The sequence below is a fragment of the Eutrema salsugineum genome, unplaced genomic scaffold, assembly GCF_000478725.1.
Source record: "Eutrema salsugineum unplaced genomic scaffold, Eutsalg1_0 scaffold_3, whole genome shotgun sequence".
Taxonomy (NCBI): Eukaryota; Viridiplantae; Streptophyta; class Magnoliopsida; order Brassicales; family Brassicaceae; genus Eutrema; species Eutrema salsugineum.
The window spans coordinates 8,694,027-8,766,115 of NW_006256756.1; the positions used below are offsets into that span (position 1 = coordinate 8,694,027).

At 40.8% G+C, this 72,089-nt stretch overlaps 4 protein-coding genes across 4 annotated transcripts; 1 reads left to right on the plus strand and 3 right to left on the minus strand.

Annotated features, from left to right (window-relative positions):
• Positions 1-11,364: 11,364 nt before the first annotated feature.
• Positions 11,365-12,754, plus strand: LOC112085366 (uncharacterized protein At3g60930, chloroplastic-like). Its single transcript, XM_024154576.1, has 3 exons — positions 11,365-11,818; positions 12,005-12,701; positions 12,751-12,754. Exons 1-3 carry the CDS (start codon positions 11,365-11,367, stop codon positions 12,752-12,754), a joined length of 1,155 nt encoding a protein of 384 aa, XP_024010344.1.
• A 5,539-nt stretch (positions 12,755-18,293) lies between these two features.
• Positions 18,294-19,611, minus strand: LOC112085367. Its single transcript, XM_024154577.1, has 2 exons — positions 18,855-19,611; positions 18,294-18,760 (listed from the first exon to the last, which is right to left on the minus strand). The coding sequence occupies exons 1-2, from the start codon at positions 19,609-19,611 to the stop codon at positions 18,294-18,296; spliced, it is 1,224 nt and encodes a 407-aa protein (XP_024010345.1).
• A 10,183-nt stretch (positions 19,612-29,794) lies between these two features.
• On the minus strand, positions 29,795-30,171 carry LOC112085368 (defensin-like protein 206). Its single transcript, XM_024154578.1, has 2 exons — positions 30,105-30,171; positions 29,795-30,006 (listed from the first exon to the last, which is right to left on the minus strand). Exons 1-2 carry the CDS (start codon positions 30,169-30,171, stop codon positions 29,795-29,797), a joined length of 279 nt encoding a protein of 92 aa, XP_024010346.1.
• A 22,768-nt stretch (positions 30,172-52,939) lies between these two features.
• On the minus strand, positions 52,940-54,399 carry LOC18014526. The gene is made up of 3 exons (XM_024154579.1): positions 53,563-54,399; positions 53,306-53,412; positions 52,940-53,066 (listed from the first exon to the last, which is right to left on the minus strand). Exons 1-3 carry the CDS (start codon positions 54,397-54,399, stop codon positions 52,940-52,942), a joined length of 1,071 nt encoding a protein of 356 aa, XP_024010347.1.
• Between the last annotated feature and the right edge of the window lie 17,690 nt (positions 54,400-72,089).

The window sequence follows — 72,089 nt, forward strand, 5'->3', positions numbered from 1 at the left end:
GTTTTGATGCAAATTTCTCGGATGATGCTATTAATGGTAGAATTGTAGTGATTTGGAATCCAGCTCTTTATGTTATCACCTTTTTAAAGGCACCACAGCTCATTCTTTGTGGTATCCTTAACCCGGCAACAAATCAGTCATTTACCGAGGCTTTCGTGTATGCAAGAAATACAAGAAGGGACCGTCTGCCTCTTTGGAATTTGTTAAAAGAGTTAGTGATATGTTCATAATTTGCATCATTTAGGATGTATATTTCATTCCAAATCATTTTAGGTCTCTAGGGTTTGTTTTAGGACTTAGGAGATGCATTAGGTCCCAATGAGTCTTTGCATGTTTTGAGTGTTTATCAGGTGTATTTGGAGCTATTTGGAGTTAAAAAGATGAATCCAGGAAGAGAAATGGTGATCAAGGCTTGAAAGATGGTGAAAATGGGTTTTGGAGGTTCTCGGCCATTCTCGTGTACCACAGGAAGGTTTTTCTCGGCCATTCTCATGTACCGCAGGTAGATTCCTCGGCCAAAATGCGTACCGGCTTAATGAATTTCTCGGTCCAAATTTCCGGGTGCAGACACATTTCCGAAATCGCCTGTCCAGGGAACCTTCCGGTCCGATTCAGCTGTCGGGTGCTTCATCAAAGTTGGAGAAGATTGGATCATGGTTTCAGAACAAGTAGAATCATAAGATTCGGAGGCGTGAGCAGAGAGTTAAGCTCATCGGACGAAACTCCTGTCTCGCTGCCGTTTTGGACCGACCCAATGAGCTCCGAAGAATGCGAAGGACGGTGCACTTCCAGACCGATTCAGTTTACGGGGCCTTCATCAGAATCCAAGATATTTGAATCCTCTTTCCATAACGTCCGAGATCATTCGATTCGGAGCTATGAGCAAGAAGATAGCGTTTCCAGAATGGACACATGTCTAGAAGCCTCTTTCTGATCGTGTCAATGCACTGCGAAGATGAGCCCTCTAGGAAACCTTCCACTTCCCAAGCACCGAAGGTCCCTTCACCAGAGTTGAAGATGTCTGAGTCCTCTATCCACTGAAACTGGAATCACGCCATTCGGACCAGTACCCTAGACGTTATGCTTCCCTGAATGCGAAGTGGTCCGAGGAGCCCTGAACGATGCGAGATTGATAACCCCTATCAAAGCTTTGAAATTATGCTAAGGGAAAGATGGCACAGTGGAATTCCACGGTCCACATCTGACCGTTGCACTTAATTGCAGTTCTTCGGGGTTTGACACGATCTTCATGCCACGGTCTACACTTGACCGTGGCAAGGTCAGACTTGGCCGCGGAAGGATTTTACTTGCATTCGGGAAATTGCCACGGGGTAAGGCCACGGTCTACACTTGACCGTCGCAAGACAACATTTGTGATGCAATCTTTCGGCGTTTGACACGGTCTCTATGCCACGGCTTCAGACTTGGCCGTGGAAACTTGATGCAATCTCTCGGCATTTGATACGGTCTCCACGCCACGGCTTTAGACTTGGCCGTGGCAACTTTGTGAAATCTTTCGGCGTTTGACACGGCCATGCATCACGATCAGAGGAAACCCGTGGCACCATGATTCACCCAAGAACAAGAGATACAGGACTTGACACGGTCACTTGCCACGGCCTGACCAAAACCTGCTAGACCGTGGCAAACTTCTTCTTTACCCACCAAAGCCGGGTCAGTACCCGGTTTGTTCCGGGCTGACCCGGTTCGTCCAAGGCTTCTATAAATACTTTTTAGACCTAATTTGGAGAGAACTTTATCCTATCTTTAGTCTCCTTTTCCTTTTTGGGGAAAAACCACTTGTTAATACCTTGCTTTTGAGTTTAATATCGATTTGAAGAGTGTTTTCCATCTTGTTCTATCATTTCTCATCATCAAATCACACTTCTAATCATGATTAACAACACATCTTGCAAAGGATCTAGTGTGTTGATCATGATTAGTGAGTAATCCCATATTAAGGTCTTAGATATGTAGATTAGGATGCTTAAGTGGTAGATTAGTGAGCTTAGGGGTTAGATCATGCATATTCCATTCTCTACAACCTGTTCTTAATGCTAGATCCATACAAATCATATGTGGTCTAGAATATGGACATTTCATGCACCAAAAGTGTTTGATGAAATGTCTGAACCAAGGTTGTTAGAGGTTTAAGTGTTATTCATCATGGGAATGATTGTCTATATGCTTAAATGACAGATTAAACTGATTCTTAATGCTTGTTGATTCATGTTTCACTAATGATGATTAGGTTAGAAACTGTTTTAGCATAGGAGTTGATACCTTCATGAGAGAATTAACTTAATTAATGATGTTTAAGTTGAATGGTTTGCTTGATCATATGGTTCATTAGCCCAATAGTTTATCACTGAAGGCACCCTAATCCACTATCATGTCTAAGATCTTTCTCATCATCATACATACATTCTCATCACTTGTCATTTGCTTAGTTCTTTGTTTGATCACTTTCTAGTCATTAATTTTGTTTTAAGTTTGTAGTTGTCATTAGTTTTTCAAAACGACTCTTGTTTACTTGAATTGAGAAACTGATCACATAGCTTAGTGTCTATCACCACATTCTTGGATTGATAACCTCTTTGTGCTACATTGACAAGGGGATTGATAGCCCTGAGACCCTAAAAAGTCTTGTCTATCAGTTAGGTTTGTCAGGTCTTCTTCGGGATTCTCCTTTCCTCATTCTCGAAGATTTCAAGCAGATTTTATCCCTCTCCGAGGCCTACACTCTTATTTCGAGCAACATCTCTCAGAAAGGAATTGTGGATTTTCAAGAGTGCTTAACTGACTCCGGGCTTTTCGACATGGCTTTGAGGGGCTGTCTTTTCACTTGGAGTAACAAAAGCTTGGCCAATCCTAAAGCAAGGAAGCTCGATAGGGCTCTCATTAACGAGGCTTGGCAGGATTCCTTTCCGGATATAAGTGCTCTTTTCGATGCTCCGGGCAACTCGGACCACTGTCCTTGTCTGATATCCCTGACTAGTACCACAGTTAGGAGGAAATATGTTTTAACTTCTTCACCTTCTTCACTTTGCACCCTGATTACGATTCTCTTATGCAAGCAGCTTGGCATAGCCCAATTTCCCCTGCGGGTCCTATGTTCTCGTTGTATCAGAGGCTGCGAGCAGCCAAACTTTGCTGTAAGGTGTTAAATCATACAAGCTTCAGTAATATTCAGTTGAGAACAAAAGAAGCTTTTGAGGATATTCAGAGGCAGATGTTGGTTAGTCTCTTTCAGTCTCTTTTTGGGCAGGAATTGGGTCTTCGGTCTTCTTGGCAGCGGAGCAATCCTTTTTCATGCAGAAGTCGCACATTCGGTGGCTGTCGGATGGGGACACAAATGTACCTCATTCTTCCATAATTCAGTCAAATCAAGCCTCCTTCGGAATTCTATTCATTTTCTTCGGGATGATGCTGGTAACAAGATCTCAAACCCACAACTTGTAAAGAATATGGTGCTTGAGTATTATACATCGTTGCTTGGAACTGAAAACCTGGACGTGCAGTCTATCTCTGTTTCTCAAATTAAGGATCTCCATCCCTTTCAATGTGATAATTCTCTATCTGGTCAGCTTTCGTTTATCCCTTCAAGCGAAGAAATTAAAGCAGCTGTGTTCTCTCTTCCAAAAAATAAGGCCCCTGGACCAGATGGATTCACTTCCGAGTTCTTCACTTCTTGATTGCTTCGACAGGTGGATTCTACTGTCAGAAATGATTTTAATTCATGCTGTCAAATATTTTTTCATCACTTCTTGATTGCTTCGACAGGTGAATTCTATTGTCATTACCTTAATCCCGAAGCATGTTGAAGCGGCAAAGTTATCTGAGTTCCAGCCCATTTTTCTCTGCAACACAGTTTAAAAGGTTATCTCTCGCCTCATTGCCTCATGCCACAAATTGTTTACTCCCTTGGCAGTGCAAAGGAACCAGGCTGGGTTTGTCAAAGGAAGATTATTATGTGAGAATGTTTTATTAGCGGGGGAGCTAGTCAGTGACTTTAATAAGCCTGGTTTTACTAATAGAGGCTGCCTTCAAATAGACATCACCAAGGCATATGAAAATGTCAACTGGTCCTTCGTTTTGAACATCCTGGATGCTTTTGTACTTCCTGAGATTTTTATTGGCTGGATTAAAGCTTTCATCACCTCTCCACATTATTTGGTGGCTATAAATGGAGAGCCAGTAGGTTTCTTTCCAAGAAAGAAATGACATTCTATCTAAGCTTCTTGACAAGGCTGTGCGTGATCGAGCTTTTGTTCCTCACCCCTCTTGCTCAGATCCGCTGATTACCCATTTGAGTTTCACAGATGATGTGCTCATTTTCTTTAATGGATCTGCTTCCTCTCTTAGAGGAATCCTAAGTGTTATTTCTTCGTTTCAAAGAGTCTCTGGACTAGCACTCAGTCTGCATAAGTCTTGTCCCTTCTTGATGGAAATAATCTCCCCTTGGTTCGTGAAATGGATGAACGTTTTAGTTGACTGCAAGGGTCTCTCCATGTGTGTTATTTGGCTGCAAGACTCAAATCAGGTTTTTGGTCTTAACCTAATCTGGCTTCTATTTGCTGGGAATGGCTCGCTCTGGGTTGCTTGGATAGAAAAAATGGTCATTACAGGAAGGCTTTTTTGGTCAGTGGAATTTCAGCACTTGGGCAGTTGGATATTGAAGCGTTTTATAAAGCTTTGTGTTCTAGCTAGTCCATTTTTGTATTGCCAGGTGACCTCTGGAACTTCTGCTTTGTTTTGGCATGAAGATTGGACTGATTTGGAACCCCTGATCAACCTAACGGGGCCAAACAGTTCATCAATGCTTGTACGGCTGGTATTTGGAATGTTTCCCGGAGAAGACATCTGATCCTTGCACTACAACAAAGATGCACATTATTGGCACGGAAAAAATGCTATTATATGTTATTGATAGCATTTTCAGTCGTGCCGTGATATCAGCAGCTATGGAAAGTACCCACTATACAATAGCATGTTTTAAATCCTACAATATGTTTTTAGATAATAGCAATATTCAGATGCTGTATTTTATTGTTTCGAATAATAAATTTTTTTTTTTACAATTCAGAATTCTCGCCATGTTTAAGTTTATTACAGCATTATAAGTTCCTGTAAGACACAATTTAGTAACAAAATTTACGTGCCATGAAACAAATAATCACATTTACTTTTGCGCTATAATATGTGCTGTCCTGGTCAATAATAGCACATTCGTTTTGTTATTATATGAGCTTTTGGTAAGTAACTGCAATTTCATTTTGCTATGATATGACCTTTTATGAAATTGTGGCATTTTCGTTCTGTCATGATATGAACTTTCCTCATAAGTAATAGCACTTTCGTTTTGCAGATATGTACGTTCTGGACGTTATCTTTCGTTACGAAATACACCTGCTTTAATAGAAATCAAGAACAGTAATAACATAAGTATCATCCAAATTCAACACACATAACACAAGTCTAAATCCCAGGATTCAAGTTACATAAGTAGACTTAAAGTTAAGGCAGGCCCGGCCCAATACTTTTAAGACCTCTAGGGCAAAAAAAAATCCATTAATAGATATAATAAAAAAAAATTAGACCCATAAATAAATAAAAAAATTTTTAGACCCATAAAATAGATCCAATAATCTAAAGAATTTTATGACAAAATTTTTAGACCCATGGGCCATCGCACCTTTGCCTTACCCACTTGGGCCGGGCCTGAGTTAAGGTCTGAACCCATACTACACTTAATAAGCCTAAACGCAAAGTTAGCCTAGTTTTCAACTAAGTAAAACTAGCTAATCTGGACCAAGTTTCCTTCATTCCCTGCAACAATCAACCATGTATACATCAGTATCGTTTTGATGAGCAAAGTTAAGACCCAAAGTAGCTAGCATGCTCTACTCACAAGACTAACCTTAGTTTGTTGAACTCAAACCATGATAACTTTATCATCTGGCCATGCAATATATGTACCAAGTGCATCTTCCATACACTCGATTGCAGAAGATGGCTTCCAAACTGTTGCATCAGGTACGTCCACTGCCTTAACCAGAACTTTAACTCCATTAATCCCCAAGCGAACACAGTGGATAGTTTGTTATGGGTCATTTGAAATCCATTCTGCTTGAGCGACAATCCGCTTTCCATTAGAAATATCCACCAACTTGCATGGCTGATTTTCCATGAACACTGCGTTGGGATTATTGATACGCTGCCATGTCAACATTATAAAACAGTCAATACATTTATAATTTCCAGAAGCAACTTTATTACTAATTACCTTATGGAGCCATAAAATTACCTGAGATCTTCGAAGGGGGGACTCTGGATTTTGTACTTTTTGCTTCTTGGGAGATTTTGAACATTTTGAAGCTGGAGCATTCGCAATATGAGATGTTGAACCTTTTGTTATAGCTTTTGGACCTGTCAAGTCTGGAGACTTCTCAGCAGGTGAAGTAGAACCTTTTGCTGCAGCTTTTTGAGTTGGTCCTTTCTCAGATGCTTTAGATTTATGAACAGGTGGCTTGTGACCTCTTGCATCTGTGGTTTTTTTTAAAACAACTTTATTGACAGGCCATGACACAAACGAATTTAAACAGTCTTCTAGGTATGCGATATCATTCGAAGGCCGCCATATGAATGTTCCAGGTTGAAGTATAGCTTCCACAAATACTTTAACAGCACCAGACCCGAGTGGAAATCCATTCACCAATACTTCTTTCTCATCTGTATGCCAATAGCCTTCAGCAACGACAACATCATCTGAGGACAAATCCAGTAGTTTGCACTTGTTTAAAGAATCCTGTCAAATATGCATAAACAATCTATCAATTATGTTCACCAAATAATCATCTCTGCAAGTTAATACTATTCTCATCAAAGACCATTTAAAATGGGCTAAAGAAATATATATGATTCTGAAAATTAAACTTTACCGTAGGGACAACGTCTGATGGTTTTGCCATCTGATCTTTAAGACCATAATACTTGGCAGACCATGCAACAAACTCTCCAATAGCATCCTTAACCCTACACATGTTTGTTGCAGGTCTCCAAAGAAAAGCGTCTGGTTTGATTACAAACTCAATCAATACTTTTACATCCGTAGGTCCTAATGGAGCACCATTGACTAATTCAGTTGGAGAAGCAGGAATTATACGCCCCTCAGCAACGTGTTCACCAGTACCCTCCCAATCAATCACCACACACTTTGGGTGTGATCCTTTGTTCACACTCTACAACAGGTTGTTAGAGTAATATTTTAGATATTGCAAATGATCAGTAAAACTATTTTGAACTAGATTACTTACTTTTACAGCTAAGTTTTCTCCGACTTCAAGTTCTTGTTTCTGAAATATGAAAAAAAAATGTCAAATAGATGTATTAATTACGAGGCTGATTATTAAAGAAATAATGAGGTTGTGACCTGTTTCTTAAGTACATCAACTTCATTTTGCAACGCCTCAACCTTTTTCTGTAAATTCACTTGCTTCACTTCCATCTCAGCCAAACACGTTTGCTTCACTTGAAAACATGCTAGTTTAGTCTTACTCATAGACCTACCCATTGCTCTCAGCCTACCTGGATTATCAGGTCCTAAAAGCTGGCTTAGTGTATCTTCTCCGATATTTGTTTCAGTTGATGGAACATTCCTAGCAACCAACTCAGCTGCCTTTTTCTGCAAAACAAAAAATCTCGGTGACTCGCCCATAGTTTAAACTCACGACCAAAAACGAAACTCTTTACTTATCAACCTTTACAGCTTACAAACTTCTCTGCAGCAACGTCATTCACTGCGTACCATCTTTTCTGGTACGTGACTTCATCCATACTTTTAGCCTGTCCACTTCAGACGGATCTTCACTAATTTTTTTCTATCACAAAACACAAAAAACGGTTAACTATATACGACACTTTCTATGTAGTATATTAAGTAAACTGATAGATGCATAAGAATATATCAACATATACTTACCAGATCTTCTGTCAATCTCATCATTCCTTTGCGGCTACAAGTGTGTGGAACCTGACTGGCCCTTCTTTTTTTGTATGACTCACTCACAACCTGACAGATGAGTTTTACTACATAATCAACTATACATATATCAATCACAGAGTAATTAGTTCCAATTTACATACCTTAAAGGCTGTGCTAGTTTTGACTTTGACAAATTTTTTCCAATCTGTGGGAGAGACATTGGTTGGTCGCAAATACATCCTTTGTTGATTAGTCGTTGCTTTATTAACCTTAGTTACTAATCGGGATTTGGATGACCTCCAAAGACATCCCATCTGCTTGAAAACAACTTTCTTCTGATATGGTTGATCAAGTGCAAATCTTGCCTACAATCAGTTACCAAAATTCAATAAATATACAATTCGGTGGAAAAAATACATATATGTATATATATAAGTCACCAAGATGTAAATGAATAGGATAAGGCACCTGGATAGACCTCCACAGAACTGTTTTCACTTCCTCGCTGATTTTCAACCAACTCTCAACTGTAACAGGGACGTGTTCTCGTACCAAGGGCCCTAAATATGATTATAGCTTGACTGAACCAGGACCACAAGGTTCACCTGTGGCTGTGAAGTCAACATATTCTCTGACATTTGGATCCTTTGCAATGTTTCTCATCAAAGTTGGGCCTCTTTTTCTCTTCCGCTTTGGTCCTTCGGAAGATCATCATCTCCAGAAATTTCAACCTCACCTTCAGGCTCCTCGTGAACACTCCATCTGCAGCAGATGTCCTTCCGGGCTCATCTTGTCCAGGTTGTATATCTTCCAAAGGCGTTGAGTCTTCCAAATGATGTGAAACATGCTCCTCTTCTCCAGGTTGTGTATCTTCCAAATGCGTTGAGTCTTCCAAATGCTGTGAAACATGCTCCTATTCTCCAGGTTGCTCTAACTCGACGTGATTGGGTTCCACATGACCTACATATTCGGGCTCGTCATCGATAACTGCAGTAACTTTCTTCTTTCTCCCACGATTGCTCTTCTTCTTTCCCATCTTCATTCACCTGCAACAAAAGACAGATCACTTAGTTATAAGACATAGAGAACTTAAGTGTTTCACATCACAGAGATCAATAAACCGACAAGAAGCTAGCAACCAGAAAACACCCAATATGCAATCAAATTTTATTCACAGCACAGAGATCAATAGACTTAAGAAGCTACATTTCAAACATAAATTCCTTCACAATCAGTTCGTGCATTTCTAGCCTCATCCATGTCGACTTCCATGTCAACATTCCATGTCAACATTCGACGGCAGTGGCCCAATATCTGCATTAGAATCCGCAAAATCTTCTTTACTGTATCTTCTTGAAGGTCCTCTCATCACAACATACCAATTTGATGAATCATCTTCCCTTGAGTAAAACACTTGTTGTGTGAGCCAAAACTCGCACAACCAGAAATTTGTTTAAAGAAAACTAAGGGATCGGAAACTTCTAGGGTTTATCGTCAAGAACAGAAAGATCGAAAGAAAGTCTTTATTGCTGTAAAAGTGTTTAGCTCTTATTGCTTAGGGTTGCAAAAGTTACAGAATGAATTATATACATCATCTATTTATACTAATTCTCCGAACCGCCTAGCCGAGAATCTCGGGAGAGATTTTTTGGAATATTTCCTTATCGCCTCGTGCGGCTCACCGCCTTTGTATTTTGCCTAGGGTTTTTATGGGCTTCGTCTCTCAAGGCTTCAGTTCAGCCCATATGAACTTTTCCACGGCTCGGCCATCTAACTTCTCCACGGCTCGGCCCACTTGCCATTTTAGTCGAGACATGATTCGGTCCACCTCACCGAGGCGCGGCTCGGCCCAGGTATGTTTAGAGAGGGGCTCGGCTTATTTCTTATGATACGGCTCGGCCCATCTCTCTTTCTTCACGGCTCTCCCTACTGGTCTTCCTTCACGGCTCTCCCACTTGGTGATCGCGGCTCTCCCGCTTGTCTTGGTGAGAACGGCTCTCCCATTTAGTGACCACGACTCTCCCACTTTCCATACTTAGTCATTTTGAGATGGTTTTATCTGCGTGGGGTGAAAACCGACCCCAACAGTTAGCCCCCAAGCTCGTCAGTTTTGGAGGCGAGAGTGACGAGGTCCATTACTCCTGACCGTAGGATAAACCATCGAGTCGAGCTGTTATGATGTAAGCCCAGATGAGATGTTTTTGGGAGTGAAGACGCCGAGGCGTTTCCAAGGAGTGCCGAGGGTGCCGAGGTGTTTCGAAAGGGTACCGAAGATGCCGAGGCAAGTTAAGGACGAGGCGATTTCGTTTGGTAATAATGAGCCGAGGCGATTCCGTTTAGTAATGATGAGCCATGACGAGGCGATTTGAGAAGGTTATGCCGATCCGAATAAACGGCGAGGCGTTTCGAGAGAAAGTTCGTGCCGAGCCGTTTTGTTAACGACGAGGCGTTTCGTGAGAAAATTCGTGCCGAGCCGTTTCGTTAACGACGAGGCGTTTCAAGAGAAAATTCATGCCGAGCCGTTTCGTTAACGACGAGGCGTTTCAAGAGAGAGTTAATGCCGAGCCGTTTTGTTAACGACGAGGCGTTTCAAGAGAGAGTTAATGCCGAGCCGTTTTGTTAACGACAAGGCGTTTCAAGAGAGAGTTAATGCCGAGCCGTTTCGTTAACGACGAGGCGTTTACTTTGGTAAGATACCTGCTGAAAACTTGGGTGTCCCAACTGTTGGTCTTCCGAGAGAAGATTCCTGATTTATTGGCGCGTGCGACCGACGCAGTTCGATCTAGCCATTTCACTGCGGATTCCACGCGCTGTTTGGAAGGTTTCCCGAGGTTTACGCGGAATTCACGCGCTTTGGTTTTCCTATAAATGGGTGAGCTCCTTCATTCTTCCTCATTATCTTCAGACTCACTCGTTTTTACTAAAGGTAGCTCTCCCTTCTCTCTTCTTTCTCTCTCTAGTTTATTTATTTTCCGGCTAGGGTTTCCGAGGTCTCCGTCGTTCCAGATCTTTTTCCGGTAGAGGCTCGCCGAGTCGTGCTGTAACTCTTGTACAAGTCGTAAATTATGTCGAGCTGCTCTGATGATTCGTTGGATTCACTTTTTCATTACGGGCTGAGCCGCGTAGATACCGAGGCGAGAGGTACGGGAGAATCCTCCGAGGCGTCTGTTTCGCCGAGCCCCTCCAATCGTTCATCTGACGAAGCGTCAAACCATGCAAACCCATCAGATGTCGGCTCTCCGGATGGCGAGCCGTCGGTTTCGACGAGCCGTCCCTAGGATCCCGTTCCTGATGAAGACATTAATCGCGCCGCACTTAAGGCCGAGGAGGAGGCATTTCCCTTTGACCTTTTCGAGGCGAAGCGTGAATTGGAACGTCTCATGGCGTCCCGAGGCGCTTCCACATCTGGGCGAGGGCCAAGAATTAAGAGACAAAAACCTGACCCGCCTGGCTCTACGCTTTGCTCCCTTGAGTCGCTCGAGGCGTTAAGGCATCGCTTCGGGATATCCGAGGCGGTGGAGTTCGTCGTTCCAGAGAAGAGCGACCGAGCCGACAAGCCTCCAGAGAATCATTTCACTCTGTACGAGGCGTTCTTCGAGCTTTGCTTCCTCTGGTTCCCGATCCCCCGAGTGATCCTCGAATATCTCTGGAAACACGGGATCTCGATTGGGCAAATCATGCCGAGGGGATTACGGCATATGATTGGCATCTTAGTTCGAACCTTCGAGTGCGGAGTTGATATCGAGCTGAATCACCTGCTGAACTTGCTGGAAATCAGGAAAGCTCCGAAGGGAAATAGATTCTATATTTCTAACAAGGCGAAGCGACGGATCAGTTTTGGACTGAACGCTTCTTCTACGTCTTGGTGAACGAGGCGTCGGTCGGCGAGAATTACGTTCAAAGAACCAAGACCGCTTGGGGACCACTTGGTAGCCGACCCGAAGCTTTGCCACAGCTCGGAACTATCTTTGGTATCCTCTTCCTTTTCTGAAAATTTTTCTTTTTTGCTTTGTTTTGCAGTTCGGTGCTTTCTTCCCCCGATTCCCGACGACCTCTTTACTGTTCGAGACTCTCTTTCGGCGCGGAAGGTTAATTGGAGAAAGAACTTCACCCTCGAAAAAGTAGAAAAAGCGCGAGCCATCCTTGCCGGAGTCCCCGTCAGCTCTTCGTCCTCAAGTTCTTTAAGAGATACCCGGGATAAGATGGTGATAATTGCTCTCAGAGAAAAGAAGAGGCGCGAGGAAGAGGAGGCTGCTAGACAAGCTGCCGAGGCGGCTCATGCGCAAACCGAGGCAATTCCAGCGCAAGCTGAGGCGGTTTCAGCGCAAGCCGAGGCCGTCCCTCAACCCGACCCGCCGAGCCGGGAAGGAGATGTAATGGTCCAAGCCGCAGAAGGCGACACTGCCGAGGCGGCTGAGAAAGATGCAGCGCCCGAGGTGGAACCGGGCAAAATTATCCCCGAGGTGTCCGGGGACGGCTCGGCGGCGCGGAGTAAGACTCCTTCGCAATCCGCCATCTTGGCCCTCCCGAAGTCGACGAGGCCACCGACTTCGGTTGTTCAGAAGCATGACTCTAGCCGAAAACGTTTGGCTACTGACAAGGGGAAGGGCGTCGCCGTTCAGAAGGATGAGCCGTCCAAGAAGAGGCGGAAACCGACGCCCGGGGACCCCACCGCGCGTAAGTTGGTTGTTGACGATCCTGGTGCTTCTGCCGTCATGTTCTCGCATGTAAATAACGCGAACACGCGTCTTCCTCCTCCGGAGAAGCTGAGGAGGCCGAGGTCATACGGCGCGATGGCGCAGCGCGGTACCAAGGTACGTTCTATTTGCTTTCCTTTATTTTTGCGAATTTTACGAAGTGTTTAACGCAGGTTTGTTCTCTGCAGTTTGTCGCGGCCATTAACGACCTGATGGCCGAGTATGAGGCGGACCTGTCTAAGGTCGAGCGTCGTTTGGACGAGGCCCAAAATGAGACCGCGGCGTCAAAGGTGAAGCTGGAAGAGGCGCAAAACAAAGCCACGGCGGCGAAGGGGAAACTCACCGAGGCGATGGCCCGAGTGTCGAGGTTGGAGGAGGAGAAGATAGTTCTCCGCGCCGATGTCGACAAAGTTTCCGCCTCGGTGATTCGCCTGGAGGAAGCAAGGAGAGCTAAAAGCGCCAAGGTGGCGTTGCTTAAAAGGCGTATTGAGGCTAAGGACGCGCTGTTTGTAGCCAAGGTCAAACGCGCGAAGAAGGAGGCGAGGCGAGAGCTGACCACTAAGTTTCAGGAGCGCCTCGCCAAAGTAGAGGAGGGTCTGGCCAAACTTGAGAAGGCCAAAAACGATGAAAACGAATTGGGGCAAATCAAGGGCAATCTTGCGATGATTGCCGTCCTAAAGAAACTATACGCCCCAACGCTCGACGACGAGGAGGCGCAGCTAAAAAGCTAGGAGAGCGAGTACACCGACGACGACGCGTATGAGCGCATCGCCGGACTCGGTCGATACCAGCCTTGGCAACGAGCCGCTCGAAGAGACAGCGGCCAACTTAGACGTGGTAGATCCGAACGGATCGAATGCGGGTACGCCGATCCCCTCGAACCTCCTTGCTGAGCGTGAAACGCAGTCCGCGGCTTGACACTCTCTGCTTTTTCCTGTCTTGTCTCGCATGTACTTAGGATTTTTTTTATATTTGCCTTTTGAACTCGTATGTTACTGGTGCCTGGATGGCTTTATCCAATTGATATTTTTGTCATGTTATTCCTTCCTTAGCCGTTTTTCTAATTTAGTTGTTTCTGTGAGAATGTTTGCGAAAACTGTTGGCTCAGAAAAGAATTGCCAAGGATGAAAATTGTTGTGTTGAAAAGGATTTTGATTGCTTCCTTAGCCGAATTTTTGGAATTGACAGAAATACGGGCTAAGGGGTTAGTTGTTTTAAGGATCCTGTTTGGATTCTCAATCCCGAGCTGGGAGTTAGCTTTGTGACGCGTCTTTCGGGTGATGCTGGATTCTTAATCCCGAGCTGGCAAATTTTGCTGGCATGGTGCCGAGCCGTGTACACGACGAGGCGTTTTCGCTTTGTATGGTGCCGAGCCGTGTAAACGACAAGGCGTTTTTCTCATTGGATGGTGCCAAGCCGTGTAAAGGACAAGGCGTTTTTGCTTTGCATGGTGCCGAGCCGTGTAAACGACGAGGCGTTTTCTCATTGCGTGGTGCCGAGCCGTGTAAACGACGAGGCTTTTTGTTTTTATTTTTGTTAAACGAGGATGATTTGGTAGTCTCATTGAATTTGACTATGGACCGGCGTTTCCGAGAGGATGAGTAGGCTTCTCCGGGTTTCAAGAGTTTACTTCGGTTTTAGAGAAAGCGATGTAGTCTCGACTTATAATCTCGTGTGCGATAGTAAACCATGGCGACCTGATACGTTTTTGGTCTGATATTTATATAGCGCGCTTCATTTTTATCCATATAGGATGTAACTTGCACCCTCGTCCTAGGAAAGGTGGTAAAAGTCCGTTTAGAGAACTTTGTATTTGTTGTCCCGTTGTGGCCAGCAACGAGACGAGGCGTTCGGAGGCTTAGTTTGTCGAACTGAAACTGAGGACCAACGAAGGTCCGAGGTAATCAGGTTATGATATCATGCCGAAGTGGTATGATTTCTCCCCGAAGTGATGAGTGAAAGAGTTTAAAAATCCGAGCTTGCTAAAATAAGTTGCTGATTTAGAAAGAATGAGAAACTAGCCGAAGCGATAATGGACAAAATAGAAATCCAAGGTAAACATGAAATAACTAGATGATTCAAAACGAGCTGAGAATGTGCCGAAGTGGCGATGTTCCTAAGTGAGCGGGCTAAAAAGCTAAAAATTGTAGCGTTAAAAGAGGTATGTATACGTACCCACTCCCCCTCCTTTTTAGGAGGGGGGACAGCTGAACCCGTCCGAGGACGGGCTGCCTACGTACCCTTTGCAGGGATCAAGCTGTCCTGTAGTTCATGTTGGTCGTGCTGTATCCTTAGTGATAGTATTTCTTCAGATGCATTGCGTTCCATGATCTTGGAACCGCCTCGTCAGCTAGTGTCGCGAGTTCGTAGACTCCTGGACGAACCACTTTTGCGACCTTGTAAGGTCCTTCCCAATTTGCTCCGAGATTTCTTGCGTTCTTCTCGGCAGTGTTTTAGAAGACCTTTCGGAGGACGAGCTCCCCTGCTTTGAATCTTCAGCTACGAACGGTTTTGTTGTAGTATCGCGCCGTTGCTTGTTGATAGTTCTGGATTCGAATTAAGGCTTGGTCGCACTTTTTGTTGATTAGGTCGAGCTCATCTAGCATCATTAAGTGGTTCAAACCCTCCTGTCCTGGTAGAAGTCTTTGTCGAATACCTGGGAAATCCACCTCGGGGGGAATTACGCACTCCGATCCGTAGACCAAAGCGAATGGAGTTTCCCCGGTGGCTCGGCGCGGAGTTGTCCGATGAGACCAAAGGACTCCTTCGAGTTCGTCTGCCCACCGTCCCTTCTTGGCGTCGAGCCTCTTTTTCAGACCGTCGAGGATCCTCTTGTTGGCTGCTTTGGCTTGTCCGTTCCCTTGAGGGTATCTTGGCGTAGATTTGCTGAGGCGGTTTTTCCACTTCTCGCAGAAGGATTCGAAGCGTGTTGAGATGAACTGGGATCCGTTGTTGGTGACTATCTCGTAGGGGACCCCGTGTCGGCAGATGATATTTTTCCAAACGAAGTGTTCGACTTGAAAATCCTTTATGCTTGCGTAGGAATCAGCTTCGACCCACTTGGAAAAGTAATCCGTGAGGACGAGCAGAAAACGCTTCTGCTTCGAGCGATGTAGAGGTCCGACAATGTCCATCGACCATCTCATAAACGGATAAGGCGATGAAATTGACGAGAGCAACTCGGTGGGTTGATGAATTGTTGGAGGGTGCCGCTGACACTTCTCGCACTTCGCTGTAAATTTCTCGCAGTCCTTGACACTCGTGGGCTAGAAGTAGCCGTGCCGTTTAATCTTGATAGCGAGCGACCTTCCGCTGGAATGGTTCCCGCACGCGCCACTGTGCACCTCGTGCATGATCTTTCTTGCCTCCGGTCCTTCGACGCATGTCATGAGAGGCCCTGAAAATCTCCATTTAAACACCTCGCCATCGACGAGGACTTACCGCGCGGCCTGAGCTTTTAGTTTGCGGGCTTCCCACTTGTCGGTTGGCACCTCTCTATCGGCGATATACACCTGGATAGCTCCGAGCCATTCTTTGTCGCAGCCGTACTCCGGCTCGGCCGGTGAGGCGTCTTCATCCATAGGAACGGCTTCGTCGTCCTCTGGTTCTTATTCAAGAGGATTTATCAGCCGAACTCCTTCCACCTCTTCGATACTAGGACGTTCGATGAATTCGACTGGGATCGTTCGTCGGAGGTCTGGGTCTGAGGTCGAAGCGAGTGCTGCCAAGGCGTCGGCCGAGGTGTTTTCTCCTCGGGGAATGCGAGTGAGTTCGAACTCATCGAATTTTTGCACCAACTCTCGGACCACTTTGAGGTAAGCTCCCATTCGTCCATCCTTCGCCTCGTATTCTCCGCTGAACTGACATGCTACGAGCTGTGAATCGCAAAAGGTTCTTATCTTTCGAACTCTGATTCCCTGCGCTAGTCGTATGCCGGCGATCAATGCTTCGTATTCTGGTTCGTTGTTCGAGGCGTGGACGTTCAGGCGAAAAGACTGCTCCAATATTTCTCCGGTGGGAGAGGTGAGGCGGATTCCTATTCCCGAGCCGTGTTTAGACGACGAGCCGTCGACGTGCAGCGTCCATACTTCGCCTAGAGTCGGCTCGTTTGTTGCTTCGGCGGGAAGTTCAATGAGGAAATCTGCGAGCACCTGTGACTTTGCAGACGACCTGTTCCGATACTCGATGTCGTATTCGCTTAGCGGCTGTGACCGGATTGGCTAGGGCTGTGTAGGATCGAGCGCAGCGGAAGCGTAGCGAGCACAACAATCGAATGTGATTGAAAGTACAGGCGCAGTTTCCGAGCCGAGACTACGACGGCTAGGGCGACCTTCTCGATCTGGGGGAAGCGAGTCTCGGCGTCGGTCAATGTCTGGCTGATGTAGAAAATGGGCTTTTGCTCGGATCGTTCTTCTCTGATAAGCACCCCGCTTACAGCTGTAGCAGACACTGCGATGTAGAGGAAGAGCGGCTCTCCTTCGACTGGTTTTTCTAAGATTGGTGGGCTCGCCAGATAATTCTTCAATTCCTGGAAAGCCGTCTCGCATCGTTCGTCCCACTCAAATTTCTTGTTTCCTCGGAGGGTGTCGTAGAAGGGCAGGCATTTGTCTGTGGAACGGGAAATAAACCTGTTTAGCGCGGCGACTCTTCCTGTGAGCCTCTGCACTTCGCGCTTCGTCCTTGGAGAGGGCATCTAAATAAAATTCTTGATCTGCTTGGGGTTTGCTTCTATGCCTCGGTGAGTTACCAGATAGCCGAGGAATTCTCCCGAGGTGACCGCGAACCTGCACTTCGCCGGGTTTAGTTTCATGTTGTGCTTGTTCAATTGTTCGAAGCATTCCCGTAGATGCGCGACGTGGTCTTCCTCCTTGAGTGATTTGAATAACATGTCGTCGATGTATACTTCCATGGTTTTTACGAGCTGAGCCGCGACCATTTTATTGACGAGCCGTTGATACGTTGCTCCTGCGTTCTTGAGCCCGAACGGCATGACTTTGTAGCAGTATATCCCGCGATCAGTTATGAATGCCGTTTTTTCTCGATCATCAGGATGCATTAGGATCTGATTGTAGCCGGAGAACGCGTCCATAAATGTTAACAGTCTATTCCCCTGCAGTGGCTTCGACGAGCCGGTCGATGTGTGGCAAGGGAAAGCTGTCCTTTGGGCACGCCTTGTTGAGGTCGGTGAAATCCACACATACTCGCCACTTGCCGTTCTTCTTCTTCACGACCACCGGATTTGCGAGCCAGTCCGGATATTTGGCCTCGGCGATTGATTCTACTTCGAGTAACCTTTCGACTTCGTCGTTAACTGCTTTAGCTCGTTCGGGGCCGAGCTTCCTTCTTTTCTGCTTTACTGGTTTAAAGGTCGGATCCACATTCAGCTCGTGACAGGTCACGTCGATGCTTATGCCTGGCATATCTTCTGCTGTCCAGGCAAAAGTGTTGATGTTTTCCTTGAGGAGGGAAAGGAGTTCGCTTCTCAGAGGCTCTTCTAGTTTCGTTCCTATTTCGACGCATCGCTCCGGGCGCGCCTCATCTATACACACCGAGTCCACTGCATCGCATACTGGCTCGGCGCGTGTTTCGCGGCTCTCCGCGATTCGTAATTGCTATAAGAGTTTCGAGAGCTCGTTCGCGGGCTCTGGGTCTGTCTTCATCTTTTTGCGGTCGATGTCTGCTCGTGCGTCGGTGACGGGGTTCCTTAGCTTGTGCTCGGCCAGGCAGCACATTCGTGACTCCTTCTGACTCCCCCAGATCGTTTTAACACCTGCTGGGGTTGGGAATTTGAGGCAGAGATGATAGGTAGAGGGTACCGCCCTCATCCCGTTGATCCACGGAGTTCCCATGATCACATTGTATATTGCTGGGTGATCGGTGACACAGAATTCGACGATCTTAGTGACTCCGCCAGCTACCACTGGAAGCCTGATCGTTCCCATAGTCATCGTCGTTTCTCCTGAAAATCCGGTTAGAGGTTTGGGGATTGCTTCCACCTCGGAGAGGTCGATTCCCATTCTTCTGAGTGTTTCCCTGAAGATGACGTTCACTGAGCTTCCAGTATCGATGAGCACCCTTGCTACATCATGATCCCTGATCGTTAACTCAATCACCAACAGATCGTTATGAGGTCGATCAATTCCTGCCGTTTCCTCCTCGGCGAAGGAGATCACTGTGTTTGGGACGTCGGTTGGTTCTGTCCAATTCTCCTTCGCTTCGGCTCGGCGCTGATAGGCTTTGATGGAGGACACGGTATCTTGGTAGTATAGGCTTTGATGGTTCGCCTCTCCTGTCGCGCTTGGGGTTATCGCCTCGTCGGGGAGGATTCGCGGGTTCCGCCACGCCGCTCGGCTCGGCTCTCTCTTGTTGTTCGTTAGGAACGAGGTCTTTGAGGTTGACCGCGTTTTGGAGCTCTCCCGCTGCCATCTTTGCTGCGAGCTTTGCTCCTAAAGTTCGGCATTGAGCCGTTGAATGCCCGTAGGTCTGGTGATACTCGCAGAAAGCCTTCTCGTCGTAGTTGGCGGACTTTCTCACCCAAGTGTTGTTGCGCGGCTCTCCTCTTCCGCGTCCGGTGCCTATCTGGTAGTTATGGACGCCTCCGCTTCTAGGTTCATCCGAGCTCTGCGTTGATGCGTTGCTCGATGGGTTACCCTTCTTCGCTGGGGGCAGCAAAATTGAGCTTCGGATTTCTGCTTTCGTTGCTTCGTACTGCTCGTCAAAGTTTTTCATTTCCTCCTCGTTTACGACGAAGTCTGATGATCGGTGCAAAGCGTCTTGAATTGTTTGCGGCGTGTTGAGAGCCATCTCCCGTCGATACTCGGATTTGTACCACAAAGATCGTTTCAGAGCCTCGAGCGCAGCCTTGTCGCTCTGTAATGTAATCCCGAAGCGGTTCGTTCGGTCCTTGGGATAGTGTCCACAGGTCGGCATCGGATGTTCCTCTGTCCATAAACATCGAGTATTGCTTAAGGAACAAGGCGGAGAGCTGTTAAAAATTGTCGATTGAATTTCGTTCCTGCCTTGAAAACCACTCGAGTGCGGCTCCCTTGAGATGCTCCACGAAGAGCAGGCAGTATACGGCGTCTACTTCGCGCTCGGTGAGTTTAGCGGCGTTCTTTGTGAAGGCTCGTCCCATTGCTATCCAAAACGCTGTGATGTGTGCTTTCGGGTCGGTTGTTCCTTCGTAGAACGGGATTCTCAGCTTCGTCGGCTCGGGAATCCTGGCCTCCGTGATTCTTGCAGTGAATGGGGTTCTCTGAGTTTCTTCAAGCATTCGGTCGATTTCGGGCGCGGCGCATGTCGCGTTGTGCACTTGGGTTTCATGGCGCGTATTTCAGCTACTGTCCGAGCCATCGAGGCTCGCAGCTCTTTGAGTTCGAGAGTTTGTGCGTGAGTCATTCCCTTTGATTGGGGGGGTCGCTCCCGCTCCTCTCTCCTCGGCTCATCTTCGTGCTCTGCCTGCTCGATCCATTGGAGGTTTTCTTCTTCCTCGGTTGGATTATCGATCCGGGTCGGGTCGGAAACTTCGTCAGTTCGGACGCCGTTTAGTGCCGAGGCGAGGTCTTCTTGACTTATTCGCCGAGCCGAGCCGGTTTGTTGCGGATTCGCGGTTCCGTCGTTCTGCTGGGCGCCGACGTCGATCGCATCGTTTTCTTCTTCGCCGGCTCGTCGCCTTGAGTTTCGGCTCGGTCATGTTGACTCGGGTCGCCGCGGGGGTCTGTTCGTCGAGGAGACGAGACATTGGAGGAGCCGAGGGGTTTCTTGCACCGCTCCCTGAGGCGTCTACGGATTCCGGATTCCATCCATCGGGTCAGGAATTCCGGCTCTCCAAGTTGGGTGTAGTCGCTCAGCCGCCATCGCGTCGAGCCTCTCCGTAATCGCCTCGTTTCTTTTATCCTGTTCGTTGATTTTCTTCATCAACGCAGCCATCATGTTTCGCATCTCCTCTTGGGTTTCGATCGTTGTCGTCGTTGTGCCCGATGCCGGAGCGTCTTTCTCTGCACCGTTACCGGTGTTGTTGTTGTTGTTGTCGTCGGGGGTGTTGCTCGCCATGTTCTTCGGATCTTAAAGTCTTGTCGATTTAGAGTAAGAAAGTTTCGTTTCCCCACAGACAGCGCCAAATTGTGTGAGCCAAAACTCGCACAACCAGAAATTTGTTTAAAGAAAACTAAGGGATCGGAAACCTCTAGGGTTTATCGTCAAGAACAGAAAGATCGAAAGAAAGTCTTTATTGCTGTAAAAGTGTTTAGCTCTTATTGCTTAGGGTTGCAAAAGTTACAGAATGAATTATATACATCATCTATTTATACTAATTCTCCGAACCGCCTAGCCGAGAATCTCGGGAGAGATTTTCGGAATATTTCCTCATCGCCTCGTGCGGCTCACCGCCTTTGTATTTCGCCTAGGGTTTTTATGGGCTTCGTCTCTCAAGGCTTTAGTTCAGCCCATATGAACTTTTCCACGGCTCGGCCCATATAACTTCTCCACGGCTCGGCCCACTTGCCACTTTAGTCGAGACATGATTCGGTCCACCTCACTGAGGCGCGGCTCGGCCCAGGTATCTTTAGAGAGGGGCTCGGCCCATTTCTTATGATACGGCTCGACCCATCTCTCTTTCTTCACGGCTCTCCCTACTGGTCTTCCTTCACGGCTCTCCCACTTGGTGATCGCGGCTCTCCCGCTTGTCTTGGTGAGAACGGCTCTCCCATTTGGTGACCACGGCTCTCCCACTTTCATACTTAGTCATTTTGAGATGGTTTTATCTGCGTGGGGTGAAAACCGACCCCAACACTTGTTTTGCTTGAGAAGCTAAAATGTACGGATCCCTCATAAAAGACACATGACTCTGATTAAGATTAACTAGAGTGAGTCCATCTTCTACCTTTACCCCATTTCCCTTTACTGCCCATTGACACTTGAATAAAGGAACATAGAAGACATTATAGTCTAGCAATATAATCTCAGTGACTCGCCGATAGTATTCCACCACCGCAGTCACTTGTGACATGTCTTTTGCACTAGATCTACAGATTGCAGTTGCCTCATAATAAACCCTACTGTTCTGACTTTGCCTATGCACTGAAGTCGTGTGAAATCGTTGCCCATTTACTATATAACCTGTGTAGGACCTTGAGCTATTACGAGGACCATATGCTAACCACTTAAGTGTTTCTCCATATTTGTCTGAATCCATAGGTATCTACCAAGTTTAGAGAAAAAAAGTCAGATACCGAAAAGATGAAAAATTCAATCTCATAATCAAATTTAAAGTACATTTAACTTGCCTGTTCTTTTAGCCAACCAGCAAAGTTCTGAGTATGCATACTCCATAACACTGATGCATCACGGTTGCATCTTACATTTGTGCTTTGTAGATGCTGCAGGTGCTCACTTGTACAACAAAAAGACAAAAAAAAAAATAATTACGTCAGTTATACATAGAGGAAATGACAAATGAATGGATTTCTGATGGAACTTACTCCACAAACGGGTCTACGACAGCCATATTTTGGATCCCAGCAAGGTGAGCTATTTTATTCTCTGTCTCGGTGAGAATAAATGACTTCCCTGCTGATATCGGACGGCCCTCCAAGATAGAACTATTCTCATAATCAGTATTCCTATCTAATTTTTCCTCCACATTTGTTGTCTTTTTCAAGAACTCATTACAGAATTGGATACATTCTTCTGCAAGATAAGACTCGGCTATACACCCCTCTGGTCTTGCAGGGTTTCTGACATAATCTTTCAATACTTTCATATACCTGAACAATAAATAAGAATGATCAGTATCAATAAAAACAAAGGAAAAGTAAGAAAACAAAAATAAACAATGTTTAATAAATTGTTTACCTCTCAAATGGGTACATCCATCGAAAATGGACAGGACCACCTAATCGGGCTTCCCTTCCTAGATGTACTGTCAAGTGGAGCATTATATCAAAGAAGCTCGGTGGAAAAAATCTTTCAAACATGCATAAAGTTTCAACTAACTGAGCTTCCATTCCTGATATCTGAGATACATCAACAACTCGCACAGTTGATTGAAGAATGCGCACAAGCGTATGATGGCTATCCTAGGACCTTTAGGCAATAATCCTCTAAGTGCAACTGGCAGAAGTTGTTGCATCAACACGTGGTAATCATGTGATTTAAGTCCTCTTACTTTACAGTCCTCTAAAGATACTGTCCTTGATATATTTGAACAATATCCATCTGGACCTTTAAAATCAAAGAGTCGCTTACAAAAGACTTTCTTCTCTAACTTGGACAAAGACATGGTGCTGCTGGAAGGTAAGTTCTTTTTCCTTGGATAGTCGGGTGCAAATCTTTCCTAATACCAAGATCCTGCAGGTCTTTGCGAGCTTGAAGACCATCTTTAGATTTCCCACAATGCAATAATGTGGAGACAATGCTTGCTGCCACATTTCTCTCTACATGCATTGCATCCAAATTATGCCTTACCAGGAGGTCCTAATAAAAAAAAATAAAAAAATAAAATTGAGTCAAAACCAAAGTCGAACTAATTAAATGATAAAATCGGATAAAAAGAAACAATTAAAAACAGAAAAACGAACCTCCCAGTAAGAAAGTTTGAAAATATGGACCTTTTCTTCCATCTCAATAACTCCTCTTGATCTACTTCTACTTCTTCCTCTTCCTCGGATTCATTGGAGATATCCTCATCATCAGATTCTAAGCATGTAATCTCCTTTCTTTTTCTTTTCTTTGCAGATTCCTTCAGATTTCCAAAATCATTTTTGAAATTCTTAAGGGTTTTATAAATCTCACGACCACTTAAGATTCTTCCATTTTTCTCATATTCAACCTTTCCATCAAACCAAGCCTTTTTTCCCCGGTAACTGTGAGTTGGTGGCAAACCCTTTCTATGGCACATATACACATGTTTTCTGCTAAACTTTAACCACATACTATCAGTGTTTTTCCCACATAAAGGACAGCCCATTTTGCCCTTTACTTTGCAGCCTGCTAGATTTCCAAAGGCAGGAAAGTCACTAATAGTCCAGAGAAGCATCGTCTTAAGAGTAAAACTAGTTTTACTGTAAGCGTCATATGCTAACTCTCCATTGTTCTACAGATGGTTTAGATCCTCTATGAGGGGCTCTAAATAAACATCAATACTATTACCAGGCTGATGTGGACCAGGGATAAGCAATGTGAGTAAGATATTATCCTCCTTCATGCATAGGTTAGGAGGCAAATTATAATTTACCAACAGCACAGGCCAGCAAACGGATTGAATCCATCATGTCAAACGGATTGAATCCATCAGTGGAAAGTCCAAGCCTCAGATTCCTTTCTTCTGCTGCAAAGGATGGGTATTTGTGGTTCATTTGACCCCAAGTCGCAGAATCTACCGGGTGACGCAGTTTTCCATCACTGCTCTTGTTAGTGAAATGACATCTTAATTCTTAAGCCATCTCCTCAGACCTGAACATCCTTTTCAACCGGGGAATTATCGGAAAATACCGTAGTACTTTTTCTGGAAAACCTATCTTTACCTCACCAGTTTGGGTATTAGTCTTCCACCTTGAAGCCTTGCATTTTGGACAACTATCTAAGGTCTTGTACTTCTTTCTATACAGACAACAATCATTTAAGCAAGCATGTATCTTTTGATAACCCATATCAAAAGATTTGAAAAACTTTTTCACATCATACAATGACGTGTGAAGCACATTATCCTTGGGCAACATCTCCTTTAATGTCTATAGCAGATCATTAAAGCTCTTGTCGGACCAGCCATTTTGGATCTTCAATCTAAACAGTTTGACAATGGCTGACAGCTTGCTATCGGTTACACAGTTTGGGTATAAAGGAGTTGCAGAATCTGCTAGCTTTGCATAGAAGTCATCTTCCCTCTTATCTTCACCATCTTCATCCTCACATAAGTAATCCTTAATATCATTCTCTTCTTCGAAATACTCAACAGCTCTATACAATCCAAAAATCTCATCATTCCATTGATGATTGAAGTTGGTTTCACTTTCAGATTCTGAAATCACTTCCCCATGATGATACCAATCCCTAGAAATCTTATAAGCCTCATCCATTCCCCTTGTGACAAGATGCTCTACTACAACTCTACCTGATTGACGAACTATATTTCGACAATCAATACACGGACATATCATCAGATCACTGCAGTCTCCTAATGCAGCAGCCACAGATTGTACAAAATGTCGAGCCCCACTTTCATAAGCAGGATCCGCTCTTCAAACACAGAAATACATGGGGAAAAAAACTTAAAATCTACAAACTCCCACAGAACCTAACTTATATTGATCGATTTTAATACCTGCTAAGATGTACCCATGCCTTCTCCACCCTTATATGTACTAAGTTACGTAAAACCTTTAGTGTGATACACCAATTTAAAATTCATTATCAAAACAATCGAGAAACATAACAATAGCAGATATTAATCAATATCAAACCAGTAACCAGTAACTCAGTGCCATAACAATGAACAAACAGGAAAATATCAAACAAGTAACTCAATTGCAGAAAAATTAACCAATTACCAATTACCAATTAACAAAAAATATAGTGAATGATCTGTATATCCAATATTTGACAGCAACGATCGTTTACAGCAAATATATAAAGCTCGCAAACGCAATTACATCTATCATAATAATACCATAAACACCAAAAACAAAGCACACAGCCAGATAACTAAACTCATATAACACTTCAAATTGGGATATACGGGGCTAACCTGTGGCCCTGTGATTATGGTAAAGATAAAGCTTCAATTCCAGAAATCTTGCGTTGATCAGCACTTGCAAAAGAATAACATGATTTGTTTAAGTGAAGAGAATATGCATGCAGTTTAACAGAAACAGCTATGAGATATAGAGATAATTAAACGTAAACAGCTACGGCTAAACTCCTAGACGGTGATACACCAAAAAAAGCAGATAAAAAAGAGATAACAGATCTCGTGCATACATTCTTTTACTGTCAATTCTGAAAAACCTATGTAAGATCGAAACTTCCTTAAACTGCAGTTACACAGAAACTAAAGTGATGAGTTATGTGAAAATTCCATGCTTTATAAAGTGTAATATATCAATTGAAACTAACAGCGCAGGTTCAAAGTTATGAGTTACATCTATAAACCAAAATTTTCGTTCTTAATCTCCAGTTTCATCAAAATTAGATGGTACATTGTCCACCAACTCGAGGAACAGAGGCATGCAGAGCGAAAGAACAAGTACAAAAGACAGATTATCGATTCTAATAAACCCTAGCTTAAATCAAAACTTCCAGAAACAAAAGACAGACTATCGATTCTAATAAACAGAGAAATTGGTCAAAAGTAGTCTACTTAAGCGCGAAATTAGGAAATTAGAGTGAGGAGGAAAGAAATCAGGATAAGAAATACATGCCTTCGCTCGATTTCAGATCACTGTTCAGTTCAGACGGACGAATTAGGGTCGGCGAAGAAGTAGTGGTTGCGGCGGCGAAGGTTTTCTCGAATTTTGAGGGTCGACAAAGATTTTGTCGGAGATGGTTAGGTTTTAGGGAAATTTCGATAAAAGGGGGAAACTCTCTAAGTGTTTTCGATAAAGGGGAAAATGGCGCATAAGTGTTTTTTTTTTTTTTTGCTTAAGTGTTGGCAGATTATCAAAATTTGGTTTCTGATTATTATAATTTTATTTCAGCACTGTTTAAGTGCTATTATAAGTTTCAGAACTTACAAACGTATCTTCAATAGCAGTTTCGCAATTCGTGCTATTACGATATGCTATTAATGTGCAATTTTTTTGTAGTATTGTTCTTCTTCGCGCTTGCCTTCCTGCTGACCTCCCTGCGGCTTTGTCCTCGGATAAGGATATCTTCCTTTAGAGAAATACCATTGGATCGCCTCCAGATCTTTTCTTAAACTCCAAGACTTGGGAAAGGCTTCACCCTTCTCCTCTGCTGGTTTCATGGTACAAAGCGGTTTGGCCTAAGGTGAGGATCCCAAAACATTCTTTCATGTTCTGGGTTGTGACAAGGAACAATTACCTTCTAGAGACAGGCTTCGCAGTTGGGGTTTAAATGTTCCTGCTGAGTGCCTGCTATGTGGAGCTCACCCGGAAACAAGAGATCATCTCTTTTTTGATTGCGCTTACTCCTCCGAGCTTCTCACTTCCATATTTTCTGATTCAGGTTCAGTGTCCACTTTATCTTTTGAGGCCTGTCTGATTTGGATCATGTCTCTCCTTCCTCCAAAGAAGCTCAAAGTCATCACAAATATGGTTCTTAGTCGGTGGTTTATTTCCTTTGGAAAGAAAGAAACTTTAGGCTTCACACTGCATCTTCGAAATCGGTCTAGATTTTAATTAAAGAAATCCACTTGATTCTTGGGGCTAAATTGGCAGCTATTTATCGAGGTGAGCATGGGCGTATGCATTCCCAATTGCAGCCTATTAAGGATACCGAAGCAAATACTTCTTACCTTCACAATTGGTTCAGATTCTTTCAGCCATTGCTTCTCCAAATCTTTTGGTATTAGTTTCATATTAGGATCTCCTATCTCTGTTTTATATGCGTTTCATTAGTCTTGCTTTTATTTTTATGTGGTTTATGTTTTTTTTAAAACTTTCTTTATTCACATTCGCTACAATGACATAACGTTGGACGCGCTTCGGGATTTTAGGGTTTACCTTTTTTAAATTTTAACAAAAAAAAAAACTAAACTTTCTATGCAAGTAAACTAAAAAAAAAATGCCAACCAAAACAATGAAGCGGTCAAACGTGTTGTTTAATGTGATTTTGGCTCAGATTTTGAGAACTATTAAAAAAAAAACAAACTAAATTTACGAGAGAAAAAAAGATAAATTAAGGTCGGTCTCTCAATTAATAAATAAGGTCGGTCTCTCAATTAATAAATAAGGCCGGTTTCTTTTATCCCTCCTCTATATAAAAACATGCACACAAACTCAAAATCACAAAACCATTCTCTCAATCTTAGAAACCTGAAACCTGAAACCCTAACCTCTTTTTCTATATAAACGCCTTCGCAGACACACAAACACAACCAACTTTCCAAAGTTTTCGTTTACACCTGACCTAAAAACCACTCTCCGTCTCTTCCAATGGCAAATTCTAAAACAATCACCTTCATCGTCGTCTTCATCTTGATCACTTTCTCTGTGTTGTCTTGCGCAGCACGTGTTCGTTTCACTCAGTCAGATCAAACGAGTGATACGGAAGACAAACACGAGAAGCAACTAAGGTACATTCGCGATAAATACCTTCTCGATAGCTATAAATTTGAACAGATGGAGCAAGCTTTAAGGGAAGGTCCTCGTCGCTACTTCTACACAATTGAAGACTACGTCACTCACATCGAATCTGAGCCGTTGCTGTATCCCACGAATGGTCCGTAAAGTGGATGAATGTTATCTTTTATATGAGCCGTTACAATTGAAGACTACGTCTCTCCAAAGGATGCATTGAAGCCAAAAATCAATAATTCCAAGATCGTGTTTTTTTTTTCTTTTTTTTACAAAACAAATACAAAGTGATTATGTAATTCGAGTGGATTTGTACGATCATTAGGGTTCTTGGGATTTGTCTGAGAATATGATATCATGAGATCATCAAAAGGATTATTGTATATATAATAAATCATTCGTCTTCAGACTTATTTACAGAGTTTTCTAACTGCTAATTTTTTTTCACTTTCTTAAACAATTAAAAAATAATTTCATCGCCTCTGATGTGGCGGCCGTCACTCCTCCTATCCACGCTCATAAAGCCGTTCTTGTTTGTTCACTATTTTTTTTTTTTTCAGATTTCAACTATTGTTTGGGCAATTAGTTTTTATGATGAGTTAATTTAACTTTGATTGTCTTTTTTTTTAATAGAATTTTTAACATGCGTGTCTGTGTTTGATAGTTTTATTAGGCACTGTTCGGTAAAGACGAGTACTCGTATATTCAACAAAAAACCTTATATTTTTAAAATTCAGATATGAAATTAGCCAACTGTAATCATATGGTACTTCGTTCAGTTAGTAGACCTGTCCTAATTCATTTTTTTGGTGCTTTTTGTGTTTTTAATAATGATCTGTGACTAACGGTACTTTTTACAGTAAATACCATCTTGTTTCACGTTTGATACCTATCTTCTTGATCGGTGCCCTTTTATTTAATTTCCATCTTTCCTTAGAATCGGGGATGGGGCGTTTCAGAAACTAAATCACTATTCATGAAGAGATTAATGTTAACATGTTAGTGAAATGAATAATTCAGTAAATAGGTAAAGGTGTTCAAAACAATATATATAGATCTTACATTTAATGTGAAGTGGTAAGAGAATGTGCTATGCCGTTTTACAAATCAGTCAGTGCAGAAGTTATTTTGCTCTTCACGGCTATCTCAAAGACTCTTGTGAACATCAATACGATATATCCCTTAGATTTCCGTTTCTGTGTTTGCATTTGGTAGACATTGTTATAAACAAAGACGCTGTGTTGTGCTGCCATCAAACACTTTTCACTAAGCCCTTTAGAAGCTGCTTAAATAAATCGATATCAAACAAATCTCCTAGCTTTCTAGGAATGGGATCCTGATAATGCCGTTTCAACTTTCTTCCCTATAAATATTCACTAATGTATGTTACATATGCGCGCAAGGCTTTAATAAAGCGTTTTGAACGACGAAGAGAACGACGTGGATAAATCCCATTCATTAGGGTTTCGAGTGATTAAATAGAAAAGTTTATAATCTGGAGGGCCTATCTCTAAAACTTAGAGATTTGACAACAAGCAAGATCCACACTGAACTTACTGTCTAAGATTTGGTCAATATTTGTAGAGGATAACTACAGACCGAAAATGCAGTGTAGGCGGGAATCGAATGCCTAACACAAACACAAAACGAGTTTATTATACATACATATATATATATATATATATATATACAGAATGATACAAAAGTGCATGCAACAGAGCTTATACTTGAGGGCAAGCAGTGAATCAGTTATAAGCTTTTGCCCTTATATAATGTTTTATTTGGAAGCAATAAAACTTGAAAATAGACATACACATATGACATGTCCTCACACCAACTGAAAACAAAAGTCATTTCAATCCTCATAATTTTTTGTAGCAGTGGCAATGTTTCGGGTTTCCCTCAACAACCGCCCAACATACTGGAGGACTCCCCCATGTGGTTTTGCAACAGTTACAGCAATCAGCATCTGTACCTGGGTACGGATTAGGCCCACACTCCTCGTAGAACACACGGAGAGGACATAAGTCAGCACTGTTATTGACGCAGTCAATAGCCTCGCTCTTGAAAATTCCTAGATTTTGACATAATCATACAAGATCATCAGCACAAGATATTGAAGAAAAAAAAAACCCGCAAAGAATAACAGATATCAAATTCTTAAATTAATACCAGTTGAAGCTATCACGAGGACAAGCAAGAGCATTGTGAAGCTGACGTAGTTGATGTTCTTTGCCATTTCTTTGTTTTTCTTAAACTTATAGTCTTTTCTATAAAATTTAACTTTGGTGGGAAAAATTGATATGTGTGGTGATCTATTTATAGTCAAAATTTCGTAACTTTGTCATCATTGTTTAATCTCTCCTCTTTTCTTCCGGGTTTCTCTTTAAGTCCATAATGTCGCCACAATTGTCCATTGCCGTTTTATTGTCCACGCCTATATTGGTTTTGTTTAATCATGTACTTGTCTTTAATAATCAACCAAAATGAAGGTCGTTGCTGTCTTTGTCGTTGTAAATCATTCTATATTTCAATTTTTCTGTATCTTGAAATAATTATTGTTTGAAAATGATAATGTTGTTGTCATCTGTTGAGTTAGCACGAATCTTGATGTGTTTAATATCCGATATTGATTATGATTTGGCTTCAATATTTGTGTATTGGATAAAATTTATGGTTTTAGCGGCATATATTGCAGCAATCTGAGGTTCACTGGAATTCATTTTGCTTCACCAGAGAGACAATCTGAGGTTTTATCTCATGATCTCTTCTTGCTGGGGTAGGAACTTGAATAGTTGATCTATTTTAGAAGTGTTGGTGAGGTGCATCGAAATCGGCAATAAGTCTATTGCGGGGCTGTCTTCTCGCAGGATTGGCAAGCTATATGGGTCGATTGGCCTCTCTACCATTTGGTGGAAAAATGTTTTCATCATTCCGTCTTTCTTCGGGGTCGACCTGGTCTTGTCCTCCTTCGGTTATCAGCGGCTTGAGCAGCATTTCTAGGGATTTGGTTTCTCTCTTCATCGAGTTGTGGCTGGCCATCTCCTTCATGGGCAGCATCTCGGTCATCATCGTGAATAGAATCACGGTCGTCGATGATCACATTTTAAAAGATCTTCTTGATGGGCATTCGGATTGGCCATCTTGAACGTCCTTCGTCTGAGTTTCTGAAGTTCCCTTTCGTGTTTTTCAATCTCGTCTAAGAGCGGTACAATGTTGACAGGATTTCTCCTAGTTTTCATGCACCTGAGAGCAAAGAAAGCAAATATAAAAAGAGAAATTAGAAAATCTCCAACAGAACTCGAAAATCTTGTGGTCTAGGATTGAAATTAGAATACGAAATCAAGTCAAAAACGACAAATCCCCAGCAACGGCGCCAAAAACTTGATGTGGGTGCAGTGGGCAACACAAGTTTTACCCTAGATAAGCTGCAAGTGCACAGCAAACGCAGTAGTACTTAGGGATCGAATCCACAGGGATTTGTGTGTTGAGGACTTCTAACTGATGCTACTAACAATCGTAGACCTAATCTAATAAGAAAGGGTTTTGGTTCGTCAATCTAATTAAGCAGAGAATTAAAAAGCTGGAAGTAAAAATCAATTGGAAACGATATAGAAAAACGGCGCTGGGTTCAAGTTTCATCTTTAGAGTTCATGTTCTAAAACACAAGGAATTTACGGCTTGACTGGTTTAAACGCAGCGGTTGCGGTTGCGGATGCGGGAGTTTGCAGAAGCGGACGATTGCGGTTTTGAGCATTATTCAGAGGTTTACACGACTGGTTAAATTTTTTAAGGCGGGTCCATTTGCGGGACATTTTTGACTGGCAAACCAGCGGTTGTTTTGGCGGTTAAACATAAAATTGCCAAAATAAACATCATATATAATTATAAAAAAAAAACAGAAAAACTATATTATTATGATTAATATCAATCACTAGTTCAAAATAATTAATAAAAATTATAAATAAATACTAAATATTTATTTTAAAAACTAATAAATTTTATAATAATATGTTTTATTTCAGTTATTGGGAACATCACCCAAAATTGTGTCTAGTAATGTAATAGACTGGAAAAAATTTGCTCCAATACGTGGATCTTCTGGATTTGTCTTATGCATGATGTAAAATTTTTCAATTGATCTAATCGATTTTTTTCAAGACCCCAACTCAAATCAACTCCAAATTGTTCATAAGTATTTTTCAAAATACGTTCTTTCTGGAGTGCACTCTAGGATAATCCGTTGAAATAACGCACATGTCATCTCGTTTGATCATGTAATTTTCTGAATAACAAAAAAAAAATTATAACAAACTAATTTTGTTATTAATAAGATACATATTTATAATTTCTTACTTTAAAAGTGGAAACAGAACAAGTAATATAAATGAATTAAACTAAAGTTTTATGGCACTTATGCTTGTATTTTAATTTTCTTCAACTGATATGAAAGCCATGATTAGAGACTAGAACTTGATAAAAAAAGTGAGATGTTAGGGTTTATATGTATAGGAGAAGATTAGTAGGGTTAAGGTTTTATGATTATTTTTAACGTGATCTTTTATTTTATTTTTTAGCGTGATTTTATTTGTTTTTTATTTTTTTTACCCAACCGCTCAACCGCAAACGCTGACGGGAAGCAGCTTTTAGGGTTCAGCGGTATAAAACGATATAAAGCGATTTGCAGCGATTTCTATGATTGTGATAAAACGCCACTAACCGCTATCAACCGCAAACGCTGCGTTTGTGGGTGATAGCGGGTGAACCAATCATTCAAACATGGGATCCCTTTGGATTTCCCCTTCACCCAACTTGGTGACTACTAAGACATAGATGAGTTAGACATCATCATCGGTTTAAGAACTAGAAAAAAAAAGTAAAGAAACAAAATTTGCAGAAAAACTTCTCTTATTGAAGACAGTGTGGCGATGAAAAACTTCTACAGATTCATAAAAAAAAAAAAAACTTAAAACTACAAATGAGTTCTCTCTCAAAGAGAAGAAAGAGGCTCCTATTACAAAATACCTTAAAATGAGTATTTATAGTGTTTCTCCATTTTTGGGCGTCTAGGGCTTGTAAAATGGGTGCATGAAGTGTTTTGGGCCTTAGTTGAGCTCCTGAGGTTCGTACTGAGGTCCACCGGGGGTGAAAGGACCTGAGCCGTAGTGGGAGCAAGTTTGGCCGCGGGTGAAAGCTTATGTCCTTGACTAGACTTGTGTTGATCCACCTTCAGTGCATTGATGATATCTGGAGATCTAAAGCGTTTTATTGCTTTGATTTCAAGTGTGTTGGAAATCTGGTTGTCTTCTCTATAAAGTCTCAAAATTTGGGGATGATCAGACGGTGACAAGGTCTTCTTTTGTTGCCAAACTTCTGACGGTCTGAATTTATCCAAAAATGTAATTGTGCTCCAAAATGCACTCTAAAGCTCCAAGTTTCCTGAAAAGCCTTTTAAAACTCCAAAACATGGAAAACACTTATAAAACCTTTAAAACTGAATGAAAACACCTGCATAAGATATTAAAAGTGATCCATAAAAGTGGTCAAAATGTGGTGTTATCAAAATGCTAGTTAGCAAGTGATTAAACTACCCAATGATTTTCATATAATTTCAGTCGATATTTATTGCAGAATCAGAATTTTTAATTTTTAATCTAGTTAGCTTATCAAAGTAGACTTCGGAAAGAAAAATAGACCTCCATCTAGGGAGTCTGATTATGCAGTTTGATATGAACAAAAGTCTTAGGAAACCCACTTTAGATGGCAGACTTTGCTGGATTGATGAGCTTGATGAGATCACTAAAGAAGTTTATGAAGAACTCCTTCTTAACAACCCTTTAAAAATCATCCTCACCAACACAAATGATGATCGCAACCTACTCGAAGAAGTTTCGAAAGGGTGTGCGCAAATGCTAAATAAAGCCGAGGATTATGTGAAACTTGTGAACTACCTCGACCTGAATGAGGAAACTCACATCCCTATCCCTCCAAAAGATACCTTGGCAGCTATAAACCATCCATGGAGCGTACTCAAAGCCCCAAAAGTCGAGCTTAAACCTCTTCCTGATGGACTCAAGTATGTTTTTCTTGGACCAAATTCAACATATCTTGTCATCATAAATTCCGGTCTAAGTATAGCTGAAACTGCTATGCTGTTGAATGAGTTAAGGAAGCATAGGAAAGCCATAGGTTATTATCTTGATGACATACAAGGAATATCCCCAGACCTTTGTATGCACAAGATAAATTTTTAGGACAAGGCCAAAAATTCGATTGAAATCCAAAGGAGATTGAATCAAAACCTTATAGAAGTAGTAAAGAAGGAGATTATGAAACTTTTGGAAGCAGGAATCATATTCCCTATCTCGGATAACACTTGGGTTAGTCCTGTGCATGTTGTCCCAAAAAAGGGAGGAGTAACTGTTGTCAGAAATGATAAGGATGAAATGATCGCTACAAGAACAGTAACGGGACATCGAATGTGCATCGACTACCAAAAACTGAATGCAGCAACTCAGAAACATCATTTTCCTTTGCCCTTCTGATAACACCGTATTTTGACAACCTTTATGGATCGTTTTGAAATACTTTTTCTATGTTTTTTATTGCTTTCAAGTACTTTTATTATGTTTTTCTACTATTTGTAGTTTCAAGACTATTTTCAGGAAACTTAGGGAAAAACTTAACAAAATGGATAGAAGACCAGATTTTCAGCTCAGAGTCAAATCGTCAGAAGTTTACCCTCGACTGAAGGCTTTCTCACCTTCTGATCCAGCTCAAATTTGGAGATCTCAAAGATGGAAGTATCAGCTTTCCAGCACACTTTACAGCTTGGCAATCCAACGGTTCAATCAAAAGATACGCGAAGAGCAAGATGTTCCGTAAACCAGCCGGCAAGCATTTCCACCCGCAGCCAACAGCTATTTCACCACGGTCAGAGGCTTCCCGACCACGACCAACCATCCATTCCCCGCGGCCACGCACATCCCGACCGCGGCAAGCCAACTCTGAACTCGAAGGCTCATTTCTGAAGCCCATATCATTTTCTCAGCCTCAATTCCGGAATCCTAGACACCAGAGAGCATTGGAGACTGTAAATACATATCATTTATGTCGTTTTTATGGAGAGAAGAAGAGAGACGAAATACTTTAGAAGAAATTTTACTTTAAGCATTTGTTTTTAGGTTTAGGGAGAGAAATCTATCTCTTGAACCCTTGTTCTTTCTTTTCCATTTTCGACTATTGCTTTACTTTTTAATACTAAGTTTTTGATTTTGTTCATCATGTCTGAGTAGTTTTTTTGTTGGATCTAAGGGATTTTTGATGGGGATACATATATTTGATGAAGATTCCATGGGCTATTGATCAGAATTTAATTCCAAACCACCACACAAGAGGACTTCGCAGCCACAACAAATCAATTCGAGAAGTTTTAAAGGAACAAGGATTCTACAAGGACCACAACCCTTATTCAACTTACAATGTCCATGGAGATATCCATGGTCCTCTCTTTGATGAAGATATGTCGTCTGTCTCCTAAACCGAGATTGATGATATGCTTCAAGAGCTCAATGAATCTATGGATGACGGGTATTGGGTAGCTTGTGAAGTAGATGGAGAACGCTCCATCAAGTTTATTAAAAAAAGTCCATCAAATGAAATTCCTTTGGATCATCACGTCATGGAAGCCAGCCATCAAGAAAAAGGAGAACATATTTCTATCCTTAGTGAAGATCTCGTCTCCACCGATTCGTTCAAGTGTTTTGGAGATGACAAACAAGATCATAAGTCACTTCCTCTTGATGAACCAAAGCCTTTTTCTCCTTCAGCTCCTCACCATCTTGACTGTGAGACAGACCACATGAAAGATGAGACACTAATGGTGACATCAAAACCACCATTGGAGGCGCTTTCTAAGACGAAGGATCCCGAGAAGTTTGACGCCTCACTCTCAATCAAGAGAGTGAAATTTCGTGATTCTCTTTGTGATACTGGACCTGATGTGAATCTCATACCAAAGACCATTTCAGAGAATATAGGTATTTTGATTTTTCATCCTTTTAAGATTTACATTCAATATGGAGGTTTTTCTGGTGCAGCTCGACTCGGTTTCAAACCCGAATTGCCTTTTCAAGGGGAAGTTTGTCTTGTTTCTACTAATTTCCATGTTATGGAGATGAGAAAGGATGGAACAAAACCCTTGACATTTGATACTTCGTTCCTGGCATCTGTTGAAACACTCATCGACGACCCGAATCAATGTATGAGTCTCACAAAGATCGACAAGAAAACCTCACATCCGGCGATTCCTACAAGGAACTCTCATTGTCTGATAACAGGCGGCGTAGATGATCCAATATTTGACCCTGGAGGAACTACAAAAGATGTTGGATACGTTCTAGAAAAAGAGCACCCAAAGAAAACGCCGGATTTACAAGCTTGACGAACATATGTACTTAATTGAAGCAAGAGTGAAGCTTAAATACACCTTATGTACACCTTCAACTACTGCTCATATGAAAGGTGATGGAGACTTAATTGAAGCAAGAGTGAAGCTTAAATGGCTCTCAAGACTCTTTTCCGAAGACTCTCCACAAGGAAAAAGAATTGGAGACAAGAAGCAAGAGGATCTGGACATCTCTCCTCGGACATTCGGCACCGCGGTCGCGAGTGCGCTATCAGCAGCTAACCTATGTTTCTCCGCGGTCGCGACACTTGCACCTGCGGCCAAATCACCTTTCACCACGGTCGTGACACTTACACCCGCGGCCAATGCTCTTTTTACCAGTTCTCCAACAATTCAAGCCATGGCGACACCTCTCTAACCAAACTGTCCTCACTTTGGATGCTTAACCATCTCCACCACTTCAGATCATAAACAATCATCTGTCCTTGTATCTTGCAACATGGTTTAATGTCATGAAGTGAGAGAGACCTTATTCACCTCATCATACAAGTATCTAAGACGTTCTCCTATCACAAGTGGTGTTGAAGACTCATACCTCAAAGGAGCTCCAAGACTGATTTTTGGTCCTGGAGGAGACTACCATCTCAAACCTAAGGATAAAATTTCCAATTCTGAATGGATTTATAAGGATATACAAAGGAAAGACAAGGAAAAGCAAAGGGGGCTTGTCCCAAGACATTGCCTTTTAAGGACTAAGCCAGTCTCTTCACCAAGTCGAGCTAAACGACTTAAAACAGAAGTGCTTAATGGGAGGCAACCCATTTAGGTATTTTTCTTTAGGATTTTTCTTTCTTTTTCTATTGATCTTTTTCTCTTTCTTAGTTTCAGGTGTTTCTTATAAAACAAAAAAGCCAAAAAAATTAAAAAAACAAAAAAAAACAAAAAAAAACAAAAAAGAAGGATAGTCCCTGACTGCTCGGCCCAGCAGGAACCAAGGAGAAGCAGGAACATACCGCATTCTAAGCCCCCGCGGTCGCAGGCGTTCTGACTGCGGGAAACACCACTTCGACCGCGGCTGCGTCTTTCTGACCGCGGCTGAGCACCGGTTTGCCGTGGTCGCGTGACTCCTGACCGCGGCAGATGGTCGTTCAGATGATACCCGACCCCAAACCACCCACTTCACCTCAGTCCACCTCACCAAGCCCCACTCCACCTCATTCATCACTTCCCACCACCTTCCATCACCACCTATCACCTTCTCAAACCTCTTCGAATGAATCCGGTCTATCTCTACCAGCATCTGGGATCTAGATAAGTTCTCTTTGGTCTTACCAATTCGATTATCTATGCATTTTTCTCATCCAATCTCGACTTGTTTCACACTAAGGACAGTGTGATTTAAGTCTGGGGGAGGATTTCATCCCTTTCTTACCATTTTATTTTCATGAGTCTTGCATTATCTACACTTTTTACATTTTCCTTAAAGTTTTTCAAAATCGATTTTCAAAACAAAATACGTTTTAAAGGGAATGGTGAACATGTATCAATGATAGTTGACTGTGTGCTTTTAGACTGTTCCTAGTGACATGTTCATTCATGAGTTAGGACTAGACTAGGCGGTAGTTAAGCACATTTGAAACGAAGTACCCCAGATGAATTTGAATGATTTTGATTTAGATGAAGGAATACACTAGCTCTGTTTTATTTGGACTTAATTTGGACTTAATTCTCTCATTGAAGCATTAGACCAGGGAAACAAATCATACATTCAGGACTCTTTTATCTTTTTACCACTCTTTGTTGATCCTGAATGGCTAGTTCATCTTTAGCTAGTTCCCCACCTTAACCAAGCTTCTTTCAAACCACATGCACTCTTGTTTTCTATTGTCTTATATGCAAATATGTGTAAAAACGTTGGAGAGAAAGAGGAACGACGCAGTTTTCAGTCACCAAAGACAGAGACCTGCGATTTGCCGGAAAACTTCCCGGAAGGATTCAACACAAGAAGAAGCTCAGTTTGCCTTAAAAAAATCTCAAATTTTGGTACAATCTCGTCCTCTATTCTCTTTCTCTAAAATATGTATCCCCTTTCCTAAAAAAAAAAAAAATCCGAAAATAGGAAAAGAAAGGAGATAAAAGCCTTAGAGAGTCTAGAGAGGTCGAATTTTAAGTCCAAAGGCAACTGAAGTTTGATTTGTGGAGTTTTGGAGACCATTTTATGATTCCCGGAAAAAATCTAAGTCTGGGGGAATAGCTGTTCACAACAAAGGAGGAAGGATTATGCAACAACATTTGACAAGAAGAAGTGACTGAAAATTGTGGTCATCAACAGGTCCTTATATATCTCTCTTGCGGTTTTGTATATTATCTTGCATCCTCCTGATTCATCAGGTAACCCGAAATACTTTAACTCCACCACTTAAACAGCCCTTTAATGCCAAATTCCGTCTACCCTGGATGATGTATTTGATGAGAAATCACTATTACACTTAATGAATGTAGAGAGCAAGTTGACCGGAATAAAAATTTAGATTATTTAAATTTTGCATGACAGAAAAGTGGACTAGTATCTTTTGTGTCTTGGTGAGAATTTTCTAGACTACATTGTGGATTGATGCACGATCTTTGGTCCTAGTTTAGGAGTTCATGGCTCTGAGATTTGTGCATTTCCTATTTTTCTTTTCACCTAACCAGTTTAGACTTTTGCTTTGTTTGAGGACAAACAAAGGTTTAAGTCTGGGAGAGTTGATAACACCGTATTTTGACCACTTTTATAGATTATTTTGAAATAATTTTTCTATATTTTTTATTGCTTTCAAGTACTTTTATTACGTTTTTTTAGTATTTGTAGTTCTAAGACTCTTTTTAGGAAACTTAGGGAAAAGCTTAACAAAATGGATAGAAGACCAGATTTTCAGCTCAGAGTCAAACCGTCAGAATTTCACCCTCGATTGAAGGCCTTCTCACCGTCTGATCTAGCTCAAATTTGGAGATCTCAAAGATGGAAGTATTAGCTTTCCAGCAAACTGTACAGCTTGGCAATCCAACGGTTCAATCAAAAGATACACGAAGAGCAAGATGTCCCTTAAACCAGCCGGCAACCATTTCCACCCACGGCCAACAGTCATTTCATCACGGTCAGAGGCTTCCCGACCGCGGCCAACCATCCATTCCCCGCGGCCACGTACATCCCGACCACGGCCAGCCAACTCCGAACTCGAAGGCCCATTTCTGAAGCCCATTATGAGTATTACTGCCACATCCTTCTCCATGTAGATACCAAATAAAATATTGCAGCATGAACCCTCTATTTAGTAAATGCGTCCACACGGTTTAGGTTAGTGTATACCTTGTATTCTTACATTTCAAACATGGACAAAACATCTTCCCGCTTTCTTTGGTTCTCTCCATATTTGTGGCTTGATACATGAATATTTCTAACCTGTTCTTGAATTCATCTGTCAACGGCTCTTCTGAATCTTTATGCATATACATTCAACTTGTTAGCTCGTATATTGACATCTCCATATAAACTCAAAAAAAAACTTTCTCTCTCTCTCTATTGCTTAGACAATATAAGAGACGGTCTTATGCCACATGTAGCCACGTGAATGGGAAAACCTTTTTATATTATTATTTCTTTTTTTTTTAAAGAAACTCATTCAATTCGATTTTCCAGCAATTGACATCCCAATATATCAGATTTTTAAACACAGTCTCTAAACTAAAAAAAAACACTATAATAAGGTTTAAGAGACCCAAATGTGTCTCTGGGATGCTGATACTCTTATGTTTGAATGATGATGTTGTGAATAAAAGAAGAAATGAAGATGTATTTATAACAAAATTTCAGGCATTACGACGCTTTTACGCCGACTATTTACAAAATTACGACGCTTTTACGTCGATTGTGCGATAAAATATTTCAATGACATTGGGTAGGTGAACATGTTTAAATTGTTTTTCAATTACCTTTTTGTTAAATGTAAAATGTCGTAATGATACATCGGAACACGTTCGTCGTAAATTCATCGTAAAGTTACGACGATTTTACGACGCATTACGATGAAAATCTGTTATCGATGTATAATCGTCGTATAATTTACGACGCTTTACGATGATTTTTTTTTACGACGTGTTGTTTTTTCGTCGTAAAGTCGTCGTAAAACCGTTGTTTATTTACGACGATTTTGAAACAGTCGTAACAAACCGTTGGAAAACGATTGTTTTCTTGTAGTGGGGGGAATTAACACTCTCACTTGCACCAACGTTCACATTATCTTGCTTAAGAGTATCTTCTTTCTCTGAATTTGTCTGCAATTTATTGTGACAAATAGTGGATGAATATACAAATAACAACACCACTGCTATGATTTAGTTACATTTTTCAACAAATTCTGGAAATTGGAAACAACAAGTATTTAAAACATAAGTAAATAAGCTCACACAATACATAACACTATTAAACATGTTTGAATTCAAGTGACAACATTAGTCTGAAGTGTTCCTAGCTTTCGATGATCTTGTTCGCGTGTAACGATTTTGTATAGCCTGAGGGTTTTTGGTACTAACCCCTTCACGCTTCTTGGATCCAGTGTCCTGCTGCTAGTTCGGCTCTACATTGTCTTTAACCTCTTCGTCAGTGTGCTTAGCCGTCCCTGTTGTCAACTCCTCTACTGCATGCTCTACTACTTCTACCTTATCGCTGAGAAGTTTGATCTGCTTTTCACAGCTACCAAGACCACTCAGCAACTTGGTTAAGAAGCTTTTGAATCATTGGTCGAAGTGTGCTTTCATAGTATCGGCAACTCCGACCCCTTGATCACCAACGAAAGAGGTGGCAGATGCAGATGCTATGCAGGTTTTCTTCTGGCTTGATTCATCTGAGGGAAAGCTCCTTTTTTTCTGCTTCTGCCTTGAACAACGTGTGAACCCAGAACACCTTCAGAGGCCAGTGCTGTTTTGAAAACTTGAATTGTGGGTCATGGATTGCATTGACAACCTTGACAATTTTCGGATGATGTTGCTCATCATCCCAAACTGGAAACATATCCGCCAAGTCCTTAGCCACGCAGCACTATATGTGAGCCAAGAAAAACACAATTGAAATATTGAAGTCTGTTTGGAAGTCTACTTATGAATTCTATCAATGAAGTCTACTACTGAAATGAATTCTTATATAGAAGTCTAATGCGGAACAAGACTTCTAAATGAGAATGAATAATACATGTTTTAGCATGTTGGCTTTGACGTTCTTTCGTCCTCTTGACCCTTTGTATGACAGAAGAGGGTTTGGATCATTTGGCAATGGCTCGCCAAATTCAGCAGCAAAATCCGGAAGAGCATAGTATACCCATACTTGAAGAGCTTGCACAAATCCTTCTATATGAATATTTTTGCTGAGATCTTTCTCCTTGACAGACTTTATCAGATGCTTAAAAGCAATTCTTCCCCATGGGAACTCCTTAAAACCCTCAAGATCTACCACTAGTCTGGCATGGTTAGCATTTTTCGGTGAGATTGTTTCCGTTGCCACTATGAAACCAGCGTAGATCCCAAGATATCTCAAACGCAGCCTATCATCCCGAGACCATGATGAACAGTTGGAACAAGCTTCAATTATTTCAAATGTGCTTGGCCCCAACTCCATATTGACCCCCATTTGCTCCCAGAATACCCGCATGTCATCGGAAATCTCAAGATCAGCTAGAGCCAAGTCATTCACGTACCCGCAGTTGAGTCTAGTGATTTCCTCAAACTCATGCAATGAAAACCTCACTGGAGTGGTAACAATCAGGCTCTATAGCTCGTACCTCTAATTGCAAACTATCTGAAAGGTGAGCATGTGGTGCACCAGCCTAGACGCCCAACCAAAATCCAAGTCGTGGAACTTTAAAAAAACACCCAACAGTGACTCATAAATATCGGCCCATCCATCCTCTCGCAGGGCTTGCCGTAGTGAAGGAACCAGACTATAATCACCAGCATAATAGCTGATGCTTTTGTCTGGGAGTGGTTCACCGCCTTTAGTGTACAATCTTTGCGGAAATTCAAAGGCCTCCATTATCTAACACAGTATTCTACATCAACGGTAAAAGAGCTTTAGTCAGAAAACAGATTATAACAAACGGTTTGAAACTTTAAACGAATGAAGTCTACTATTTGCAAATCGAAGTCTACTTTTTCACAATGAAGTCTACTTTGTTGAATTTGAAGTCTACTCTGACCTCGAGAGGTCTACTAAAGGCAACTGAAGCAATCAATACATCAAAAATACAATATATGAAGTCTACTAAAAGCAATCAATCAAAATGGAATCTACAAAGCAAATAGTGGTTACCGGCGTGATTAGATAAAGCCGGCGTCGACAAAATGCAACCAGATCTGCAAAAAAAAAACTATGTACTCTCACCCGCCGGACAAAATACAAGAAAATGGAAGAATATAAAGAACAGCTATGTATATAGCTTCAAAAGGAAATCTACTTACCGTTGTGAAGCAGGAAATGACGTTACAGTCAAGCGGGGAAAGCAGATCTGCCAAAAAAAGAAACCCTAATTTCAGATCTGGACATTGGTGGTAACGAACACGGAATGGTGATGAACACAGAGGAATAGGGAAGCATGGAGGTGAAGTTCGAGGAAGAAAACATGCCTGGAAAGGGTTATCTGCAGTGGAGAGGAGTAAATCGGCAGCGGCGTTGAAGAGAAACAGAAATCGCCTTCGTTTTATTTCACAGGAAATTTTCGACGGTTTGTTTTTTAACAGAATCTGTAAAATTTCTTTATATAGTCTGGGTAATTCTGTTCTTTTTTTTTTTGAAAGAATGTAAAATTATATTCAACTCCAAAAAAACATCGTTTTTACATCAGTGATGCTACTTTTACGAAAAAGAGAACAATATTAAGAGTTGCAAGAGTTAAATAAAAACAGAGCTCTTCTCATCTAGTTGCGAATCAGACTTGAAGAGTATTGTCGAATTTCCGGTCACCTAAATCCTGAATGGTTTGAATCCTGCAGCGAACCAGCTTGTCAACGAAGTGAGTCAGAGCTTGAGCAGAACGAGGAGTATCACCATGTCTGTGACAATTTTGTTCTCGCGAGATACTATGGATAGTCGCTTGAAAAACATATCGAGGCAAAAACAGAGTATCATGTTCTGTATTTGCATCGACAAGTTGCTAAATAATGTCGTCCCAGGAGATTGTAAATCTTCTTTGCATCAGTTCCTTAGTTAATTTGGTCCATACTTCCTCCGAGTAAGAACATGAGAAGAAGAGATGGTTCCGACATTCCATAGCTGAACTGCAGAGAATACGGACAGAGCTTGCTCCTGCGTTCCACACCTGCATGCGATCACCTGTCGATAGCCGAATCTGAATCGCCAACCAAGAGAAAATCGTGAATTTAGGGGTGGAATGTTTAAACCATATGCCTAAGTGCCAAAAGTGCTGAGCAGATTCACGTCGAATAAGCTGCCAAGTGCATTTCGATGAGAAACTATCCCTGAATAAACCATTCTTCCTCTTCCAAAGGGCAATGTCTGAAGAGTCGTGCTGTAAATGCGATATACGAACAGACAACACTTGCTTGATTTCATTCAAAACGTCATTCCTGTGACGTCGCCTTCGTCGACGAACTAGAGAAGTAATGGTGGCATTCAGAAGAATACCCATATCTATCACTCCTCCTGGCCCCGTTAAATCAAATAGCCTCCCCATCTCAGACCAAACGTCATACCAGAAAAACGTTCCTTCTCCACTCTGAATGTCCATCTTATGAGACGTACACGCAAGTGATCGATATTTGAGGATTTTCCTCCACATCCATGAGCCAGCCTTCGTATCAGATTCTACAGACCATAGAGTACCTTGTCGAATAAGATAAGTTTGAATCCATTTCACCCATAAGGAAGGATAAGCTGAGATGATTCTCCAAATCAGTTTCAAACGGTATTGACATCTTTAAGTCACCTAAGCCCCAACCCTCCTTCAGCTATTGGTTGACATAAATCCTCCTAAGCCATCTTTGCTTTCCTTGGATTCAGCTCTGGAATAGACCAAAGAAAAGCTGAACATATTCGATCAATCTCGTGTATACACTCACTCGGGAGCCTGAAAGCTGCGAGCCAAAAATTAACTATACTATGCAAAACTGAACGCACCAGTTGCAGACGACCCGCAATCGATAGAGCAAGCGCTGTCCACGAGCCGATTCTACTGCAAATCTTTTCCAAAAGCGGCTGATAATCGGATTTAGTCATTTGCTTTGAGAGCAAAAGTAATCCCAAATATCAAACAGGTAGCTCACCAGGTTGGAAATGAAACTTGTTACTTATATCAGCGCGAACTACCTCAGTCACTCTTGTAAGATAAATTGCCGACTTCTCCATGCTAATTCTAAGACCAGACATCTTCCCAAACTCCTCAAACACCTTAAGAATACCCTCCACCGATCTAACTTTCCCATCTGTGAGTACCATGATGTCGTCCGCAAAGCTTAGATGAGTAAGACCTATATTCTAACACTTCGGATGGTAGCCAGTACAGTGATTGGCAGCTGCTTTATCCAACATTTTTGAGAGAAAATTCATACTGATCACAAATAGATATGGGGATAACGAGCAGCCTTGTCGTAACCCTCGATTACTGCAAACAAACCCAGCCAACTCTCAATTCACCTGAACCGAGAAAGACGGAGTGGTGATACAAAGCGAGATCCAATGGATAAAAACATCAGGGAAATTCATGGCTCTTAGAGCATTGAGAATAAACGGCCACTGAACCTAGTCGAAAGCCTTCGAGATATCAATCTTAATGGCGGATCGAGCTGAGATCGTATCCTTATGATAATCTTTGACTAGTTCTGTAGCTAGAAGAAGATTTTCAATGAGAAGACGAACCTGAATAACAGCAGATTGATTCATTGAAATAAACTTTGGGAGTATTCTCTTCAGTCTATTTGCAATAATCTTCGATATAACCTTATAGATGACATTACAGCAGGAAATTAGGCGATAGTCCTTCATTACCACTGCAGAAGTTTTCTTTGGGATCAAGGCTAAAGTATTAGAATTTATTCCTTTCGGAAGAAACCCTTTCTGGAAGAATGACTGTAATGCAATGATGAATTTTTTGCCAACAATTGGCCACAATGCCTTATAAAACTCTGCAGTATACCCATCTGGACCTGAAGACTTATTACTAGGCATAACGAACAAGACTCTTGTAATTTCTTCTTCAGAGACTGAACACACTAATGAGCTTCTCTCATCATCTATGCATCGGCACCCAGAAGATCCCCCAATCCCTCAATTGTTACTCCTTCAAAATCGGTTGGAATATGCTGCAGAAAATCTCGGAAATATCCCTCTGCTTCAGCTTTGATTTCATCATTCGTTGTAACCACAACCCCATTCCGACATTTTATTTCCCTGATTGAGTTCTGTGCTGCGCAAGTCACTACATCCTTTATGAAAAGTTCTATTGTTTCCATCACCAACTTTAAGCTAATGGATCTTGGACCTCTGTTTAAGAAAGCTCTCCTCCAGCCTTGATATAAAGTCCCACCGTTGATACGCAGTCTTCTCCTCTTCGATGAGTTCCACCGATGGAGATACAGCATTAGCTTCCTGCTTCTCACATAATGTTTTGAATGCTTTTTTCGTCTTCTTCGTCAAATTCCCCATTCTATTCTTTGCCAGAGAGCGAATTAAGGGTTTGAGAGCCTTGAGCTTTTTTGAGAATCTAAACATTGAGGATGTGGATAGAAAAATAGGCTGAGTATTATTCCAGAACTCCTCCACCATCGGTTTAAACTCAACTAGCTCCACTATTGCATTCACAAATTTGAAAGTTCGCTTTCCTTCAGACTGAACCGTATCTAAGTGCACACGGCATTTCAGGTGATCAGAACAGCCACAAGATTCAAAAACACTATATGATTGAGGATAAACCTGAGTCCAGCTCGTATTCTTGAGAACCCTGTCTAACTTCTTTGATACCAAACCCTCATCTCTTTTACTACACCAAGTTAAAACTGGACCATGAAAAGCCAAGTCTTCCAAGTGACAGTCTCGAACCACACTCTGAAAGTCCCTCATACCCGCCGAGAGAGAAGGAGAGTGATCATAACCTAAGTGCTCCTCCATCTCAAGAATCTCATTATAATCGCCCAAACATATCCATGGCTTTGAACGAATTATCGGAGAGTTATGATGAGCCCTGATATCATTCCATAACTCTCGCCTTTCTTCCATAAAATTTGAAGTGTAAATGAATGAGCAGAAAAACTCCTCATCTCTGTCGTTCAGCTTCACAGACACTGTGATCATCTGACCACTCTTAAAGAATATAGTGGCCCTCACTCTGGGACTCCAAACCACCCAGATACGACCAAGACGATTAAATTTGTAATTTGAGGTTAGAGACCAATCTTGAACAATCGATGTAACTATCCTCTCTGCTTGACCTTCCTGAACTCTTGTTTCCAATAACCCCCCAAACTGAAAATCGTTATTCTGAATCCAGTTTCTGATGACAGAATGTTTACTTGATTTGTTTAAGCCGCGAACATTCCATACGAATCCTGACATATGATTAATTTTGAGCCTTTGGACCCCTTCTGCTCGAAGTACTAGATTTTAAATCTCTAGCACTCAAAGCGATCGAGTCACCCAAAGGTTTATTATTGGCTTTAGAAGGGCAAGGCAGAGGAGGTCTGATTGGACCCTCTTGCTTCTCCTTTTGTTTCTTGGAAACTTGTTTCTGATTCAAGATTTCCTCACGTTCATCCAAGGTAGCGTTTCTTTCTCAGGTTTGTCAATACCCATATCAAAATCATCTGTTTCGATATCTTCATCTCCTGTGTCTGAAGCTGCAAGAATGAGAAAGCGCAAAGATGACACTGAGATATTTTCATCTCGACCACTAGATTTTTGACCACTTTTGCCAACTCGTTTCAGAGAGACCCACTCTCCTTCTTCAATGTGATTAATTTCCTTCTGAGCTGGGACTTCAGGTGTGGAAACTGTCGCTTCCGAAGCTCTTTGCTCAATAAGTTTCTCAGGATTGTCAGCCTGAGCGGATTGAGTCGTCATAGAATTTGCAACAACCAAAGAATTCACCTCTCCTCCGGACTTCTCTGTTGGCAAAGACGGCGGTGTAATATCCACGTTTCGCTTAAGAATCACCTTCGGACCACCATGTAGCATACAATCTGACAACACATGTCCCCATTTTTTACAATGATTACATCACGGAGGAAGCCATGGATATTCAAATTCCACAAAAAGAGTCAATCCCCTTCTCATAAGTGAATCGATACTCTGTAGGCAACTCCTTCGTTAGATCAGCTTTGACGAAAACCTTCGCCTCATCAAAACTTTTACATATCTCTGTATCCGGATGAAGCCTTATTGGCTTACCCACTGCACTAGCCAGAAAACTCAATCCTCTGTTATGAAACATTTTATGCGGAACATTCTTTAGAGTGATCCACAACGGCATAGTTTTAATTGCTGGTTGAGCTTCCTCTACAACTGGAGACCATTTGGACACGATCATGGGAACATTAGCAATGTTCCACATACCTCGACGAATGACTCTGTTGCGCACTGATTCATCCCGTATCTCAAACTTCATTGTACGCTCATCAACCACAAAGATATGAACCTTTGCGTTCTTATTCCCCACTGGCCAACTTTTGTTTACAATCACATGGACTTTCGCCACATGTGGAGCAGGAGCTAGAAATTTTCCAAATAGGATCTCATCCCACAAGGGAACCAAACCTTCCAAAACGTCATCAGTAATTTCCACAGAAGGAGCACCCTCAACGATCGAAACTGATAGGTCGTATTTCAACAAACCCGATTTTATTCTGAACAATAGATGAGTACAGCGCCTTCGAAGGAAGATTTGAGATCGATGGATTCAAACTCTCCACGCCCTTCGAAGCGTCCACTCCCGAAACCTCTCCATCGCTACCTAACTGCTGGTCACAAAGAACCGGAGTCTCCATTCCGAGGATTCGCCGGAGGAGGAGGCAGAGAGCCCCCCGATGCCGCCATCCTTCCGGCCGAAGGAAGAGAAACGATGAAACCCTAGTCGCCTTTGAATTCGCCTTGCCACGTCACAATGAACAAAATCCTGACTTTTATTCTAGTTAGGATTTATATACATGTGAGTTATAATTACTTAACTTATGAATACAATTACAAAATAATTTTTTTTCTAATTTTCAAATTAAAATTTCTGATTTAATTACATAGTATATACTTTGTAAGAAGTCTACTATTAGATTAGGACATCCGTTTTTTGTTTGGTCATACAGGATTCTATGGTCTTTTTACTACTTCTTTAGGTTATTTTTACTAAATGTTATATTAGGAGACTACTTTTGTATTCAGAGTCAAGTTTTATGTTACTTTTAGCAAAAATCCCAACTTTAAATCATAAGAAAGAAAAAAAAAACAACCTAACCTGAACTATATTTCTCAAACTTTTCTTATATATTTATTAGTTTTTTTTAAATAAGAAAATTAAATAATAGATAAGTTCATATACACATATCAGGTCCGGTATGGAGACAAGGCAGGCTAGACAGGTTGGGCGAATGTTTAGGCTACCGCTTAGTTTACTTTTCTTATGAGCATTGCCGTGCTCAGAGTTATGAGAGCTTATGATGATTATTACAAATTCGGCGTAGCCAAAAAATATGAAAAAAAAACTTAAAACGCTAAAACTACTATTGTCTGTATCTAAGTAATATATTTTTTTAAAAATTTCAAAAATATTTACAAAATATATTATAATTTAATCATAAATACATCTTTTTATGATTAACATTTTTATATAACTCTAAACGAATAGTAATTCAATAAACTCAATTATTATTTTTTAAGTTTACAATTTATCACCATTAAACAATTAAAAATGGATAGATAACTTAAAATCTATATTTTTGAAATTTCTTAAACATCTATTAATTTGAAACAGTGGGGATATACAAAATATCATACCAATTATTATTCAGAAAAAGGGAAAAGATCTTGAACTCATGACATGTAGCTAAACTTTAAATGATATTTTAACCAGTACATTGTTGAAAATTTAGGTTTTAGAGACCACCCACTTCACTTCATTCCACCTCACCAAGCCCCACTCCACCTCATTCATCACTTCCCACCACCTTCCATCACCACCTATCACCTTCTAAAACCTCTTCGAATGAATCCGGTCTATCTCTACCAGCATCCGGGATCTAGATAAGTTCTCTTTGGTCTTACCAATTCGATTATCTATGCATTTTTCTCATCCAATCTCGACTTGTTTCACACTAAGGACAGTGTGATGTAAGTCTGGGGGAGGATTTTATCCCTTTCTTACCATTTTATTTTCATGAGTCTTGCATTATCTACACTTTTTACATTTTCCTTAAAGTTTTTCAAAATCGATTTTCAAAACAAAATACGTTTTAAAGGGAATGGTGAACATGTATCAATGATAGTTGACTGTGTGCTTTTAGATTGTTCCTAGTGACATGCTCATTCATGATTTAGGACTAGACTAGGCGGTAGTTAAGCACATTTGAAACGAAGTACCCCAGATGAATTTGAATGATTTTGATTTAGATGAAGGAATACACTAGCTCTGTTTTATTTGGACTTAATGTGGACTTAATTCTTTCTTTGAAGCATTAGACCAGGGAAACAAATCATACATTCAGGACTCTTTTATCTTTTTACCACTCTTTGTTGATCCTGAATGGCTAGTTCATCTTTAGCTAGTTCCCCACCTTAACCAAGCCTCTTTCAAACCACATGCACTCTTGTTTTCTATTGTCTTATATGCAAATATGTGTAAAAACGTTGGAGAGAAAGAGGAACGACGCAGTTTTCAGTCACCAAAGACAGAGACCTGCGATTTGGATCAGCGTATGTCAGGGAAGACCTAAAACTTCCCGGAAGGATTCAACACATGAAGAAGCTCAGTTTGCCTTAACAAATTCTCAAATTTTGGTAAAATCTCGTCCTCTATTCTCTTTCTCTAAAATATGCATCCCCTTTCCTAAAAAAAAAAAAAAATCCGAAAATAGGAAAAGAAAGGAGATAAAAGCCTAGAGAGTCGAGAGAGGTCGAATTTTAAGTCCAAAGGCAACTGGAGTTTGATTTGTGGAGTTTTGGAGACCATTTTATGATTCCCGGAAAAAATCTAAGTCTAGGGGAATAGCTGTTCACAACAAAGGAGGAAGGATTACGCAACAACATTTGACAAGAAGAAGTGACTGAAAATTGTGGTCATCAACAGATCCTTATATATCTCTCTTGCGGTTTTGTATATTATCTTGCATCCTCCTGATTCATCAGGTAACCCGAAATACTTTAACTCCACCACTTAAACAGCCCTTTAATGCCAAACTCCATCTACCCTGGATGACGTATTTGATGAGAAATCACTATTACACTTAATGAATGTAGAGAGCTAGTTGACCGGAATAAAAATTTAGATTATTAAAATTTTGCATGACAGAAAAGTGGACTAGTATCTTTTGTGTCTTGGTGAGAATTTTCTAGACTACATTGTGGATTGATGCACGATCTTTGGTCCTGGTTTAGGAGTTCATGTCTCTGAGATTTGTGCATTTCCTATTTTTCTTTTCACCTAATCAGTTTAGACTTATGCTTTGTTTGAGGACAAACAAAGGTTTAAGTCTGGGGGAGTTGATAACACCGTATTTTGACCACTTTTATGGATCATTTTGAAATAATTTTTCTATATTTTTTATTCTTTCAAGTACTTTTATTACGTTTTTTTTTAGTATTTGTAGTTCTAAGACTCTTTTCAGGAAACTTAGGGAAAAGCTTAACAAAATGGATAGACGACCAGATTTTCAGCTCAGAGTCAAACCGTCAGAATTTCACCCTCGATTGAAGGCCTTCTCACCGTCTGATCCAGCTCAAATTTGGATATCTCAAAGATGGAAGTATTAGCTTTCCAGCACACTTTACAGCTTGGCAATCCAACGGTTCAATCAAAAGATACACGAAGAGCAAGATGTCCCGTAAACCAGCCGGCAACCATTTCCACCCACGGCCAACAGTCATTTCATCACGGTCAGAGGCTTCCCGACCGCGGCCAACCATCCATTCCCCGCGGCCACGCACATCCCGACCACGGCCAGCCAACTCCGAACTCGAAGGCCCATTTCTGAAGCCCATTATGAGTATTACTGCCACATCCTTCTCCATGTAGATACCAAATAAAATATTGCAGCATGAACCCTCTATTTAGTAAATGCGTCCACACGGTTTAGGTTAGTGTATACCTTGTATTCTTACATTTCAAACATGGACAAAACATCTTCCCGCTTTCTTTGGTTCTCTCCATATTTTTGGCTTGATACATGAATATTTATAACCTGTTCTTGAATTCATCTGTCAACGGCTCTTCTGAATCTTTATGCATATACATTCAACTTGTTAGCTCGTATATTGACATCTCCATATAAACTCAAAAAAAACTTTCTCTCTCTCTATTGCTTAGACAAGGTCTTATGCCACATGTAGCCACGTGAATAGGCAAACCTTTTTATATTATTATTTCGTTTTTTTTTTAAAGAAACTCATTCAATTCGGGTTTCCAGCAACTGACATCCCAATATATCGGATTTTTAAACACAGTCTCTAAACTAAAAAAAAACACTATAATAAGGTTTAAGAGACCCAAATGTGTCTCTGGGATGCTGATGCTCTTATGTTTGAATGATGATGTTGTGAATGAAAGAAGAAATGAAGATGTATTTATAACAAAATTTCAGGCATTACGACGCTTTTACACCGACTATTTACAAAATTACGACGCTTTTACGTCGATTGTGCGATAAAATATTTCAACGACATTGGGTAGGTGAACATGTTTAAATTTTTTTTCAATTACCTTTTTGTTAAATGTAAAACGTCGTAATGATACATTGGAACACGTTCGTCGTAAATTCATCGTAAAGTTACGACGATTTTACGATGCATTACGATGAAAACCCGTTATCGATGTATAATCGTCGTATAATTTACGACGCTTTACGACGATTTTTTTTTTTACGACGCTTTACGACGATTTTTTTTTTACGACGTGTTGTTTTTTCGTCGTAAAGTCGTCGTAAAACAGTTGTTTATTTACGACGATTTTGAAACAGTCGTAACAAACCGTTGGAAAACGATTGTTTTCTTGTACTGGGGGGAATTAACACTCTCACTTGCACCAACGTTCACATTATCTTGCTTAAGAGTATCTTCTTTCTCTGAATTTGTCTGCAATTTATTGTGACAAATAGTGGATGAATATACAAATAACAACACCACTGCTATGATTTAGTTACATGTTTCAACAAATTCTGGAAATTGGAAACAACAAGTATTTAAAACATAAGTAAATAAGCTCACACAATACATAACACTATTAAACATGTTTGAATTCAAGTGACAACATTAGTCTGAAGTGTTCCTAGCTTTCGATGATCTTGTTCGCGTGTAACGATTTTGTATAGCCTGAGGGTTTTTGGTACTAACCCCTTCACGCTTCTTGGATCCAGTGTCCTGCTGCTAGCTCGGCTCTACATTGTCTTTAACCTCTTCGTCAGTGTGCTTAGCCGTCCCTGTTGTCAACTCCTCTACTGCGTGCTCTACTGCTTCTACCTTATCGCTGAGAAGTTTGATCTGCTTTTCACAGCTACCAAGACCACTCAACAACTTGGTTAAGAAGCTTTTGAATCATTGGTCGAAGTATGCTTTCATAGTAGCGGCAACTCCGACCCCTTGATTACCAACGAAAGAGGCGGCAGATGCAGATGCTATGCAGGTTTTCTTCTGGCTTGATTCATCTGAGGGAAAGCTCCTTTTTTTCTGCTTCTGCCTTGAACAACGTGTGAACCCAGAACACCTTCCAGAGGCCAGTGCTGTTTTGAAAACTTGAATTGTGGGTCATGGATTGCATTGACAACCTTGAAAATTTTCGGATGATGTTGCTCATCATCCCAAACTGGAAACATATCCGCCAAGTCCTTAGCCACGCAGCACTATATGTGAGCCAAGAAAAACACAATTCAAACATTGAAGTCTGTTTGGAAGTCTACTTATGAATTCTATCACTGAAGTCTACTACTGAAATGAATTCTTATATAGAAGTCTAATGTGGAACAAGACTTCTAAATGAGAATGAATAATACATGTTTTAGCATGTTGGCTTTGACGTTCTTTCGTCCTCTTGATCCTTTGTATGACAGAAGAGGGTTTGGATCATTTGGCAATGGCTCGCCAAATTCAGCAGCAAAATCCGGAAGAGCATAGTATACCCATACTTGAAGAGCTTGCACAAATCCTTCTATATTAATATTTTTGCTGAGATCTTTCTCCTTGACAGACTTTATCAGATGCTTAAAAGCAATTCTTCCCCATGGGAACTCCTTAAAACCCTCAAGATCTACCACTAGTCTGGCATGGTTAGCATTTTTTGGTGAGATTGTTTCCGTTGCCACTATGAAACCAGCGTAGATCCCAAGATATCTCAACCGCAGCCTATCATCCCGAGACCATGATGAGCAGTTGGAACAAGCTTCAATTATTTCAAATGTGCTTGGCCCCAACTCCATATTGACCCCCATTTGCTCCCGAAATACCCGCATGTCATCGGAAATCTCAAGATCAGCTAGAGCCAAGTCATTCACGTACCCGCAGTTGAGTCCGGTGATTTCCTCAAACTCATGCAATGAAAACCTCACTGGAGTGGTAACAATCAGGCTCTGTAGCTCGTACCTCTGATTGCAAACTATCTGAAAGGTGAGCATGTGGTGCACCAGCCTAGACGCCCAACCAAAATCCAAGTCGTGGAACTTTAATAAGACACCCAACAGTGACTCATAAATATCGGCCCATCCATCCTCTCGTAGAGCTTGCCGTAGTGAAGGAACCAGCCTATAATCACCAGCATAATAGCTGATGCTTTTGTCTGGGAGTGGTTCACCGCCTTTAGTGTACAATCTTTGCGGAAATTCAGAGGCCTCCATTATCTAACACAGTATTCTACATCAACGGTAAAAGAGCTTTAGTCAGAAAACTGATTATAACAAACGGTTTGAAACTTTAAACGAATGAAGTCTACTATTTGCAAATCGAAGTCTACTTTTTCACAATGAAGTCTACTTTGTTGAATTTGAAGTCTACTCTGACCTCGAGAGGTCTACTAAAGGCAACTGAAGCAATCAATACATCAAAAATACAGTATATGAAGTCTACTAAAAGAAATCAATCAAAATGGAATCTACAAAGCAAATAGTGGTTACCAGCGTGATTAGATAAAGTCGGCGTCGACAAAATGCAGCCAGCTCTGCAAAAAAAAAACTATGTACTCTCACCCGTCGGACAAAATTACAAGAAAATAGAAGAATATAAAGAACAGCTATGTATATAGCTTCAAAAGGAAATCTACTTACCGTTTTGAAGCAGGAAATGACGTTACAGTCAGGCGGGGAAAGCAGCTCTGCCAAAAAAAGAAACCCTAATTTCAGATCTGGACATTGGTGGTAACGAACATGGAATGGTGATGAACACGGAGGAATAGAGAAGCATGGAGGTAAAGTTCGAGGAAGAAAACATGCCTGGAAAGAGTTATCGGCAGTGGTGAGGAGTAAATTGGCAGCGGCGTTGAAGAGAAACAGAAATCGCCTTCGTTTTTTTTCACAGGAAATTTTTGACGGTTTTTTTTTTTAACAGAATCTGTAAAATTTCTTTATAGAGTCTGGGTAATTCTGTTCTTTTTTTTTTGAAAGAATGTAAAATTATATTCAACTCCAAAAAAACATCGTTTTTACATCAGTGATGCTACTTTTACGAAAAAGAGAACAATATTAAGAGTTGCAAGAGTTAAACAAAAACAGAGCTCTTCTCATCTAGTTGCGAACCAGACTTGAAGAGTATTGTCGAATTTCCGGTCACCTAAATCCTGAATGGTTTGAATCCTGCAGCGAACCAGCTTGTCAACGAAGTGAGTCAGAGCTTGAGCAGAACGAGGAGTATCACCATGTCTGTGACAATTTTGTTCTCGCCAGATACTATGGATAGTCGCTTGAAAAACATATCGAGGCAAAAATGATGTGGTGTTGTGGTGAGGGTGTCAAGTTTTACCCTAATTGAAATCAATAGGCGCAAGTGCACAGCTGATCGATTGTAGTACTTAGGGATAGAATCCACAGGGAAGGAGGATCTTTTCCTGCAAAAAGCCTTTGAAATAAGTTAAAGTAAGGAAGTTTAGAACAAAAACGGTTTTGTGGGGGTTTGGTAGTGTGTTTAAAATGTAAAAACGAAATCTTAAAAGAGAATACGGGAATTAAATGACGTAATAACTAAACTAAATAAAAATGACTAAAAATGATAAAAACGGATATTCTAATGCTTAAATGAAAATGAACTAAAAAGGAAAGACAATATTGAACTAAAGCTTTAAATAAAATCGGTGTAAATCAATAAGGAAGAAGGCGTTGGGCTTCAGGGAAGTTTTCTCAGGGGTACGAACGATTCAAAACATTGCTAGAGAGGAAATTTGATAAGATCTTAGCTTAAACTTTTTGAACTGGAGTCACGGACGTATGAACACGCCATTGTCGTGATCATAGACAACTATCTCTCTCAACCCTGACCAGTAGGTTTCCACTCTGGCCCTGGAAGAGAAAAGATGCATTATGTTTAAGACTCGTCCTAATTCACAAATCGCCCATAGGTAGGTTTCCACTCCTATGTTTGTTTTGCTCTCCTAACTAGATCTGATACCTGATGAACACTTTCGTGTCACCAAGCATCTGGATCAGATTGTAGTTCATGACGCTACTCTCATGCAGTAAAAACGAATTCAGAAGAAAAAGTTCTAAGATTCGGCTCAAAAGCTCATGGAATCCTCATCGAACATATAAATCCCCATCGAAAATCCCTTAATCCCAACAATAAAACTACTCAGACATGATGAACGAAATCAAAGACATAGTATTAAGAAGTAGAATAGAAACCGAAATTGAAAAAGAAAAAACAAGGGTTCAAGAGAACAAATCTCTCTCTCCTTAAAAGTTAAAGCAAAAACAATAAAAGTATGAAGTAAATATTTTGGTGGTGATAGGTTACACGATTTAGGGTTCCTAAGACATGTATTTATAGTGCTCAAGACCTCTCTGGACGTCACTTAGGGTTTCTCCAAATGTGGGCTTCAGAAATGGGCTTTTTGGGCTTGGAGGTTGATGGCCGCGGTCGGGACAAATGTGACCGCGGTGAATGAGTGGTTTTCCGTGGTTGGGATGCTCCTGACCGCGGGAAATTGCTTGTTGGCCGCAGGTGGAAGTGCTTGCCGGCTGGTTTACGAGACATCTTGCTCTTCGCGTATCTTTTGATTGAACCGTTGGATTGCCAAGCTGTAAAGTGCACTGGAAAGCTGATACTTCCATCTTTAAGGTCTCCAAATTTGAGCTGGATCAGACGATGAGAAGGCCTTCAATTGGGGGTGAACTTCTGACGGTTTGACTCTGAGCTGAAATCTGGTTTTCTATCCATTTTGTTAAGCTTTTCCTTAAGTTACCTGAAAAGAGTCTTGGAACTACAAATACTAGAAAAACGTAATAAAAGTACTTAAAAGCAATTAAAAACATAGAAAAAGTATTTCAAAACGATCCATAAAAGTGGTCAAAATACGGTGTTATCAACTCCTCTAGACATAAACCTTTGTTTGTCCTCAAACAAAGCAAAAGCCTAAACTGGTTAAGTGAAAACAAAAATAGGGAATGCACAAATCTCATAGACATGAACTCCTAAACTAGGACCAAAGATAGTGCATCATTCCACAACTTAGTCTAGAAAATTCTCACCAATGCACAAGAGATACTAGTCCACTTTTTCCGTCATGCAAAACTTAAACAATATAAATCTTGATTCCAGTCAACTAGCTCTCTACATTCATTAAGTTCAATAGTGAGTTCTCATTAAAGACATCATCCAGGGTAGACGGCGTTTGGCATTAAAGGGCTGTTTAAGTGGTGGAGATTAAAGTGTTTCGGGTTACCTGAAGATCTGCAGGATGCAAGATAATATGCAAAACAGCAAGAGAGATAAGGACCTGTTGATGACCACAGTTTTCAGTCACTTCTTCTTGCCAAATATTGTTGCATAATCCTTCCTACTTTGTTGTAAACAGCTATTCCCCCAGACTTAGATTCTTTCCGGGAATCAGAAAACAATCTCCAAAACTCCATAAAATCGAACTCCTGTTGCTTTAGGACTTAAAATTCGACCTCTCTAGACTCTGTAAGGCTTTTATTTCCTTTCTTTTCTTATTTTCGGATTTTTTTTTTTTTTTTTGGAAAGGAAATGCCTTTTAAAGAGAGAGAGACTAGAGGACGAGATTGTACCAAAATTTGAGATTTTTCTAAGGCAAACTGAGTTTCCTCTTGTGTTGGATCCTTCCGGGAACTTTTCCGGCAAATTGCAGGTCTCTGTCCTTGATGACTGAAAACTGCGTCGTTCCTCTTTCTCTCCAACGTTTTTGCACTTATCTGCATATAAGACAATAGAAAACAAGAGTGCATGTGGTTTGAAAGAAGATTGGTTAAGGTGGGGAAATAGCTAAAGATGAACTAGCCATTCATGATCAACAGAGAGTGGTAAAAAGATAAAGGAGTCCTGAATGTATGATTCGTTTCCCTGGTCTAATGCTTCAATGAGAAAATTAAGTCTAAATTAAGTCCAAATAAAACAGAGCTAGAGTATCCCTTCATCTAAATCGAAATCATTCAAATTCCTCTAGGGTACTTCGTTTCAAATGTGCTTAGCTACCGCCTAGTCTAGTCCTAAATCATGAATGAGCATGTCACTAGGAACAGTCTAAAGCACACAGTCAACTATCATTGATTCATATTCACCATTCCCTTTTAAAACGTATTTTTTTTTAAAACCGATTTCGAAAAACTTTAAGAAAAATGCAAAAAGTGTAAATAATGCAAGACTCATGAAAGAAAGGTGGTTAGAAAGGGATGAAATCCTCCCCCAGACTTAAATCACACTGTCCTCAGTATAAAACAAGTCGAGATTGGATGAGAAAAATGCATAGATAATCGAATTGGTAAGGACAAAGAGAACTTACCTGGATCCGAGATGCTGGTGGAGATGAACCGGATTCATTCGAAGGGGTTTGGGAAGGTGATTAGGTGGTGATGAAGGTGGTGGAGGGTGATGAATGAGGTGGAGGGTGATTGGTGAGGTGGAATGGGGTGAAAGGGGTGGTTTGGGTCGGGTTTGGATCTCAACGACCAAGTGCCGCGGTCAGGGGCTGCACGACTGCGGCAAACAAGCACTTGGCCGCGGTCATATTCACGCGACCGCGGTCGATGAGTAGTTTCCTGCGGTCAGAACATCTGCGACTGCGGGAGTGGTGATACAAAGCGAGATCCAATGGATAAAAACATCAGGGAAATTCATGGCTCTTAGAGCATTGAGAATAAACGGCCACTGAACCTAGTCGAAAGCCTTCGAGATATCAATCTTAATGGCGGATCGAGCTGAGATCGTATCCTTATGATAATCTTTGACTAGTTCTGTAGCTAGAAGAAGATTTTCAATGAGAAGACGAACCTGAATAACAGCAGATTGATTCATTGAAATAAACTTTGGGAGTATTCTCTTCAGTCTATTTGCAATAATCTTCGATATAACCTTATAGATGACATTACAGCAGGAAATTGGGCGATAGTCCTTCATTTCCACTGCAGAAGTTTTCTTTGGGATCAAGGCTAAAGTATTAGAATTTATTCCTTTCGGAAGAAACCCTTTCTCGAAGAATGACTGGAATGCAATGATGAATTTTTTGCCAACAATTGGCCACAATGCCTTATAAAACTCTGCAGTATACCCATCTGGACCTGAAGACTTATTACTAGGCATAACGAACAAGACTCTTGTAATTTCTTCTTCAGAGACTGAACACACTAATGAGCTTCTCTCATCATCTGTGCATCGGCACCCAGAAGATCCCCAATCCCTCAATTGTTACTCCTTCGAAATCAGTTGGAATATGCTGCAGAAAATCTTGGAAACATCCCTCTGCTTCAGCTTTGATTTCATCATTCGTTGTAACCACAACCCCATTCCGACATTTTATTTCCCTGATTGAGTTCTGTGCTGCGCAAGTCACTACATCCTTTATGAAAAGTTCTATTGTTTCCATCACCAACTTTAAGCTAATGGATCTTGGACCTCTGTTTAAGAAAGCTCTCCTCCAGCCTTGATATAAAGTCCCACCGTTGATACGCAGTCTTCTCCTCTTCGATGAGTTCCACCGATGGAGATACAGCATTAGCTTCCTGCTTCTCACATAATGTTTTGAATGCTTTTTTCGTCTTCTTCGTCAAATTCCCCATTCTATTCTTTGCCAGAGAGCGAATTAAGGGTTTGAGAGCCTTGAGCTTTTTTGAGAATCTAAACATTGAGGATGTGGATAGAAAAATAGGCTGAGTATTATTCCAGAACTCCTCCACCATCGGTTTAAACTCAACTAGCTCCACTATTGCATTCACAAATTTGAAAGTTCGCTTTCCTTCAGACTGAACCGTATCTAAGTGCACACGGCATTTCAGGTGATCAGAACAGCCACCAGTTTCAAAAACACTATATTATTGAGGATAAACCTGAGTCGAGCTCGTATTCTTGAGAACCCTGTCTAACTTCTTTGATACCAAACCCTCATCTCTTTTACTACACCAAGTTAAAACTGGACCATGAAAAGCCAAGTCTTCCAAGTGACAGTCTCGAAGCACACTCTGAAAGTCCCTCATACCCGCCGAGAGAGAAGGAGAGTGATCATAACCTAAGTGCTCCTCCATCTCAAGAATCTCATTATAATCGCCTAAACATATCCATGGCTTTGAACGAATTATTGGAGAGTTATGATGAGCCCTGATATCATTCCATAACTCTCGCCTTTCTTCCATAAAATTTGAAGTGTAAATGAATGAGCAGAAAAACTCCTCATCTCTGTCGACCAGCTTCACAGACACTGTGATCATCTGACCACTCTTAAAGAATATAGTGGCCCTCACTCTGGGACTCCAAACCACCCAGATGCGACCAAGACGATTAAATTTGTAATTTGAGGTTAGAGACCAATCTCGAACAATCGATGTAACTATCCTCTCTGCTTGACCTTCCTGAACTCTTGTTTCCAATAACCCCCCAAACTGAAAATCGTTATTCTGAATCCAGTTTCTGATGACAGAATGTTTAGTTGATTTGTTTAAGCCGCGAACATTCCATACGAATCCTGACATATGATAAATTTTGAGCCTTTGGTCCCCTTCTGCTCGAAGTACTAGATTTTAAATCTCTAGCACTCAAAGCGATCGAGTCACCCAAAGGTTTATTATTGGCTTTAGAAGGGCAAGGCAGAGGAGGTCTGATTGGACCCTCTTGCTTCTCCTTTTGTTTCTTGGAAACTTGTTTCTGATTCAAGATTTCCTCACGTTCATCCAAGGTAGCGTTTCTTTCTCAGGTTTGTCAATACCCATATCAAAATCATCTGTTTCGATATCTTCATCTCCTGTGTCTGAAGCTGCAAGAATGAGAAAGCGCGAAGATGACACTGAGATATTTTCATCTCGACCACTAGATTTTTCACCACTTTTGCCAACTCGTTTCGGAGAGACCCACTCTCCTTCTTCAATGTGATTAATTTCCTTCTGAGCTGGGACTTCAGGTGTGGAAACTGTCGCTTCCGAAGCTCTTTGCTCAATAAGTTTCTCAGGATTGTCAGCCTGAGCGGATTGAGCCGTCATAGAATTTGCAACAACCAAAGAATTCACCTCTCCTCCAGACTTCTCTGTTGGCAAAGACGGCGGTGTAATATCCACGTTTCGCTTAAGAATCACCTTCGGACCACCATGTAGCATACAATCTGACAACACATGTCCCCATTTTTTACAGTGATTACATCACGGAGGAAGCCATGGATATTCAAATTCCACAAAAAGAGTCAATCCCCTTCTCAGAAGTGAATCGATACTCTGTAGGCAACTCCTTCGTTAGATCAGCTTTGACAAAAACCTTCGCCTCATCAAAACTTTTACATATCTCTGTATCCGGATGAAGCCTTGTTGGCTTACCCACTGCACTAGCCAGAAAACTCAATCCTCTGTCATGAAACATTTTATGCGGATCATTCTTTAGAGTGATCCACAACGGCATAGTTTTAATTGCTGGTTGAGCTTCCTCTACAACTGGAGACCATTTGGACACGATCATGGGAACATTAGCAATGTTCCACATACCTCGACGAATGACTCTGTTGCGCACTGATTCATCCCGTATCTTAAACTTCATTGTACGCTCATCAACCACAAAGATATGAACCTTTGCGTTCTTATTCCCACTGGCCAAATTTTGTTTACAATCACATGGACTTTCGCCACATGTGGAGCAGGAGCTAGAAATTTTCCAAATAGGATCTCATCCCACAAGGGAACCAAACCTTCCAAAACGTCATCAGTAATTTCCACAGAAGGAGCACCCTCAACGATCGAAACTGCTAGGTCGTATTTCAACAAACCCGATTTTATTCTGAACAATAGATGAGTACAGCGCCTTCGAAGGAAGATTTGAGATCGATGGATTCAAACTCTCCACGCCCTTCGAAGCGTCCACTCCCGAAACCTCTCCATTGCTACCTAACTGCTGGTCACAAAGAACCGGAGTCTCCATTCCGAGGATTCGCCGGAGGAGGAGGCAGAGAGCCCCCCGATGCCGCCATCCTTGCGGCCGAAGGAAGAGAAACGATGAAACCCTAGTCGCCTTTGAATTCGCCTTGCCACGTCACAACGAACAAAATCCTGACTTTTATTCTAGTTAGATTCATCCTAATTCTCAACACCACTCTGGGTAATTCTGTTCGGTTAGGGTAAAATTTTTCCGGTAAGGTTAATTATTTTTCTGGGTCTAGGTAAGTTTACCCGGTTAAGAGATATTTTTCTTGGTTAGGAGAAGTTATTTTTGGTTCAATTTTGGTTGAAATTTTGGTAAGGTTAATTTATTCGGTTTAGCAGACTTCAATATTGTAGCCTACTAAGTTTAAACCTTAAATAATAGATTTTTTTCTTCCTAATTTAAAAACATAAATATAAATTTATCAATACGAAAAAATAATTTATATACATGTGAGTTATAATTACCTAATTTATGAATACAATTACAAAATAATTTTTTTTCTAATTTTAAAATTAAATTTTCTGATTTAATTACATAGTATATACTTTGTAAGAAGTCTACTATTAGATTAGGACATCCGTTTTTTGTTTGGTCATACAGGATTCTATGGTCTTCTTACTACTTCTTTAGGTTATTTTTGCTAAATGTTATATTAGGAGACTACTTTTGTATTCAGAGTCAAGTTTTATGTTACTTTTAGCAAAAATCCCAACTTTAAATCATAAGAAAGAAAAAAAAACAACCTAACCTGAACTATATTTCTCAAACTTTTCTTATATATTTATTATTTTTTTTTAAATAAGAAAATTAAATAATAGATAAGTTCATATACACATATCAGGTCCGGTATGGAGACAAGGCAGGCTAGACAGGTTGGGCGAATGTTTAGGCTACCGCTTAGTTTACTTTTCTTATGAGCATTGCCGTGCTCAGAGTTATGAGAGCTTATGATGATTATTACAAATTCGGCGTAGCCAAAAAAAATGAAAAAAAAACTTAAAACGCTAAAACTACTATTGTCTGTGTCTAAGTAATATATTTTTTAAAAAATTTCAAAAATATTTACAAAATATATTATAATTTAATCATAAATACATCTTTTTATGATTAACATTTTTATATAACTCTAAACGAATAGTAATTCAATAAACTCAATTATTATTTTTTAAGTTTACAATTTATCACCATTAAACAATTAAAAATGGATAGATAACTTAAAATCTATATTTTTGAAATTTCTTAAACATCTATTAATTTGAAACAGTGGGGATATACAAAATCTCATACCAATTATTATTCAGAAAAAGGGAAAAAATCTTGAACTCATGACATGTAGCTAAACTTTAAATGATATTTTAACCAGTACATTGTTGAAAATTTAGGTTTTAGAGACCACCCACTTCACCTCATTCCACCTCACCAAGCCCCACTCCACCTCATTCATCACTTCCCACCACCTTCCATCACCACCTATCACCTTCTAAAACCTCTTCGAATGAATCCGGTCTATCTCTACCAGCATCCGGGATCTAGATAAGTTCTCTTTGGTCTTACCAATTCGATTATCTATGCATTTTTCTCATCCAATCTCGACTTGTTTCACACTAAAGACAGTGTGATTTAAGTCTGGGGGAGGATTTCATCCCTTTCTTACCATTGTATTTTCATGAGTCTTGCATTATCTACACTTTTTACATTTTCCTTAAAGTTTTTCAAAATCGATTTTCAAAACAAAATACGTTTTAAAGGGAATGGTGAACATGTATCAATGATAGTTGACTGTGTGCTTTTAGATTGTTCCTAGTGACATGCTCATTCATGATTTAGGACTATACTAGGCGGTAGTTAAGCACATTTGAAACGAAGTACCCCAGAAATATTTGAATGATTTTGATTTAGATGAAGGAATACACTAGCTCTGTTTTATTTGGACTTAATGTGGACTTAATTCTCTCTTTGAAGCATTAGACCAGGGAAACAAAGCATACATTCAGGACTCTTTTATCTTTTTACCACTCTTTGTTGATCCTGAATGGCTAGTTCATCTTTAGCTAGTTCCCCACCTTAACCAAGCCTCTTTCAAACCACATGCACTCTTGTTTTCTATTGTCTTATATGCAAATATGTGTAAAAACGTTGGAGAGAAAGAGGAATGACGCAGTTTTCAGTCACCAAAGACAGAGACCTGCGATTTGCCGGAAAACTTCCCGGAAGGATTCAACACAAGAAGAAGCTCAGTTTGCCTTAAAAAAATCTCAAATTTTGGTACAATCTCGTCCTCTATTCTCTTTCTCTAAAATATGTATCCCCTTTCCTAAAAAAAAAAAAAATCCGAAAATAGGAAAAGAAAGGATATAAAAGCCTTAGAGAGTCTAGAGAGGTCGAATTTTAAGTCCAAAGGCAACTGAAGTTTGATTTGTGGAGTTTTGGAGACCATTTTATGATTCCCGGAAAAAATCTAAGTCTGGGGGAATAGCTGTTCACAACAAAGGAGGAAGGATTACGCAACAACATTTGACAAGAAGAAGTGACTGAAAATTGTGGTCATCAACAGGTCCTTATATATCTCTCTTGCGGTTTTGTATATTATCTTGCATCCTCCTGATTCATCAGGTAACCCGAAATACTTTAACTCCACCACTTAAACAGCCCTTTAATGCCAAACTCCGTCTACCCTGGATGACGTATTTGATGAGAAATCACTATTACACTTAATGAATGTAGAGAGCTAGTTGACCGGAATAAAAATTTAGATTATTTAAATTTTGCATGACAGAAAAGTGGACTAGTATCTTTTGTGTCTTGGTGAGAATTTTCTAGACTACATTGTGGATTGATGCACGATCTTTGGTCCTGGTTTAGGAGTTCATGTCTCTGAGATTTGTGCATTTCCTATTTTTCTTTTCACCTAACCAGTTTAGACTTATGCTTTGTTTGAGGACAAACAAAGGTTTAAGTCTGGGGGAGTTGATAACACCGTATTTTGACCACTTTTATGGATCATTTTGAAATAATTTTTCTATATTTTTTATTGCTTTCAAGTACTTTTATTACGTTTTTTTTTTAGTATTTGTAGTTCTAAGACTCTTTTCAGGAAACTTAGGGAAAAGCTTAACAAAATGGATAGACGACCAGATTTTCAGCTCAGAGTCAAACCGTCAGAATTTCACCCTCGATTGAAGGCCTTCTCACCGTCTGATCCAGCTCAAATTTGGAGATCTCAAAGATGGAAGTATTAGCTTTCCAGCACACTTTACAGCTTGGCAATCCAACGGTTCAATCAAAAGATACACGAAGAGCAAGATGTCCTGTAAACCAGCCGGCAACCATTTCCACCCACGGCCAACAGTCATTTCATCACGGTCAGAGGCTTCCCGACCGCGGCCAACCATCCATTCCCCGCGGCCACGCACATCCCGACCACGGCCAGCCAACTCCGAACTCGAAGGCCCATTTCTGAAGCCCCTTATGAGTATTACTGCCACATCCTTCTCCATGTAGATACCAAATAAAATATTGCAGCATGAACCCTCTATTTAGTAAATGCGTCCACACGGTTTAGGTTAGTGTATACCTTGTATTCTTACATTTCAAACATGGACAAAACATCTTCCCGCTTTCTTTGGTTCTCTCCATATTTGTGGCTTGATACATGAATATTTCTAACCTGTTCTTGAATTCATCTGTCAACGGCTCTTCTGAATCTTTATGCATATACATTCAACTTGTTAGCTCGTATATTGACATCTCCATATAAAATCAAAAAAAAACTTTCTCTCTCTCTATTGCTTAGACAAGGTCTTATGCCACATGTAGCCACGTGAATGGGCAAACCTTTTTATATTATTATTTCGTTTTTTTTTTAAGAAACTCATTCAATTCGGGTTTCCAGCAATTGACATCCCAATATATCGGATTTTTAAACACAGTCTCTAAACTAAAAAAAAACACTATAATAAGGTTAAAGAGACCCAAATGTGTCTCTGGGATGCTGATGCTCTTATGTTTGAATGATGATGTTGTGAATGAAAGAAGAAATGAAGATGTATTTATAACAAAATTTCAGGCATTACGACGCTTTTACGCCGACTATTTACAAAATTACGACGCTTTTACGTCGATTGTGCGATAAAATATTTCAACGACATTGGGTAGGTGAACATGTTTAAATTTTTTTTTCAATTACCTTTTTGTTAAATGTAAAACGTCGTAATGATACATTGGAACACGTTCGTCGTAAATTCATCGTAAAGTTACGACGATTTTACGACGCATTACGATGAAAACCCGTTATCGATGTATAATCGTCGTATAATTTACGACGCTTTACGACGATTTTTTTTTTACGACGTGTTGTTTTTTCGTCGTAAAGTCGTCGTAAAACCGTTGTTTATTTACGACGATTTTGAAACAGTCGTAACAAACCGTTGGAAAACGATTGTTTTCTTGTAGTGGGGGGAATTAACACTCTCACTTGCACCAACGTTCACATTATCTTGCTTAAGAGTATCTTCTTTCTCTGAATTTGTCTGCAATTTATTGTGACAAATAGTGGATGAATATACAAATAACAACACCACTGCTATGATTTAGTTACATGTTTCAACAAATTCTGGAAATTGGAAACAACAAGTATTTAAAACATAAGTAAATAAGCTCACACAATACATAACACTATTAAACATGTTTGAATTCAAGTGACAACATTAGTCTGAAGTGTTCCTAGCTTTCGATGATCTTGTTCGCGTGTAACGATTTTGTATAGCCTGAGGGTTTTTGGTACTAACCCCTTCACGCTTCTTGGATCCAGTGTCCTGCTGCTAGCTCGGCTCTACATTGTCTTTAACCTCTTCGTCAGTGTGCTTAGCCGTCCCTGTTGTCAACTCCTCTACTGCGTGCTCTACTGCTTCTACCTTATCGCTGAGAAGTTTGATCTGCTTTTCACAGCTACCAAGACCACTCAACAACTTGGTTAAGAAGCTTTTGAATCATTGGTCGAAGTATGCTTTCATAGTAGCGGCAACTCCGACCCCTTGATTACCAACGAAAGAGGCGGCAGATGCAGATGCTATGCAGGTTTTCTTCTGGCTTGATTCATCTGAGGGAAAGCTCCTTTTTTTCTGCTTCTGCCTTGAACAACGTGTGAACCCAGAACACCTTCCAGAGGCCAGTGCTGTTTTGAAAACTTGAATTGTGGGTCATGGATTGCATTGACAACCTTGAAAATTTTCGGATGATGTTGCTCATCATCCCAAACTGGAAACATATCCGCCAAGTCCTTAGCCACGCAGCACTATATGTGAGCCAAGAAAAACACAATTCAAACATTGAAGTCTGTTTGGAAGTCTACTTATGAATTCTATCACTGAAGTCTACTACTGAAATGAATTCTTATATAGAAGTCTAATGTGGAACAAGACTTCTAAATGAGAATGAATAATACATGTTTTAGCATGTTGGCTTTGACGTTCTTTCGTCCTCTTGATCCTTTGTATGACAGAAGAGGGTTTGGATCATTTGGCAATGGCTCGCCAAATTCAGCAGCAAAATCCGGAAGAGCATAGTATACCCATACTTGAAGAGCTTGCACAAATCCTTCTATATTAATATTTTTGCTGAGATCTTTCTCCTTGACAGACTTTATCAGATGCTTAAAAGCAATTCTTCCCCATGGGAACTCCTTAAAACCCTCAAGATCTACCACTAGTCTGGCATGGTTAGCATTTTTTGGTGAGATTGTTTCCGTTGCCACTATGAAACCAGCGTAGATCCCAAGATATCTCAACCGCAGCCTATCATCCCGAGACCATGATGAGCAGTTGGAACAAGCTTCAATTATTTCAAATGTGCTTGGCCCCAACTCCATATTGACCCCCATTTGCTCCCGGAATACCCGCATGTCATCGGAAATCTCAAGATCAGCTAGAGCCAAGTCATTCACGTACCCGCAGTTGAGTCCGGTGATTTCCTCAAACTCATGCAATGAAAACCTCACTGGAGTGGTAACAATCAGGCTGTGTAGCTCGTACCTCTGATTGCAAACTATCTGAAAGGTGAGCATGTGGTGCACCAGCCTAGACGCCCAACCAAAATCCAAGTCGTGGAACTTTAAAAAGACACCCAACAGTGACTCATAAATATCGGCCCATCCATCCTCTCGTAGAGCTTGCCGTAGTGAAGGAACCAGCCTATAATCACCAGCATAATAGCTGATGCTTTTGTCTGGGAGTGGTTCACCGCCTTTAGTGTACAATCTTTGCGGAAATTCAGAGGCCTCCATTATCTAACACAGTATTCTACATCAATGGTAAAAGAGCTTTAGTCAGAAAACTGATTATAACAAACGGTTTGAAACTTTAAACGAATGAAGTCTACTATTTGCAAATTGAAGTCTACTTTTTCACAATGAAGTCTACTTTGTTGAATTTGAAGTCTACTCTGACCTCGAGAGGTCTACTAAAGGCAACTGAAGCAATCAATACATCAAAAATACAGTATATGAAGTCTACTAAAAGCAATCAATCAAAATGGAATCTACAAAGCAAATAGTGGTTACCGGCGTGATTAGATAAAGCCGGCGTCGACAAAATGCAGCCAGATCTGCAAAAAAAAAACTATGTACTCTCACCCGTCGGACAAAATTACAAGAAAATAGAAGAATATAAAGAACAGCTATGTATATAGCTTCAAAAGGAAATCTACTTACCGTTTTGAAGCAGGAAATGACGTTACAATCAAGCGGGGAAAGCAGATCTGCCAAAAAAAGAAACTCTAATTTCAGATCTGGACATTGGTGGTAACGAACACGGAATGGTGATGAACACGGAGGAATAGAGAAGCATGGAGGTGAAGTTCGAGGAAGAAAACATGCCTGGAAAGAGTTATCGGCAGTGGTGAGGAGTAAATTGGCAGCGGCGTTGAAGAGAAACAGAAATCGCCTTCGTTTTTCTTCACAGGAAATTTTCGACGGTTTTTTTTTAACAGAATCTGTAAAATTTCTTTATATAGTCTGGGTAATTCTGTTTTTTTTTTTTGAAAGAATGTAAAATTATATTCAACTCCAAAAAAACATCGTTTTTACATCAGTGATGCTACTTTTACGAAAAAGAGAACAATATTAAGAGTTGCAAGAGTTAAACAAAAACAGAGCTCTTCTCATCTAGTTGCGAACCAGACTTGAAGATTATTGTCGAATTTCCGGTCACCTAAATCCTGAATGGTTTGAATCCTGCAGCGAACCAGCTTGTCAACGAAGTGAGTCAGAGCTTGAGCAGAACGAGGAGTATCACCATGTCTGTGACAATTTTGTTCTCGCCAGATACTATGGATAGTCGCCTGAAAAACATATCGAGGCAAAAATGATGTGGTGTTGTGGTGAGGGTGTCAAGTTTTACCCTAATTGAAATCAATAGGCGCAAGTGCACAGCTGATCGATTGTAGTACTTAGGGATAGAATCCACAGGGAAGGAGGATCTTTTCCTGCAAAAAGCCTTTGAAATAAGTTAAAGTAAGGAAGTTTAGAACAAAAACGGTTTTGTGGGGGTTTGGTAGTGTGTTTAAAATGTAAAAACGAAATCTTAAAAGAGAATACGGGAATTAAATGACGTAATAACTAAACTTAATGAAAATGACTAAAAATGATAAAAACGGATATTCTAATGCTTAAATGAAAATGAACTAAAAAGGAAAGACAATATTGAACTAAAGCTTTAAATAAAAACGGTGTAAATCAATAAGGAAGAAGGCGTTGGGCTTCAGGGAAGTTTTCTCAGGGGTATGAACGATTCAAAACATTGCTAGAGAGGAAATTTGATAAGATCTTAGCTTAAACTTTTTGAACTGGAGTCACGGACGTATGAACACACCATTGTCGTGATCATAGACAACTATCTCTCTCAACCCTGACCAGTATGTTTCCACTCTGGCCCTGGAAGAGAAAAGATGCATTATGTTTAAGACTCGTCCTAATTCACAAATCGCCCATAGGTAGGTTTCCACTCCTATGTTTGTTTTGCTCTCCTAAACTAGATCTGATACCTGATGAACACTTTCGTGTCACCAAGCATCTGGATCAGATTGTAGTTCATGACGCTACTCTCATGCAGTAAAAACGAATTCAGAAGAAAAAGTTCTAAGATTCGGCTCAAAAGCTCATGGAATCCTCATCGAACATATAAATCCCCATCGAAAATCCCTTAATCCCAACAATAAAACTACTCAGACATGATGAACGAAATCAAAGACATAGTATTAAGAAGTAGAATAGAAACCGAAATTGAAAAAGAAAAAACAAGGGTTCAAGAGAACAAATCTCTCTCTCCTTAAAAGCTAAAGCAAAAATAATAAAAGTATGAAGTAAATATTTTGGTGGTGATAGGTTACACGATTTAGGGTTCCTAAGACATGTATTTATAGTGCTCAAGACCTCTCTGGACGTCACTTAGGGTTTCTCCAAATGTGGGCTTCAGAAATGGGCTTTTTGGGCTTGGAGGTTGATGGCCGCGGTCGGGACAAGTGTGACCGCGGTGAATGAGTGGTTTTCCGTGGTCGGGATGCTCCTGACCGCGGGAAATTGCTTGTTGGCCGCGGGTGGAAGTGCTTGCCGGCTGGTTTACGAGACATCTTGCTCTTCGCGTATCTTTTGATTGAACCGTTGGATTGCCAAGCTGTAAAGTGCACTGGAAAGCTGATACTTCCATCTTTAAGGTCTCCAAATTTGAGCTGGATCAGACGATGAGAAGGCCTTCAATTGGGGGTGAACTTCTGACGGTTTGACTCTGAGCTGAAATCTGATTTTCTATCCATTTTGTTAAGCTTTTCCTTAAGTTACCTGAAAAGAGTCTTGGAACTACAAATACTAGAAAAACGTAATAAAAGTACTTAAAAGCAATTAAAAACATAGAAAAAGTATTTCAAAACGATCCATAAAAGTGGTCAAAATACGGTGTTATCAACTCCCCTAGACATAAACCTTTGTTTGTCCTCAAACAAAGCAAAAGCCTAAACTGGTTAAGTGAAAACAAAAATAGGAAATGCACAAATCTCATAGACATGAACTCCTAAACTAGGACCAAAGATAGTGCATCATTCCACAACTTAGTCTAGAAAATTCTCACCAATGCACAAGAGATACTAGTCCACTTTTTCCGTCATGCAAAACTTAAACAATATAAATCTTGATTCCAGTCAACTAGCTCTCTACATTCATTAAGTTCAATAGTGAGTTCTCATTAAAGACATCATCCAGGGTAGACGGCGTTTGGCATTAAAGGGCTGTTTAAGTGGTGGAGATTAAAGTGTTTCGGGTTACCTGAAGATCTGGAGGATGCAAGATAATATGCAAAACAGCAAGAGAGATAAGGACCTGTTGATGACCACAGTTTTCAGTCACTTCTTCTTGCCAAATGTTGTTGCATAATCCTTCCTCCTTTGTTGTAAACAGCTATTCCCCCAGACTTAGATTCTTTCCGGGAATCAGAAAACAATCTCCAAAACTCCATAAAATCGAACTCCAGTTGCTTTAGGACTTAAAATTAGACCTCTCTAGACTCTGTAAGGCTTTTATTTCCTTTCTTTTCGTATTTTCGGATTTTTTTTTTTTTTTTTGAAAGGAAATGCCTTTTAAAGAGAGAGAGACTAGAGGACGAGATTGTACCAAAATTTGAGATTTTTCTAAGGCAAACTGAGCTTCCTCTTGTGTTGGATCCTTCCGGGAACTTTTCCGGCAAATTGCAGGTCTCTGTCCTTGGTGACTGAAAACTGCGTCGTTCCTCTTTCTCTCCAACGTTTTTGCACTTATCTGCATATAAGACAATAGAAAACAAGACTGCATGTGGTTTGAAAGAGGATTGGTTAAGGTGGGGAAGTAGCTAAAGATGAACTAGCCATTCAGGATCAACAGAGAGTGGTAAAAGGATAAAGGAGTCCTGAATGTATGATTCGTTTCCCTGGTCTAATGCTTCAATGAGAAAAT

What these genes read in the sequence shown, in the direction of transcription:
- LOC112085366 (XM_024154576.1), top strand. Translation starts at nt 11,365, where the DNA reads ATGGCGTCCCGAGGCGCTTCCACATCTGGGCGAGGGCCAAGAATTAAG. An exon ending in CAAGGCGAAGCGACGGATCA is followed by an intron (nt 11,819 to 12,004) that starts GTTTTGGACTGA and finishes TTTGTTTTGCAG; the next exon opens with TTCGGTGCTTTCTTCCCCCG.
- LOC112085367 (XM_024154577.1), bottom strand. Translation starts at nt 19,611, where the DNA reads ATGCCGACCTGTGGACACTATCCCAAGGACCGAACGAACCGCTTCGGG. An exon ending in CAACCGACGTCCCAAACACA is followed by an intron (nt 18,761 to 18,854) that starts GTGATCTCCTTC and finishes ATCATGATGTAG; the next exon opens with CAAGGGTGCTCATCGATACT.
- LOC112085368 (XM_024154578.1), bottom strand. Translation starts at nt 30,171, where the DNA reads ATGGCAAAGAACATCAACTACGTCAGCTTCACAATGCTCTTGCTTGTC. An exon ending in CCTCGTGATAGCTTCAACTG is followed by an intron (nt 30,007 to 30,104) that starts GTATTAATTTAA and finishes GTCAAAATCTAG; the next exon opens with GAATTTTCAAGAGCGAGGCT.
- LOC18014526 (XM_024154579.1), bottom strand. Translation starts at nt 54,399, where the DNA reads ATGGAGGCCTCTGAATTTCCGCAAAGATTGTACACTAAAGGCGGTGAA. An exon ending in AAGCCAACATGCTAAAACAT is followed by an intron (nt 53,413 to 53,562) that starts GTATTATTCATT and finishes GCTCACATATAG; the next exon opens with TGCTGCGTGGCTAAGGACTT. An exon ending in ATCCATGACCCACAATTCAA is followed by an intron (nt 53,067 to 53,305) that starts GTTTTCAAAACA and finishes TGGTCTTGGTAG; the next exon opens with CTGTGAAAAGCAGATCAAAC.